At 29.8% G+C, this 72089-nt stretch overlaps 2 protein-coding genes and 1 long non-coding RNA gene across 3 annotated transcripts in view; 1 reads left to right on the forward strand and 2 right to left on the reverse strand.

The window, feature by feature from the left end:
- LOC111681050 (myosin regulatory light chain sqh) overlaps nucleotides 1-458 on the reverse strand; it is a 3346-nt gene extending 2888 nt beyond the window's left edge. Inside the window, exon 1 of the mRNA XM_023442766.2 lies at nucleotides 305-458. The gene's annotated coding sequence lies outside the window, so the exon portion shown is untranslated. The remainder of the gene's footprint in view (nucleotides 1-304) is intronic.
- Nucleotides 459-2840: 2382 nt separating this feature from the next.
- On the forward strand, nucleotides 2841-37302 carry LOC111681049 (J domain-containing protein DDB_G0295729). The gene is made up of 6 exons (XM_023442765.2): nucleotides 2841-4320; nucleotides 7902-8057; nucleotides 33575-33757; nucleotides 33834-33916; nucleotides 35711-35823; nucleotides 35897-37302. The coding sequence occupies exons 1-6, from the start codon at nucleotides 3680-3682 to the stop codon at nucleotides 36116-36118; spliced, it is 1398 nt and encodes a 465-aa protein (XP_023298533.2). The 5' UTR covers nucleotides 2841-3679; the 3' UTR covers nucleotides 36119-37302.
- Nucleotides 37303-47711: 10409 nt separating this feature from the next.
- On the reverse strand, nucleotides 47712-48325 carry LOC124419139. The gene is made up of 3 exons (XR_006940432.1): nucleotides 48270-48325; nucleotides 48091-48189; nucleotides 47712-48034 (listed from the first exon to the last, which is right to left on the reverse strand). It is a non-coding gene; the product is annotated as an uncharacterized LOC124419139 (long non-coding RNA).
- Nucleotides 48326-72089: the final 23764 nt, after the last annotated feature.

The raw sequence follows: 72089 nt of genomic DNA on the forward strand, positions 1-72089 counted from the left end.
TTAATTCAAAAATGCAAAGTCGATTGAAAAAACATTTTGAAAATCCTACTTGAACACAAAAATAGAAAGAAATGTAAAATTTATTAATTTAATATTAAATTATCTTTCTTAAATGTAGATACAGGGCCAAGACAATGGGATGATTCATTAAAATGTAATGGAAGAAAATACATTATTATCTTTTAATTAAGCCCACAAATTTTTACACATCACCAAAAAACAAGAAAATGTAAATTTGAGCCGACACATGATTTGTTTTATTTGCTTAATGGAAAACTAATTAATCACAAATGTTTTTACTTACATGTTATTTGGTTTAATGTGTATGTATTTAAATTAAAAAGAAAAACAAAGATTAGTTTCTTCCACAGAATTTTAATATTATATTTGCCTGCTACTTAAAAACACTCCCAAAGGCCTTTGATACTTCAATACGATTAATTAAATTTATCGTCAACTGGCCAGGGTTGTATACGACAAATATTAACGGCGGCGGCAACTCACTAAATATGTCGGCGGCGGCTTAAAATCGAATGTAAGCCGGCTAAGTTTTTAACTACGTTTAGTTTTCAAAATTTTCTACAATTTTAAATATAAACGGAATCCGAGAGATCAAAAAGTGGGTTTTTGGAAGCAAATATATTGTTTTTAACAACAAAACAGATGAAAAAATATTGAAAATTAAACAAATCAAGTTTTACGAGAATCGGCCTATATTTGACCTTATCCTCCATATAAAACTTCTTGCAGAAATTTAGTTTTTAAAAAATTTTGCATAAAGAAAATTATCAATAACGTAAAAACAAAGATATTTTATTTATTCAGTAATAAAAAAAGCCAATTTGGGCAAAATAATATTACACAGTCCTGTCTGTTCTCTAAACTGAATCCGAGTAAATTTCTCGTTTAAAAACGAATTAACGTAATTTTTCTCGTTTTAAAACCGAGTACACAAATCTAGTGGAAAGTAAATCGAATGTAATTTTATTATGCGTTTCACTTTTAAAACATTATTAGAGTGTATGAAAACTCGCAACTCTCAAGACAGATTATTCCTATTTTAGCGGTAATTTCTTTATGATTAAAATAATAAAATAATTTAAGTTTCAATGAAATTTTTTAGTGATATATGTAAGTACGTTTGCATCATGGTAGAATTTCGCTACAACCCACTTTCTTTGGCCAAAACTATTTTTTATGTCGCATTTTAACAATTTTTTCAATGCAGTATTGTAGGCCATGTTTCGGAGCTATAGAAAATGTTTTTTTCATCAACATTAAATTACTCTTTAATAACAAGCCACCAATGTTGCTTTTTTCATAAAAAATTAAATGTAATTTTGAATACAGATTTTTGCAGATTCTTTTTTCAACTTAAGCGAAAAAAATCATGTTGGATATAAAAGATAAAGGAAGTACTTTAATAACACAAGTTTACAAATTAACATTTTTGTTTGCTCATGGAATGAAACATATATTTTGGGAATGTGCTATGTCCGGTGCTTAATTAACAATTTTTATTTTTTTCCTATAGAATGCGGGAGTACGTAAAACATGGATGTTTGGTATAACTTCTTAAATTTTTGCGATCACCAACTTCATATAAGCTTTTAATAAAAGTCCGACCTCTTCCCAGTATGAAACTTGAAGAATCTGTTTGCCAAAAATAGTGAAATTTTATTCCAACTGGCAATATTTTGCGTATTTTTGCTATTTTCGGGAAAACTGACATTTTGTTATAAAGGGGTATTTTTTTATATTCCAAAATTTAGCAAATATCGTTAAATATTGGAGAATATCGTTAAATATTGGAGAATAAAAATTTAAAGTTGTATAGTAATTTATAACTATAATATTGCTTAATTTAATTAATAACTCAAATTTATGTTTTCGATAAATTTGAAATATATCAAAAATATTTTTTTAACACATTTTTAGTTTTGGCCAAAAAATTGGTCATCTGAAGCTCCTTTTTAGATATATTTTAATTTTTTAACATTTATCATTTAAAAGGTTTTTTTGAATCCATGTTTAACAGTGCACTAAAACACGGATTCAAAAAACCTTTTAAATGATAAATGTTAACAAGCACGAATACTAAAAATATTTTGGGAACCATTATAAAATAAAAAAATGGTTTTTCAAGCTGGGTGAATTTTCCTTTTAAATATTTAAAAACTGTCTAGCCTACGAAGGGACAACAGTAAACCCCATAATAATAAATTTCGTAAGAATGGCAATTAACGCACCTTTTTTAAGGTGCATCTAATATTTTAATTATATTACGAACAAACTACTACTTATGATTACCCCTAGCCCACGTCTGCCCAGGTTACTCGCAATTTTGACATGTGCTTGGCCTACGAAGAAATCAATTATCACCCCATAGATTACGAAGAGACAGACAAAAAGCTTAAGCTCGTTTCAAAAAGGGATTATCTTACAAAGAGTATTTCCGTGACGAAAGACGAATTAAAGCCAATCAGGTGGGTAGACATTTTTGGAAATCACTATTTTTACAGACGCATTGACTTTTTGTGCAGGGTACATATGGGCTCTATTTTCGTTGACTAATATGATTTTGTTAAAATTTTCATTATTTCAAATATTCTGAAAATAGAAATGAAAATAATTATTTATATTTTGTTAAACAATGAACATTTTTTAAATGTTATTAAAAACATTTAAAAAATTTACGTTTTATAACGGCTAACATGAAAATCGCTTCTTATATTCCAAACACTTACAACAAGCATGGTAACACTGAATATTTGTGCAATAAGCAACGCTGCAAATTTTTTATCTTACTATAGTGTGACAACTGGTTGGCAACGCACTTATATTGAATAAATTTCTAATTATTGAAGAATCAAAACGAATTTTTTTGTTGTGTGGTGATGAGAATATAAATTTATAAGTTTGGTGTTTGACGTTGTAAACAAATTTGCATGTTTTTGTGAAATGTTAAATATAATAAACAAGAACAATTTGCAAGTAATTCCTAACAGACTGAAACGAAATACACATATTAAAGAAATAAATTATTATTTATAAAATTCATTTGCGCCTGAACTAAAAAGGGCATTTTATTATACACAATCCAATCAGAAGGAAAATTAAAAGAAAAACAAAAGGCGCATTATAACAAAGTTGAGTGTATGCGAAATAGTGGAGGAATGCAATAAAACCAATACCTAAAAGATATATGAATTGCACAATTACAAAAAACCAAAAAAAATAAGAAAATGCAAAAAAATTAAACAAAGAAAAAAATGAAATATTATTAATTGGAGTATTTACAGAAAATCTAAATAAATTTTATCTAAAGACTGAGTAGTGATGCGCCTTTTGGCTGAAGAGACTGAATATTAAACAATTTTTAAATAACGATTAACCAAAAAAGGAAAAAAACTAATTGTATCGTCAATCCGGAAATGAGATTTCTTCCGGTCGCTGACATCTAGTAATAGCATAAAATTATATTTATGTATGTACATATGTACATAAGTCTACGACACGTTGTAATCCCTCAAAGTGAAGAGCAAGGTAAATAAATAAATAAACAAACAAACAAAAAGCTGACAACAAGAAATAAAAGATACAAATAGACAAAGAAGGAAACCATCACTGTTAAGCAAACGTCCTTAGAAAACAAAATAAAAAAGCAAATAGTGATTTAATGCTTTCATACGTTATACCTGCTCAGGAAACAACGGCTTCAAATGGTCGTCCAATGAGTGAAAACGGCAGTGTTAGACAACAAGTGCCTTCTCCACCACGAAATCTAAGTTTACGTCTGAATTCATCCTATAACACTGGTGGCAGTTCGATCAGTGGTGGAAGTGCAGGTGGAGGGGAGCAGTATTCAATGCACCAACAACCAACAGAGGTTGATGCTCTACTGGCAAATGTGGCCGAATCCTGTGATGAACGCACCCATTTGTTAAACGACGATGCAAATCCTACACCACCCCCACGTATTAAACGCCAGAACAGCAACAATAGCAACAGCAATAACAACAACTCGTTCAGCTTGAATAACAATGCCAACAATGACAGAAGTTGTAGTGTTTTAGATCGTCGTGATGGCTGCGATGACGTTGTCAATGTAAATGTTAGCATTGATAATGACGAAACGTTCTCAGATGATGCTGTTACCGCAAACGAAATGACAATGAATGCTTTAGATTCCGATATAAGTGATAGACAGTCGTTACATCAGAACACCTCCTCAAATCCCCGCCTAACGATGACAACAACTACAACTAAAAAACAAAAACTAAGCAAATTGGGTTCAAATAAAACAGTCGGCTTAAAAAGGTTTGTTTAGTATTTTGTATTTTTTTTATAATATTTGTCACATCTAATATTTACATATTCACATACTTAATTATGAATGCTTGCATTTACGAGTTCATGTTTGTACAAATTCTAATGCCACGGCACAATTATTTACATTACTCGTATATGGTACATACACATGTGAAGCGAAAAATAGTTGTGTAGTTTTAATTTCTAGAAAAGCTAATGCCATGACGTTTTCATTAGAGGTTTATGATGTCACTCCAAAGGATACATAAACTAAGTTATCCTAAATGCTCCCGAAACTGAAGAACAGTTTGCTTATCTTCCATATTGGTTCATAAATATTTTTTTTCATTTGAATATAAAGTTTATTTTAAATTAATATAATTTTAGTCAATTTCTCTCATTCCATGTTTAAAATCAATTTCAAAAGATAAAATTGTAGATCAGTTAATCATATACCATTTGTTTGGCCACATGTGTTTGTATTTCTCTTTCTATTTGTATAAATATTTTACATTATATTTTTCTTTGTATGCGTTTAGTATTCGTTCCTCGATTCTACATATTTGATTTGATTTAACTACTATATGTACTAATATTTAGGTGTATATTTGTTTGCTACTGTTGCCAAGACTTTCTCTTTCTTAATAGGTTTTTTTTTTTCTCTAAAAGATAAGATGATTTCAAAAAAAAAAAAAAAACAAAATGCTAAGATTGTAATTTTGAAGGGTCTTTGCATCATTGTCGTGTCTTTGATTTTTTTTACATTTCTCTTTGCTACATTAAATGTCACAGTAATAATGTGCACTGAAACGAATCGCACCTCGTCACAAGTTGTTGGTACTTACGCTTGATTGCTCGTTCAATTTATATAGTCTACATAATAATGGGGTGTAAAGTATTGTATGTGTTGCTTTTTCTCGCATCGCTTAAGATTTATATTACAAAGAGATTGTTTGAAGCCGGTTAAAACTGGTCTCAATTCGGACATTCATTTAAAGCCTATACGGGAAATTCAATACACTTTAAATATACTAGAAGTGGTATAGTTAATATATATTTTATTTTGATTTATGTTTACTGTCTAGTATCTTAAAAATTATCAAAATGTAATGTCCAACAGTTTGATCATCATTCTGAAAAATTAATAAAAGTCAGAACTCAATTGGTCGTAATGCGTTTTAAATTTGTCAAAATTGCACTTCATTTAAATCTATTTAAAATTTTTGGTTCGATCTTAGTATCCATGGGAAAAATAGGATATGTATTATAGATTAAAATATATTAAACTGTTTATGATTTTTTTGAAGTTCCCCTTTTTGTGCTTTTATTTTTCTGATTACTTTTATTATCTAACTGTAGATAAGTCTTTTTTATTTACGTCTACATGTTAATTTATTACGAATTGTCAAATCTGCTCTCATAGTAATTCCTCTAAAAGAAACAGTGTTCATCAGCTTTGGTAAAAATAAAATGAAAACTTGTAATTTCATTTAGTTTGCTTTGCAATTTAGAGTTATTAAAATAATTATTTATTTGAAGAGTTCAGGAAAAAATAGTGACTAATAATTAAGAGAAATGTCTAATAAACTTAAATATCCTGCTGTAACATTTGTAAAAAAGTTTACATTAATAGTTGTTATTAGTCTTCCTGTTTGATATGATACCTATGAATGCATGTGCAACACGATTTTTTCTTAAGCTCTTGTAGTTTGCAAATATTTTTATATTTATATATTCAAAAACACAATAGTTTTAACTATTATTTTCATTCCCAAAACATATTGTTTTGTACGCAATGTTTTACAAATATAAGAAACTTGCAACTTTATAATTAATTTTTAATATATATGCTGTAGGGTATTTCTTGACTGACATCAGATTTAAGTTGGCCATACTAACATCACAATAATGGGCATTGGAACAGAAATGTGTCTGGTAGAGTATAGAAAAATAAATACAATTTTTTTCATGGAGGGAAAAATAGGTACACTGTTTGTGCTCCGTTAAACTCGTTGGCACTTGTCCAGAAATTTACTACGTACCTTTGCATTTAATGTATGTTTGTTAATATATATGTATTTAAGTTCGAGTGCATTTTGTATATATATAATATATGTATGTATTTCATTTGTTTCATCGTCTTCATCTTTGCTTTCTTCTGTTTCAGTTTATTTTCTCTTTTTTTTTTTGTTCTGTTTAATTACATTAAACTGAACACACAGTTTTACTAACTTACATATCGCATGAATATCTACAAATTACATGCAGAAAATAAGAAATAATTTGTATCTATGTTTGTGTATGTTTGATCGTCTTTAACCCATTATATATACATATTATCTTCTTTATACAAATATACATATTATTTTTACTGTGTTTTTTAGTTTGTGTTTTATTTTATTTTCTTTTTTGTTGTTGTCATTTAATTTTGTCTTTATTTTTACCTATTTACACAATAACATATTACTGTGGATATTCTTTGCATTGTTGTAGTTGTTGTTGTTGTTGGAGAAAGAAATTGTTTAAAAGTTCAAATAACTTTATGCAAGCATACACATAGATACATACATTCACCCAGTTGTTTATATGTATATTCAACTACTTATATTAATCTTTATACAAATGTCTGAATGTATATTTGAAATTGTTGCATTTCATTTGTTGCATTTTATTCTGTGTATTTCTTTATTTTATTTCTGTCTTGCAAACAAAAAAAACTGCATGTTGTTTGACATTAAATAAAATTAAATTATCAATTAAGCACTTGAATTAAATTATTATACAATTTATTTCACCATTTAACCATTTTAAAAACCAATAACAGTAAAATTAAATTGGTATTGAAATACAAATTTTGTGTAGAGACTTTGCTACTGTAACTTCTGATTCTTTGTTATAATGTTTATTTATTAAAAAAAGAATAACATTTCCCAGGATTATGTAGTTTTAAAACGCATGATTTTTCTTTGAACTTGTAATACTGGTTCAGCGAATTTCATTCTATGTAACGGTTCTGGAAGACGTTCTGTAGTGTAAAGTGCATTAACAGTTTGTGCTGATGTTTGTAACACTAAAATCGGCTTAGAATCACTTACAGAGTTGATTTAGCTATGTCCGTCTATCTGTGTGGCCATGTAATCTGTGTGTCCATGAACAAACGCTATTCAAAATGATTGAATAGCCCCCGAATAGGGCTTTTGGGCTCATAATTATGTTAAATGTTCTATTATGTCAACAAAAATCAACAAGACTTAGTATTATAGAGGTTTAAACGAAGCTGCTGATTTAGTAATGATCGGCCCCCATAAAAACCCCCCTTTAGAAAACGACTTGAAGCTTAAAATTTACTTATAAACACTAATAACATGATTTTGTTTGAATTTGTTACACTTAAAATTAGTTCTACCAAAGCTTTAGCGACCAAAATCTCATTACGAAATATGTATTTAGAAAAAACATTTTTTTTTAAATTATCCAAGTACACACATACTTTCTTACATACATATGTATGTATATATATATTCTAAAATTTCTTTTCATTTTATAATATTAAAAAAATCTAATATTTTGTTTACTTTTATTTTTTGCAGAGTATCATTTGGTTCCTCCAAAGGCTCCATGGTTGAGACATTGGTTTTTGAAACGCCAACACCATTGTCTGAACATGTGGAGCCGAATTTTGGATTTGGATCTGACACAGACTACAAAGCAAATATGGATGATAGTGGAATAGAGGTTCAAGAAGAGTAAGTAGTACAATTTAATCAAATCTACATTTATGAAAGGTTACAATCATATTATTCCTGAATATTTTCACTTTAGTATCATTTTAACAAATTTTCAATTTATGCATTATAAGTAATAACTTTATATGATTATAATTTACTTTGAATTTAAACATATGTGAACAATTTTGTTTTAAGTATTTTCTTGATTATAACCAGACAAGCTAATTAGTGTATAATAATGTTAAAGATGGCGAAAAAAAGAAATGTTTATACAATTTACTGACGGACTTTGGAAAATCAATTCCAATTCTTGTAAAGTTTAGTGATGTTTCATTCTATCCTGTTTTCAGATTATAGTTATAATAAAACACTGTAATAGTACTGCTCATGTACTACAAGACTGTCATAATTTAAATAAAGCCCGTTTCGAGAAATTTAAGCTGTTTTTATACCCTACACCACTATAGTGGGGAGGGTTTTATACGTTTGTGCTGATGTTTGTAACATACAAAAATATTGGTCCAATACCCACCTTAAAGTATACCGATCGATTCAGAATCATTTTTTGAGTCGATTAAGACATGTCCGTCCGTCCGTCCGTCTGTCCGGCTGGCTGGCTGTCCATGTAAACCTTGTGCGCAAGGTACAGGCCGCAATTTTCAAGATAATTTGATGAAATTTGGACCAAGCATACTTTTTGGCACAGGGACGAAGCCTATTGGTTGAAATCGGTCCATTATTTCACCTAGCCCCCATACAACCGTACCTCCCGATTTGAACTTTTTTATGCCATAATTACGTCAAATATTCTGCTATCTCTTTAAAAGTTGGCACAAATAAGTTTTATATAAGTATAAATGACACTGCAGATTTTCGTAAGGATCGGCCTATATTTGACCCTAGCCCCCATACAAATCCCCCTTCAAAAAATGACTTAAACGTCTAAAATTAACTTGTAACCATTTGTATCGCAATGAAACTCAACAAAACTAACTGTTATTTAGAAATATATCCTTTTCCCAAATTAACCGAGGATCGGTCCATATTTGACCTATATAAAGCCTGATTTAGAAATTTTAGTTTTTTCTATCAATAAATTGCTTAAATATTTTGGAATTGTGGTAATATTCAAAATAAAACTTTTTTTATAAAAAATAAACATTTTATAAAAAGTAAAAATTTTAAAAATATACTCATGGTGTAGGGTATTATATGGTCGGCCATGACCGACTATACTTTCCTACTTGTTCTTTATGGCATTTTAATATTATAACTTTTAAACAAATAATCGAATATGTAATAAAACCAGATTTATTTAGTATAGTTTAATATGTTATTCATCTTAATTTTAAAAGTTTTACTTATCAATTCCTTACTAAAACATTACTTAGTTAGGCATATATTAGGGGCTCAGTTCCCAAAAACCCTAAATTCGAGTTATGTCTGTTTTATAGTCAATAAGCACTGTATGGATTTTATTTGAGGTGTATTTTTTACACATATCATATGTTCATATGTATGTACATATAAATTAATTCTAACAAATTCCCTCCTTAAAAGTAATAATAAATATCTCAAAAAAGGATTAAAAACTTAAAAAAAAGAACATGATAGACGGACAATTGTACACAGCTTTTTTATTTAAAATATTTGTTTTTTTAGATTGCAGATTATACATACATATATTTAAAAATCTTGTTTTTAATTAAAATACATTTTTTTATTAATAATTGATTGCTTAAAAGCGGTTTGGCAAAATACAAAAAATATGTGTTTTTTAATTAAACTTATATATATGTACATAACACATTGATTGTATATTTACGTAGACAAACACACAATAAATTCGATATATTCATTTTGCCAAAAGAACGTAATAAATAAGGTTTTGTTTGTGTTTAATTTTTTGTCTCAACTTTCCATTTTTGTATAATACAGTAGGTAATTTTAATTTTTTCAAAATTTTCATTAATGTCTAATATTAGTTAATATATAATTTAAATCAATGCTAATATTTCTTTTCTTTTTCGTGCTTAAATGCATTAAAATTAAGATTTATTATGTGAGGTAATAATATAAGGCGCGGACTTTATCAATACCGCAAATGTAATAGCTATTTTTTATAATATTACGACACAAGCCTATTTTTATTATCAATTATTGCATTATGACGTTATTATTTTAACCAATCGATGATTGTATGTCTAGTGCGTTAAAATTAAATTTTAAAAATAAAGAATGGCAAATAGAGTTTTGATATTGAATTAAGACTAAATGAATGTCGAGTGCTTTACGTGAGTACCTGACATGATGCCTTACCCCACGGTGGTCTTTTTCATACACTGGGTAGACTTGAAGAACGGTCTACCATCGCCCCTGAAGCCTTCAATGAAGAACTCAGGTGGCAAATTTAGTACAAAGATTGGGCCGGTTTATGAACTAGCACTTTGCTGAAGTACTTGAGCTATCTAATCTTTGACCATTGCTGCCCGTTGCTTAACTTCCGATATACAAAAACATCACTTCCGTTTACAACCACGCAGATGGGAAGGCCTCTGTTGATTCGGCAACAGCACCTAAAGACATAACCGGTGGACAGAAGTACGAATCCATCAAATAAGTTCATACTCACAGGGACACACTGTGGTAATTCTGATATGTAAAGAGCATACTCTGAACATATCTGGACAAGGAAGGAAAACTCAATGGTATAATTTGTATATGATACCTTACATCCACCATAAAACCCAGCACACATCTCATTTATACGACACATTCATGAGAGAAAAACATACGACATATTCATTATAGGTAGAAGAATTAATACCAACTCATTTCCAACGCTCCTCTGTGGGGTATCCGTTGTTTCGGCAACATCACCGAACTTATCCCGAAATATAGACTTTACCTTACATCAGTTTTTTAACCGCAACTTACTCTACCCGCGAATTTGTGTTTAGATCACAGCCACTACGTGGATCCCGAAGGAACCTCAACCAACTGAGCAGACAAGCTATAATCCTGCGACAACTGGCCACCCGTAGTACCAGATTATGCGGTGCTCTGATTTGATCCCTTTGAATCTATGCAAGGACTAAGCCAGGCAGTAGATTGAAATCAATTTTTTAGTCCTGGCCAGACTAGAGGTATTGGAATAACCTCTTTATTCCCCGGGATTGCAATAACCCCAAGTTGGAGGGTTTACCAATGTAACATGTCCCGGGGAGAACAAATGAGAGACTGCTAGATCTCTAAAATATATATAAAATATATAGTATTAAGCATGGCTCTTTAATATAGCCGCGTAGGAAGACAATTACAATATAAAGATTAAGGCTAGTAGAGCTAAATGTTAAAGTCTTCCAGGTGAAGTGGATAGTTTACATGCTTAATTGCAGAAGTCTTATTGCCTCTCCTGAGACTATTAGTGGTTAACGACATTCTATGAATTTTTGAATATAAAGGTAGAAAAATAGTTCTCTTTACAGATGACGCACTGTTAGTGGCAAAATAAAATTTCCCCAAAAACTGAACTGGTACTTCTTACCAGACGATATAGATATACAGATAACTTCATTGAAAAATGTAGAATTACAACTTTAAACTTCAGCGCTAAATATATGATAGAGTTTCCAACTAGGGACGTTGTCCATCTTAGGACATCAGTTCTGATGTCTACATTACTGTTATTCAATCATGGAATTTATACGAAATCACATTGATCTGAAGTGTGGTGTCGAAAGTCAGGAGAGTTAATCCATATTTTCGAAACGCAATGTATTTAACATACAAATTCGAACGCAACAAGGTTAATGCTTGTTAAAATTTGGAAATCGGAAGAACTGACTAGATTAGGTTTCAACTTTGAAAGAGCAATAGGCTTAGAACAAACTTTTGTCACTTTTTTAGATTGATCTCATTTCTGGATAGTAGAATGTATTGCTCAGTATCTTTTGCCTTATGTACAAGACGTGATGCATAGAAGCAATCTGGATACATATTGGACTAGATAGATGTAGTCTTATGACTCTGACAGGTATGATAATGACACATTGTTCTATTAGAGATTTCGTCCGTAAAAGAGATAACACTGTATTTTATGCGAAGATATCGAGGAAATAGAGACATTTGAGCATATCATCTGCCTTTTTCATAGAATACATGGTCTCAGGCTGATATGGCTAAACAATAGGTTCAACGACAAATCAGGTTTGGGCCTTAGGCTAATATACATGATACTTTACGTTTTCTGAAAGGAATCATAATAGATCTCTTAATCTATTTAATTATAGGAATCGGGTTGATTCTCTTAGGTAATTAATTTAGCGACCGAGTAGCCGTAAGAAGTAAGTAAGAAGATCAAATGGAGTGAAGTATATCTCACACAGTTTCGTTCGTCAGAGCTTCATTCTTGAAAAATGTGTTTAGTTCAGCGGACATCGCATTAATTATTCATGCCCAAAACATCAAAAGTTTCCGATTCCTTCATATTGCGCCTCATTGCTCCAATCTTTAGAGGGGTTATCCTACAATTGAATGAATAATAATGACAGATATTGCTGTCATCCACATAAGAGTAGATAGAGTTAAAAGTTTGACATAGAAGGTCATTTATGAAGATAAGAAATAGGGTAGGAGAAGAAAGAACGGAGCCTTGCGATACCCCTGCATCTATAACAACTGGTATATTACGATCTCTGAGAAAGCTCGAAATAAATCGATAGAAGTTATATGCGACAATTAGTTTTGATACAATTGAATCATGCCTAACTTTATCAAACGCCTTGGAAATATCTAGAGTTACCACTTTTGCCAAAATGGTGAATGTAATGACATTATTTCTCCGAAAGGAAGGAATTTCGAAGAATTGATTTATCAAATGTTAAAAAGGATAAAAACTTAGTAATTTGGTTACATATTAGACTAGAAGATTAATGTTGGTTTAGTTACGTATAGTGTTACCGCTGCCTTTTACTGATTCAAACCCGTTAACAAATTTGGTTTATTTTATATTATCCTATTATTAAAATTATAAAATGTCTGAAATATTTTAAATTTTATTCATATTATTCAATGTCTGCAGTAAAATCATTTTAATACTTGTTTATAATTTAAAAAAAAGCCACAATAATTCATTGTCCCAATATAATTGTTCTTACCGTATGATGTGTATAAAAACCTATTAAATTTAATTATACAATTTTAAAAACCTTGAATTTATCCGGTTACGCGTATTACTCTCTTTTGTTTGGTACAAGTCATTTTTTAATGTTTTTAATTTTCGAAATAATAACAAAAAAATTATGGCATTTTTTCTTCTTCTATAATATAAATTTTGTTTAAAACATGCCCATCCACACAACTATATGCCATTAGTCTTTCAGTAAATAACAATTATAAATATAATTTTATATTTTTAAAGAGAAGAAATTTTTTGTAATATTATTTGGTTAAAAAACAAAGTAGCAGCCATTGAACCAGGGTATATGAACGAATGTATTGTTCTTGTCTGTAGTACATATTTTGAAACAACTTCAAAATATATATATTTTTTAATGCTAAATGTAACATTTTGTTTTTATTTCCTACAAAGATGCTGACATCATTCATATTACAATAAATTATATTATCTACTATCTTTTTTTTTATTTTTTTTTGTTTGTTTTGTTCTTATTTGTTTTCTATTTATTTGAGCTTTTTTGTCTAAGTTTGCTTTTATTTCTTTTTTAACTTTACGTTTTTCACACACATTATGTGTGTTTCAAACATAATGTTTTTTTCTGTATATAATACTAACATTCTAGTAAATACATAAATGTTTTATATCTTCAGAGCTTTGATAAGTAAATTCTTTTGCGAATAAATCAAGTTAAGAATTCTTCAACACGTTGACGGTTTTTTTAGACAGAGGCCCAGAAATATGATCGAGGACGTTCCAAATCAAAATAATCACAAAGGAAGACTGGACTGCACATATTGTTCTTTAGGACGAAGCGATTTCACTTTTAAGTAGTGTTTCAAAGATTTTTACTGTTATAGGCTTCGTAATTTTATCCGATGAGCTTTGTGTCCTGTTTTACATTATTTTACTTAAATTCAGCAATCACTGATTTTAACTAAACTTTCAATAGGGCTGCTAGAAACATTGAATAACTAAAATGTTAACTATTGACTTAGACAATCATTCATGATTTTACCTCGGACGTGATAAGATTGAAATATATTATCAATATTATTCGCTCCTTGCCCCGGTTTAGAAGCCATTCAGGTCCAGGGTAATCATAAAAAACCTCTATAGCTTTTTGTAGAAATATTCTGAAAAGTCATTAATTCTTTAGAACTTTTAAAGAGAGAAATAATTTATACATACAACTCTAACAAATAACACGAAAAGAAAACCAAAAAGTGTCCAAAGTTATGATTTTTTTAGTAATTTGAGGTCTCGGGTTCATTTTTGAAAAAAGTGATCATTTTCTCAGTCTCATATCTTGCATTTGGAATTTTGATTTACTCTCTGAGGGAATGTTGTTGCTCTTATCACAAAGAACCAAAATTGTGAACTTATAAAGTCAAAAAAAAAAAAAACGTTATCTTCATGATCAGAATCACAAAAATTTTTCCTTGTTTATGTCTATAAATAGCAAACCGTTAAACATTTAAGAAACCAATCAACAATTTAATCATATGCGTTTTTAAAATTATAATATTATTTAGTCAAAAATGAAAGAAAAATGTGTAAAAAATGATTAAACTTTCAAAAATATCCAAATATCTTTAAACACTATCATTGAAAGCTCTTATTAAAAGGTTCCACTTCTTATAGAAACTTTTATTGAGAACTTTTAAAAGTTGTTGAAGTAGATATTTAGATGAAGAATAATCATACAACATTTTTTTGTACGACTGTCCCTAATACAAGAGCATAGACTAGTATCAGTCTACTGTAATATTCAAGAGAATTCCTTACATCATTAACCAGTCCTGGAATAGTACAATTGATTGGAAAATAGCAAAGATCTTATGGCCACCTATAAGACTGAATAAAGGCAGTCGATGGATTCTGAAAGAGATGCCAATTAGAAGTTTTAGCAGTATGTGGGACAATAATTTAACGGACTATTGCAGGTTATGCGAAGAGGCAGAGGAACTAGGTACGATCGAGCACATAATTTGCCACTGTCCCAGAAAGTCAGGGGAAAGGGTCCACGATGAACTGTAGGAAACTGCGGTGCTTAACCCTAATAGATTTAGCTATCCTCTACTAGGATAAGTTTATTTCCATTCATCTCTTCTCTCTTCTTATTTCCTTTTTTTTGTTTGGTTTATTCTAGTAATTTTTTTCTATCTATTGATCTTCAGCTCTATAAAGTGAATCACTAAGGAAACTATGGTTTCCGAGTGGATGTGCACCTTATTATGTTACAGAGTACTCCATTATCAAAACCTAACCTTTGTAGAGACTGATTTTAGGATTCCGTCAAGATATTTAACGATTTAATGATATTTTAAATTTTTCCTTTAATCTATTTTTAGAGCTTCTAAGGAATACTTTTTAAAGTCTTCTAAATCGAAAAATAAATGAGAGATTTTTCTGCCGTATATCCTTTTGTATATTAGTAAGGTGATTGCTTTATTTCATCAACATAAAACAACATGAAAATATAATTCTTATTCCAAAATCCATAACAATCGTGATTTTCTGTAGATCGGTTATGTGATCAAGATCACAATTGGAAATGGTGTATAATAGTGGTGTAACACAACAATGATTTTATACCTTAATAGAACTGACTTAGGAACATTTGTATGTATGTACTCATAGTTTATGTTCTAGTAAATAGAAATGTTGTGTTTTTTTTAACACGCTATACCACGACTAATGCTAGTACATACACCGATACACGTGAGCTAAGTTAATATTCTCGCTCACTCGCCGCTATTTCGCTCGTTCGCTTTGCTCTTTTTGTTGTACGTTTTAGTTGTTTTAGCTTAGTGATGTCATCACTGGCTGTTATTGTTGTCATATATTTGTATTTTGGTTGTAGATTTCTTTTACATTTAGTTAAAGTTTAGTTAAGACTTTTGCCATTTATTTTTATTTTATATATTTGTTTTTGCTTTTTTGTTTTTCGCTTTTTTTGCCATTTGTGAGTTAGAAATCCCAACCCAAAAAATAGTATCGTAGTTAGTAGTGGACAAGCGTAAAGTATGTCGTTCTAAAAATTAATAAAGTTTTTTTTTCCAAATATTTTCTGTAATTTATTGTGTTCAAACCTATGGACAATAATATTCACATCTAGATATCGATAAAATACCGCTATTTTGTTTTGTGTGTGTATATATGTATAAACAAAAACTTTTATACAATTTCAAATCAATATTAAAGAATTAATTAATTAGAGTTTTCACTTAAATACCAAATGAGTGCGTATGTGTCAATAACAAAAATTAATTAAGTTAATATTCTGTCAGTTAGCCAGACAATCAATAATCCACAAACCAAATGTGAAACATTTAATTTTTTAAGTCACTGTGAGTTTCTCGTGATAGAAAAAACATCCATACTGAAATATTTACAACACACTTGCCTTTCTGTTTTTTGTGCTGTTCTGTTTTTATGAATTTATTTGCTTGCCTATAGAAAATAATAAAATAAAATTTTACGAAAATAGTCGTTATTAAAAAAGAATGAAATTATTGGTATTGCGCCTAAATTGCATGTTTTTAACAAATTATCATCAACATAATCATTTACAAAACTTAATATCAGCTAATAGCTGCCATAGTTTGTTCGTTTTCTATTGTTGTTGTTGATTTAGTTTTGTTGGTTCCGTTCGTTGTTTGAATGTCTGGCGATTGGATATTTTGTGCAGACAACATAGATATTTTTTTATACATTAATAGATACTACATACATACATATTTGTAATTCGAATGTAGTTTCTTTTAATATGACTTACAAACAATTGTTTAATGCACTAAATACAATACATATCTAAACATACACTTGACCCTCATTTTACAGTGAAAATTGAAAATCTGTTTTAAGATTCATAAATGAGTGTCAATCTTGGAGTTTATCCAGATTTTCTTTATATAAAATCGTTAAAATTTTATATATGTTAATCATAATTAGGAGTTTTACTAAATTTAGTGTTGTCTGGTAGACCAGAGGTTTTGTGTTCGATTCTCACCTGAGGCACTGGTAAAGGTGCGCACAATAGACCCAATAGAAGCCTAGGTATGTATATATATTCTCCGTTCAAAGTAACTACATAACTATGAAAAATGTTGGTGCAAAATCTTTAGCGTTTTATAAAAAGAATATTGTCTAATGTTTAGAAGTTCTGTGTTTCTGTTTACTTTCGATGGAAGCATAGCAATAATCGAGTTTAGCTATCCTCTACGTGCTCTACATTTTTCTATATCCGTTCGTTAAATTCGTATAAGTAGTTGTGTCCATTAGGGCGGGGTTTTCAGAAGATAATCTACCTTCTACCTTAAGCCTAGTTTAACTGAGTAGCAAGAAACCCGCCTAAAAACTGTGTGTTAACTAAGAAAATGTACCATCATACTCTCCCCGGACTTCTTCATTCAAATGTGAATTGTTTAGTGATTCTAGCCATTATTCTTTTATTCCAAGTGAATGTATGTACTTCATTGTCTCATCCAAATTTTTAATTCAGCTCTTGCTACGTCGAATGGTTTTGCATTCGTCCGCTTAGCTTGCTCAAGCATATTTCCCTTTAACACATGTGCCTTTTGAAAACGTATCTTTTCGCGTCATATTCTATTTAATTTTCTATCGGTCTTCCGCTTGGAATCTAGTGTTGTGATTAGATAGCCCCCGCCTGATCGTGATCTTTTATCTGTGACCAATGTCTCCCAGCTCCTTCTTACCTCCTTTATCGGATAAAGAATTTTAGGATAGTTGTGAACATGGACTTGTTTTTAACATCGTTACTGATATGATAAATATGAAATCTTATAATCTTTGGTTTCACACAACTTTTCAAACAATCGATCATTAGTGGACTAAGTTCATGCTAATTTATCGGATTTGCGATGTGACTCTTTTAACTTTTTCTTGTGAGTAGCAATTAAAGACCGATGCTATGCGAATAAACGATTCGCATTCTAAAGTATTAGTAATTTGTTTAGTAATCCCTTCAATGACCACTTACCTATTGTAGTTGCAAATATATGGAAAAAGAACAAAAATTTCCCCCTTTCTCTGCGAGTATCAGGCATTAGATGTCAAGAGAAACATTCAACTACCAACACTGGTGAGTTATATGAACCTAGAATTAAAAACCTACTCAGTTATCTGATGACTGTAGTAAGACTACATTATTATCAGATGATTGAAGTATCTGTCTTAACGGGTTCTTAGACTTGACTGTTTGCGAAAATTGAATCACCAACCAATATAATCCTTCTCTAACTTAAATAAACTAGAATACATATTATAGTTTTACGAAGCATGTGTACACTTTATATTTTTATACATTGTTATCCATTAGTGAATTGGATATTGTCAACTTAGGATTGGGTGTAGTTTTATGCTATTGTGTCATACTACGCCAAACAATACTATTGTAGCTGTGGTCAGTGTGGTGATGATGATGATGGTGGTGGTGGCCTACTCTATTACCTAATTAAAATGTGTTTACTAAATTACAATGCAACAGAATTTAATTGTTGAATTAATGTTGTGTGTATGTGTGTATAAACTTTTCTTTATATAAATACATTTCATCGTAAGTATGACGTGTGAAATTATGTTGCATGTATAAAATAAATACTTTTTAATAAAATTACTTTCCTTTAGATAATTCATATAAAATAAGTACACATGTAACACTTTTTTGATTAACAAAATGCTACAAAGTTTTTTTAATAGTAAATTTAAATTTTGACCATACCGTTATTAAGTAAGTAGTTAATAGTAATTAGAATATATTTGATGGTTTATGGTAGCTTTTATATATAAATATTTAAATATGCGTAATCATAAAACTGACCTGAGTAACTTTCATATGTTTAAATAAGTATATTAGAAATTAATCAATAAGTTTTATATTAATAGAAAATATTAAATGTCTGCACATTTGTAAGCAAATAAGTGTAGGGGGAATCAAATGTTAAGTTATTTGTGAGATATGTACAAACCTACCCTAACTGAATACTTAGTATAATGTGGTTTTCAAATCTTTTTAATTGTTTCTTAAAGTGAAAACATAGAACATTTTTTCAAATTCTCAGTTCGATCAGATTTTTTAAAAATTTTTGTTTATCTAATTAATACGGTACCTATATCTGGAGAAATACATTTCATCGTAAGTATTTTTAAAATGAATAAATGAAGACAGTTTAGGCAATAAGGAATTATAGTTAATACATAACATGTCGGAAACTGATCCCATATAGAACGTCATAGTCAAGCGAAACTTTATATCAAATATCAATTGCTACACGGATGGCTCAAACTGGGAGGTGACACGGGCATGGGTTTATAAATAGAAGAAACGGAATGCGTAAACGTTAGAATAAATATGGCGTCAACATATCAACATGTTTACTGACAGCCTAAAGATAAGTAGGGCGATTTTAAGTTAAATCTAAAACCGTAAAACCTCTTGGAAGAATGAAATATTAGATAAAGAGAGCAGGACAAAATTGAACTTGCGGATTCAGACAAAAAAGAAAAGGACAATGAAACTGGCACTTTTTGCCATTGTCAGGTTTTCATCAAAGTTAGATCCAAATGTCTTGGTAGTGCTATTATTCTGTATATAACACTCCTCATGAATTTTGATTGGATAATTCTTAGGAATTACCGTTTGGAAATTGAGCTTTTAAACATCGGATGATAATATATTAATTGAAAAATATATAAAGTTTTTTGGTTTTACCTACAAAAATTTTCCATGAAAAAGGGTGCACAACTGACGTTATAGTGTAAGTATTGTATCAACCTTAACTATTCCAAAGACGATTGGGATCGCTTTCAAACAACCGGAGTTTTACTTGATGAAACATGGTCAACTCAGTAACATCTGCTTCGAACAACATGTTTTTCCTTTTTGTATATTTTACTATAAAAAACAAATACCTATTCCTATTATTTATGGAAGCATCTTCTCAGTCCTGTCAGTCCACTTTCCCTAGACTGTATTAGTGGTTTTTTGGGTCTGTCTCAAGTCTGGCTAATCATTGCTCTGTAGCGCCCAATTTGTTGTGTACGATGTTCTTGGTTGCTTCCTTTTGGGAACAGCCTATTCTCTACGAGTCGTTTTGACGAAAACTTCTTTCACCAAAGTAAAGTTAGGATTATCTAGACCTTTTTTCGTTTTTGCTTTACGTCAGAGATATCGGACAATCATTGGAAGAGATTAATATTGGTAATTTAGTATAATTAAGGGGGTTTTACATTACAATACTTTGTATTAATATCGGTTTTTCATTGTCTGTAATACAAAATTAAATTTGTTGTCAAAATGTATTGAAGAATTTTTATTCGTGTATTATGAAACCCATTTTTTTGGTTTACTTTCAATTTAAAATTGATTATGACGAAAATTATGGTGAAAAATAAAAAAAACTCAATTTACAAATTAATATCCTAAAGAAAACTACAAATAAATTGTGTATTTTGTAATGAAATAGATTTAAAATATTTTTTAAAAGCTTAATACATTTCAAATTACAAAATGTTTTAGTTTTTCAGACTGCAGTACATTTTAGTGGGGAGGGTATATTGGGCTGATGTTTGTAACATATAAAAATATTCGTTATACCCTATACCTTAAAGTATACCAATCGTCTTAGAATCGTTTTTTGAGTCAATTAAGCTATGTCCGTCTTGATGGCTGGCGCAAGGTACAGGTCGCAATTTTCTAGATAGTTTGATAAAAATTGGCAACAAGGAAGAAGCCTATTGAAAATAGATAAAATCGGTCCATTATTTCGCCTAGCCCCCCATACAAACGTACCCCCGAAAAGAATCTTCGGACTCATAATTATGTTAAATGTTCTATTATTTCAACAAAATTCGGCAAAACTTAGTTTTATAGAACTTTTAATGACATTACCGATTTTTGTAATGATCGAGCCTCATTTGAACCTATCATTTGAACTTAGCCCCCATACAAACTCCTTTCAGAAAATGACTTGAAATCAAAATTCACTTATAAACACTAATAAAACTTTTAAATTCTACATAAATAACTTTAAAGTAGACGTGAAATCCTTTACTAACATTTATAAGGATAGGCCCATATTTTCCTCTACTCCACTTTGAGCCCCCTTGTAAAAAATCTAATTTTTTGCCAAAAATAAGTAAAAATATTTCGGAACAGATTTAAAAAACCAATCAAATGCTTTATTTTTTAAATAATCCCCATTTTTAACATACTGACCGTTGTAGGGTATCATATGGTCGGCTATGCCCGACTATACACTATACACTATACACTCATACTTGGTTAATAATAATTTGTATTAACACAAAATCAGATAATGTAAAGTACCTTTTAATATTGATATTGAAAGGTCTTGAATAATATTTAAACAGATTTATGATTTATTCATTAACCTTCAAAATTTTCAAAAAGTCTAAGTAAACTAATGAACCGATTTCTATCACATTTATAATATTTCTTTCTTTTATAAAAGTGGCATGATTAACGGTTAATATGGATATAGTATAATCCAATCAGAAAATGATTTTAATCCAATTGGTATGTAAGACCAATAATTTTTTATAAATTGTGGCCTCCATAATATTTTCGTTAATATATACCAAATGTTAAAAGCCTTTAAAAAAATAAATGTCAATTAAATATTTTGCTGGGAGTAATGTTTGTTCTTATTGAATATAATAGTTGAATTGTAGCTAAAATTTGTATAACAGTTTTAATCTGTTTGTTCTCCTAAAGTTATCTCTTCTACTCTCTAGCTCTCTTTCTCTCTCTCTCTCTCTGAACTAAGCGTGTAATCTCTATTTATGTACAATTTATAAGATACTTGTCGTAAGTGTGTATCTTTTGTGGTAGAAAAAAGTGATGTCATGCTGTATGATGCCACCCTGTTGCATTCTACAATAACAAAAATATCAAACTGATAGTAACATGACGTTAAAAACAACAAGACGACAGACGTATACTTAACATCAAATACAAAATATTTAACATTAAATTACTCTTTAAATGTCAATGTGTGTAAATAAAACTTATTTGTTATTATGTTTATTGTAAAAACTATACGAAGCAGACGGTCTGGCAACTTTTATAATGAGAAATGTATAAAAATCTAGTGAGAGTGATAAAGAGAGTAGGGGATATAATAAATATTTTCAATTATATTGAGAGAGAATACATCATGATAGACGACATACAGTTTTATATTTTACACAATAGATGAACGCACGTACACTACGCGAACGGGTCACAAATTGTCCAATTAAACCGAAGTTCAAATAAAATTAAATTAATTAATTGTTTCTGACATATTCAAATCGTCATCATCGACAACATCATCTTTATATTGTAAGCAATTTCGCCAACAAATTGCGTGTTTATAATTTCAAATAAAAAATAAAGTGAACAACAAAATATATTACATAGATACATACACACACAATTAATATTATAACAAATAAATGAAATATTTTTATTTAAATAAAAGTCGATTTGAATACGGTTAATGTTTTATATTCCTGCTTTTGATTTTGAGCGGATTTATTTTGTTGCTAGCAATAGTAATAAAATATTGTACAAAATAACCTTCTAAATATACATTATCGTACATACAAACAGCAGCAAAAGAAAAAAAAATACCAACAACCACAACATAAATACATACATACATACTGTATCTGTATCTGTTATAAACATTGATTTCAATTAGTGTGTCGAATTGAGAATATTATCGTTTTGCTAAGGAAACGGAAGGAAAGAAAGTAATAAGGAAACAAACAACAAAAATACTCCTAGTTGGAAACAAGTGTAAGTTTTTCTTGCTTTCTTCTTCCTTCAATAACAGAAGGCGCAAAAACACAGTTACAAGTGTATATGTATTTTATTTATATTAAAAAGTATATTATATACACACATATACGTATATACATAAATACAAAACATATACTAAATATGTTTAATTAAAACAAAAACAAATGCGTTGTTTGTTTAAAATTTTGAAAAGAAAAAATGGATTAATATTAAAAAAAATTAATAAATGAAAAAAAAAATATATTAATTATATTTTAAAGCTTTCAAATTATATTGATTTTGGGCGTTTTTAAATAAAACAAATGAAATGAAAAAAATTGAATTAAAAATACAGTTGTTGTGAGTGTTGAGTGCTGAGTTCATCGCAAAAAATATAATGAAATCTACCACTGACTGAATGACTGCCTGCTCTGTTTCTTATACTCTTAATATTCTAACAAATAGTGTGAGTTTCCATGTGTGAGTGTGCGTGTGAGTGATTCCACTAATAAAAAAAATATGCTAGAAATAACCCAGCAGTTCTGCAAGACAGTCCCGTGTGGTTTTCAACTACTATATAAAGGGTCAATATTGGTTAAGGAATTCATTTTTTAACGAATGACTTCCTATATAAAAGTTTTTAAGTAAATTGTGAAAAAAATGAAAATGGTTACATTCTAGATTACTTAGCACCACTAAAGATTACTTGTGACACTTTAAGTGTAAAAATAATCTAGAACTTTAGAAATAGATACCAGCTAAGTAATCAAACATTAAAACTCCAGTGAAAGTAATGGTTAAGGCAGAGTTTAATGGACTCCAGCAATATGGATACCTCAACTATTTGTAGAACTGCTGGGAATAGTGGTTAATATTTGAATAACACAAACTACATATATTAATTAATCAATTGGTTTAAAAAATATGACTCCTATTACCTCATTCAGTGAAAAAAAAATCAAAGTCATACTTGTATTAAATTTGTGTATTTAATTACCAAAATATTCATGTTTTAATATCCAATACATCATATATATTAATGTTTTCTATCGACCAATAGTATTATTATTATTCCAAAATCGTTTATTCATGTTCTGTTTACCAAATAAAAAATCAATACTTCTCCATTTCTTACATTAACTGATTAATTGCCAAGGCCGTGAAATTAAAAACATTTATACAGCGATTAATCATGAATGTCGTTAAATCGATTTTATTTTTCTTATCAGCATTTTAAATATTAACGTTTTTATATTGATTTATTTTGTTTAGATTTGATGTTCGGGAATTTAGTGTTCTAACATTATTTTCTTTGCCAGTTTTAGTGAAATTCATATAAAAATAAAAATAAATAATTTTATTTATTTAATTTTTAATTAAATTAATTATTTTGGTTGTGTGAAAAATTAAATGTGCTAAAAACTTACGTCATTTAGTAAAAATTGATAACATAAAATTTGAAAACTATAGTAAGAAAGATTTGGGGATTTCTAAGTTTTAACAATACTTATTCCATTCTTCATTTATTCTCACTTAGCTAATGTAAATTATAGTTTAAACAAAGTAAGTTTTGGGGGTAATGATTACAATTACAATTTTTATAAGAGATTGTAATTGAAGCTATACCAATTATAATTATAAGTAATTGTAATTGGTTACATTTCATTAGTAATATCTTTCATTATTTGTAATTGTAATTAAAGTCTTCCAATTACAATTACAAATAATTGTAATTGGTTATTAATTAATTAGAATTATTAAATTTTACAAGTAATACATTTCTTTATGAAATCATTATCCCCAATACTAAAACAAAGTATTGTTAGTTTTAATAATGCGAAATTAAGAGCGAAAAGCTTTGCTTTTTAATTGAAAAAGAAGCTGCAGAAACACGCCGATTTTTCAACGAAGATTATGATGAATGTGTTCCAATGTGCGCGGTATAAAACTAATTATTTTTACAGAGAATTCAAATATCGCTTAGATCAGCCCAGGAAGTTGGAAGACTAAATATTAGAGGTATTACTAGATTGTTGTCGAACTCAACAAGTACATGTAAAAAAATTGGGATCTACTTAAACAGAAATTTCAAAACATTTGTAAGCAGATCCAATATGTTTACTCGATACGTAAAATATCGTATGTGATGCCCGGTCAAATAGCCGAATCGACATCATTACATAGTTTAGCTAGAGATACTAAAATATAGGCAGATCATTTCAGAGAAACTTTACACGCTTGTTAACATTTACGTACGTATCCATATACTTTGATAACTAATGTTATTGAACAATTATAAACACTTTGGTGTCAATTTGGTACGAGGCATGTATTATGCTGTAGATCCATTCTAGCGTTTTTTTCGCCAAAGCATTGAGTGCCTTTTATGACTTTTTAACATTTTACGCTTCAACCTGCGCAACATTTTTTTTCATAATTTAACGTGTTTTAAGTTATTAAAATTGATAAATAATTGTCAAAATCAGCTGAAATGTTCGTGCGCCACATTCTGACGCTTATAAAAGTAGAAAGTAGATTTAGTAGTGTCAAGGCATCCTATGATATTTTACATGTAACTTGCAGCATAAAAAAACATAAATACTTTTTTTAGACAGATACATAAATGCGAGAAATCGTAGAACGCGACGTGTGGACCTCCATCTTTAGTTTGAAACAAGCATTGGCCGATAAACCCCTAAAACATGCGTTTAGGAATCGGCTGTTAAAAACTATTTCATCAATGTGGTTGAAAAATTTTGTTTCACGCACCTTGTAGTCCAGATTTTGAACCGTTCGACTATTATCGGTTTCTATCGATGCAGCACACTCTCTCTAGGATATGCTGCACTTTAGAGCAGGGTTGGATTCGTTTTAGATTATTTTGACGCTGAAAAAGGGCAACACATTGGATATATTTATATTCTGAATATTTTAAAAATTTCCTGCTTTCTTTTGTTATACACTAATTTTTTCTTGAAATATTATTAAAAAATATAACAAATTTTAGTGAAAAACTATAGAAATTTAATTTAAAAAAAAAACACTCAATATCAATTCTATAAAATTCCAATTGATTCTTTTTAAATTGATTTCAATACATACCATGTATACATACATACATGATAATTTCTTAATTTGCACTTTATTTGTTTATTTTACTAGTTTACTTATTTAACAAAAATGATTAATAAACACGGCAAATTAACATAAATACGTATTTGTTATCTTTCTTAATAATATTCAAATAAATTGTATTATGTATTTTATTTAATGTTTATTTATTGAATTCTTATGTCTTTGCCAATTTACAAATGTCAAAAAAATCATTATATAAAATAAAATTTTGCAAATATTCATTTTCTAAACAAAATGATTTGTATACAAATTTCCGCTTAGCAAAAAGAAAAGAAAATTTTAAAATCTCATTCATAAGACCCATCGTTCGCTGAAGCATGCAAAAAAGCATTTTCTGTTAAAAATTTAAAAGAAATAAATACACAAACATAATATATTTATGTACTATAAATATATTTTAGAAAATGAAAGTGTATTTAATGTATGTATGTGTTTTTATGCTCAATGCATAGAGTAGTAATATAAACAAAAAATCCTCTTAATTGTTAAAAGAAACAAATCACGAAACCTATGTTTAAAAAATTAAATAACATTGCTCCAGTAAGATTTTAACTGTTTTTTCTTAAGCCTTCCTGCATTAAAAAAACTGAGCACGAACTGAAATTACTTTATGGCGTAAAAAATTATGCTAATTATTTGCGTTATTTTATTTTGTTTTTATTTATATATAATTTTTGCAAAACATATGTCAACAATATTTATACAGTGTTCGAAATTTACAAATTTGAACACATTTTAAATATTATTAAAAATATCGTAATGATTTTCATTAAATAAATAAAAAAGTAAATTGAATGTTTATTAGTCATGTGAGTAGTGTTGCCAGAAATATCTTTAATAATTTTTACACTGATGAAAAATAATTCATAATTCTACTAATTTTAAAGACATTTCAAAATTCATTAAAAAAATCAAAAACCGTTTTTAATTTGGCTGAATTCCCACAAAAAAGAAATGTTTTCCACTTGACAACACTGGTTTAGATTTATCGAAACTTATATATGAAATGAGGCGAAGTCATTAGTATATATTGGACGGTTATATACAACCTAACATGTTCCGATCGAATGCCACTCAATTATGAAACATTGATCTCGCAAAATCATGGTCAAACAGAAGACTAAAGTTGTAAACAAAAGTTCGTGATATTACTGACTTGGATTAATTGTTAACCGACTGCCAAGGGCAATAAAGTAATCAGTTAAATTAGTTTAGTTTACGGCAGTATTAGACTGTATGAAAGGCATTAACGACTTTCTTCATATCGGCACTACACCACTGGGGAATTATTAGCAACGAAAAAGACAATTCAATTGCTTTTAATAGCAGAGAACTTGAATAAAGAGTTTTTAAAGCTTAGTCTTTTAAAATAATGACTGGACAAATAGGTCTTAGAGCACATCTTAGCCAAACGGACGAAAGGACTGATGTTAAATGCTAAACTAATGCCAAACCTTTATTGAAATAAGATTAAAACACTGTATTGGTGTTGTTAATATTAGAATGTGGGATTCTTTCTTATAAACACGTGTGCTAATAATAACAGAAAAGAAGAATAGACTTTATGGGTCCATCCTTTCCATTTTTTAGATTTATTTTAAATATAAATATGTTTATCGTTATTAATATGGAATTGTTTTCACTTAAGGCGGGTTTAAATTAAACTTTAAAAAAATTAGTCGGACTTTAATCGATAATTGTGTTTTTAGATTTAAGAGCATTTTACTTTGTAAGTATTGCCAACTTTTTAGTCGAAAACGTAAACAATAAACAGCTTGTTGTTGCGAATATTATTTTTGTAAAATGAAAAATTTTAGAAAAAATTTAAATAATCATTTAACTTTTGATCAATTGGCCAATAACACTCAATTAAACTAAGATAAAGAAAGTAAAGGTTTAAACAAAGAATGTCAATTATCTCAATCAGAAAAAAACAACCGTTCTTAGAGCCAAACTCTAAAGAATTGAAATATTGATTAATTTTATAAAAAATCTTAATATTTGTATCACCATTAAAGCAGTTTTCCGGGATGCCGAGTATATTTTTATTATAAAATCAATTAAGTTAATGGAAAATTCTAATTTCCCCAGAACCTGTTGTGCATTCAACAGACAGAGAGTTTAATCTATTAACAGATCTATTCACCTGAAGTGGATACTATATGGGGCTCCAGTAATGTCTGATTTAATAGTTTACAGAATATTAAAGCTGTATTCTGGCGGTCCTATATTAAATCGTGAACTGTTTTCATTATGTCAATAGAGCAAATGGAAATTCCAAATTTTCCCAGTATATAACATATTGTGGAATCAATTGACAAGCAGGCTAGTTTGTCTTAGTATATAAGAAGGACCTGAAATATGCATACATATGTGAGTTTATAATTAAAACAGAATGACGTATTTTTATAGAAAATGGGTGTTGTCGTAGTCGTTTTTGAATATAGCTATGAACCTAGATTTGTATTAAAATTTGCATATTTTGTGATGTACTGTAAAATAAATTTTTCTTCCATATATTATTTTTATGCAGTGTTATTTTCACACTTCTTCATGTTTACATTTGTTGACGTTTTTTTCAAGTTTCTTTTGTTGTTGTGAGCAAACTCCGTAATGCGTGCTTTTGTCACACGTATAACAGTTGTCCACATAGATTTTGTTGGTTGTTTGAGAGAGCACTTATAGAGAAAGAGAGAGAGAAAGAGGACAATAATACAATAAAAATCTAAAAGCATATCCAATAGATACTATAGTGTGTCACTCCAAAAATAAACATAAAAATTTAAGAAGAATATAATAAATAAAAATAAAAACACCAAAATAAAACTAAAACTGAAAACTATCCATTAAAGTCTGTGTCAAAAAAAATGTTGCATGCTACTGCTAACAAATACAAATACATACAAGAAGAAGCAGCAGCACGAAAATAATGCTTATATTAAAACAATTTTGTTGTTGTGAAGGGATGGAAGGGATGGGTTGGAAAAGCTGGCTGGATAGATGATTGTATTGTATTGCACAACTATTCATACGTGTTTCCCTTTTAATACATATTTTCAGAAATATTTTCCTACATTAAATTCTTCATATTCGCTCATTTATTCATTCACCCATTTATTCATTCAGTATTTTTTTTTTTTTTTGTTATTTTAATAGTTGTTTTTGTTTTTCACTTGTCTTATTATTATTTTTCGTTATTATTGCTGTTGCTATTGTAGTTGCTGTAGTAAAGTAGATCAGTGTGTGAATATTTCACATTTTTATTTATTTGTTTGTTTTCCTCTTTCAACCCCACCAACGACTGGCACCACAAACTACACCCTCTTTGCTGGTGAGTTAGTTGGCCACTATATCTTGTTTAACGAAAAAACAATCAAACCCAACTAAAGCAAAGAGCCCACCAACGTATTATACATTCATCTATCCAATGAAGCAACCCCCTATCCCAACAAATTTATTCATACTATAGTCATTCATATCGGTTTTGTTCATGCTTAAGTATTTATTTTTTTTTTTAGCTTTTTCGCAATTAAATCAAGTCACAGGCTAAAGGGCGTGGCATTTTTGTAACATTTTTCACAAGTGTCGGCCTTCGATTTTTATTAAATAAATTTTTATATTCACTTGTTTGTGACAAGTAAAGTTTGCTTCTAGTATTCTATAGAAAAATATTCGCATTTTTAATTTAACCAAATTATTGTGTTGTCCAATTTAAATTAAAATGACAATTAAGTATTTATTCACTTAAATTATGATTCAAGCATGACGTTTATATTTTAATATTTGTTGAATTTTTTAACAACTAAAACAAATATTTAATAAAGAATTTTAAACAAAACCACTGTTTATAATAAACACAAAAAGTAGTAAATATTACTTTTTAAATGTTAATTTTTTATTTATATTTTTAAATTAGTTTACACTTATAATAATGTGTTAGAATATCGTCATTATTGAGAGAATAAACAAAATGTGGATATGTATATATGTATTATTTTTTTAGTACGCAAGCACTTGTTCGAAATTGAGAGGTAGTGCTGTCAGATTTGTTTTTTACACTGCTTTGCAATGATAAATTTCTATCGTTTGCAAGGATCTACCACGATTACCAAGCAATATAGGGACATTTTTAGAAATACATATGTTTGTCATTTACCGATTTAACTTTAAATTTTATCTGGATAATTTATAAAACTAAGTTCCAAACAGATTTTTAATTCTATTATTAGTAACATATCAGTCAAAATTTTTATAAAAAAATTAAATATTGAATATTTTCTATTTTTACATACCCCAATTGCCCTACTTTGTATACATTTAAACCTATCCCATGAGGGTATATGTGTTCCGAGTTACAAACTTCGCGTTTCTCTGCAGTTGTAACTTCTAGTATACAAATACATAGATACATTCTTTCTACTTTTGTGACAGACGCGTATGATGAGAGAAATCGTAAAACGCATTGGTTGGACCTCCAGCTTTAACGTTTTCTAAAGTATTAAGCAAAAGCTTAAATCTGACTTTTTCGGCAGTTTTTGTGACATGATTCGACGGTAAATTGTGAAAAAATTGGCAACACTGATCAACTCACAGCCTAAAAGGCTGTATCAGATATCAACAAATTTTAAAAATGGATCCATTTAACTAAAACTACGGGAAAATCTATACGGGTTTTTAAATATTTTATTTTCTATTAGTGATCTTCATCTTGTATTATTACAATACACGGGGGAAAATGTTTCCTTGGCCTTTCCTTGGTATGATTTGACATTGGATCGAACCAGAGCACCAGATAATCTGGTATTAAGGGTGGCCAGTTGCCCGCAGGACTTTTTCCTGTCTGGTTATTTAGTTGAGTGAAAAGACAGTTGGTTGGAATTGTTTTTTTCCATAATAAGTTTCTGTTTCACGGGGAAGTAATAGCTTTTCATGACAAGTTTTTGTTATCGTTATTGACTTACAAACCACAGGGTAGGCTGCGTCATAATCGTTGGGTATGAACTGATAATGCTGAGATTAAGCATTGGAATTATGTGTTGTCTTTTGGATATGATGTATCTGACGTAAGAGATGGATGGTTGAAGTGAATAGATGTGACGGGAGATACGAAGTGTTGTGTGGAAATATGCAAGTTTACTAGACATTCGATATATATAAATGAGAGTGGTGGACTGTCCCGTGTCCACCCAGTGATTGAAAATTTAATGAAAATCTATAAAAAGAAACTTTCACTTAGAGGATATAATAGTAATTTTTATTTATGTGATTTCTTTAAAATTTTACAAAAAATACTTTTGAGCATTTAACAATAACAATAATCGAACTAATTGAACATTTGTTCTATAGTTTCACATCAAAATCAATTCTAAAATCTCTTAGTCATCCCAAATTCAAATGTATTTTTATTTCACTAAATGTTTAAATATAAATACGCACCAACAAATGTGGCTATTTTTAAAATAACAAAAAAATATAGAGCATTAAGTATTTTCACATTCCCCAATGGATGACGCTATTTATTTAAAATGTAAATAAATATACTAAATATTTTCATTTTATTTACTGCTGCTCTCACCTTCTCACTTCCCACTCGGTTAATTGTCAATAAACTCTCCTCCGTAATTTGGTTGCGCTGCTGGTGTTTTGATTATTTTTACCTGAATACTTAGTTATGCAATTTTTTGTTTTTGTAGTTTCCATTAGAACAAACGATCGACCGCAAATTATCAGCAAGTCAAACATTCCTACAAACATAACAAGTTGTGCTATTAGAAATCTCCAAATAAATGCTTATTTCTCTAACAATTCCTCACTTTAATTTCAACATTTAATTTGCAATAAAATTGCAATTGGGAATTATTTAATATATGGGGGATTTTGCACAATTGAATGCGTCCTTGTGTATAAGAGACTATTCAATGTAATGTCCTTATTTGGTTTCACTTGACACAGATTCATACGCCAAATCAGGTATTTCAAGGTTAACAACACACAATATATGGTAAATGCATAAATAGTGAGAATACAAACAACTAAAGCACACTTGGAGGCTGATTTGGAAGGCTATCAAGGAAATACAAGTAGATTCAATGCCGTTGCTCTATAATTGCTAAATCCTTTGGCAGTTGAATCAACCCAATGGGTAATTTATTTGCAATCGTACAATTTATAAGTGTATTTTACGTTTGTATGATTGTTGTTTGCAATAAAAAAATATATATTTCTACTCCATGCCAAGAACAGTTCTCCTTTAGGCAGTTAGATATTATTGTGTGTTTATGTTTTTTCTGTTTTAAGGCTTCTTGAAATTGAAATTTATAATAAGAACATGAAAATATTTTGTTTTAATCTATTGAAAGTTTTAATTATTGCATATAAATTGTATATAACATAAATAAAACAGGAACAAAAACAAAAGTATTTGCACATTTTCTTTCTAAAATGGAAGCCTCAGTAGGTTAGTGAGAGTATTCTAGTCTGGTAGACGGTTCGATTCCCACCTGTGGCACTGGTTAAGAAGCGCACAATAGGCCCGGTAGATTACCAAATCTATATTTTTATATAGAACATCAATGTAAACTAATCAATATTTGTTATAGATAGATTGTTGTCCAGTCTACAGAAGAGCCCATACGCTACTCCAAAGAATAAAAAAGCTATCGAAAAAACTCTTTTTTAAATATTGCCTGGTCATAATATCTTACAGTATTCTTTACAATATTCTCTTCCAAAATAAGTTGATTTTAATTTGATTTGCAATTTTAAGATTGGACTTGACCCGATTTACTTAGGGCGGGTTTCTTACTCCTCATTTAAACTAGGTTTAACTTGCTGTTAGATTAAACTCAGAACAATTTTAGGCGTACTTTAACCGATAATTGTGTTTTTCAGTTTTGGATTTAAGCTCAGTTAACTTTGTTAGTTTTGCCAACTTTTCACTCAAGAACATAAACAATGAACAGCTGTTTATGCAAACAATACTTTTGTAAAATGGAAAATTTTGGAAAAATGTTAAATAAACATTTAAAACAATAATAAATAAAACAAAACAAATCAGAAAATTGCAATTTACTTAAAATATTAAGTTTTTGCTCTTCCGAAATCATTGTTTTATTGTTTTTGTTAATTGTGTTTTCTCAATTATAACTTGAGTTTAATTGGCCAATTACACTCAGTTAAACTAAGATAATATGTAACTGTAATGATAACTGAAAAACACGAAACATATATTAAACCATGTTTAACCAAAGAATGAAGATTATCTTTATCAGAAAAACTTGCCCTTATTGTTTTGTTAAAGATAAAAACTAAGAGATTTCATAAATATGAAAAATATCACTAATAATTTCAATTTAATTTTTCCTATTTTTTTTCTTTTTTTAATTTATAATTTGTGTTCTTTTTTTACAGGTCGGAACGCTCTATAGTACGTGTATCAATATACCAAAGTAGTCAACCACAACAAATTTGCCCTCCCGAATATTTTACGAAATTTGAAGATAATTTAGATAATTCATTAAGTAACTATAACTGTAATTTAGAAGACATCATGACGACAGCATCACCAATACCTGGCTATGACAGGCAACAAAGGTTTGTGCTAAAACTCAATTTAGTTTATCTAATAGAATATTTAATATATTATTGTAATTTCTTTTTTTAATTACAGTACTGATTCCGGTTGGGATAATCCCTTTCGCCCTGGCGGCGATTTATCTAGAGAGGCTGATGAAATTGTTAAAATGATAAGTGGTTAGTAAATAATAATAATAAGTTATCTTTAGAACATTTTTTATGCTTATATACGTTCTACCTGATCAATACAACTGGAATGGATAGGATGATTTTTGTTGTTGTTGACAGCTTCCACATGCTAGGCATATATTGAGGACGTCACGGTCTATGAAGGACTAGTAGGCTATGAGTCTGTTGCTCCATCCCGATCTCGGTTGTGCCAGAGCAACTCTTGTTTTCCTCAGCAGGTTCTTTTTATTAATATCTGCTATGAGCGGTGGCCGACCTCTAAGCACGATATTCACGCGGTAACCTGAAACCGCGTTATTGATGGCGTCCCTATGAATTTCGTTAAAAGCTGCTGACATGCCTCGGGGAAGCATCCAACTGTGTAATGTTAAAGTTGGGATGACATCCCTGGATGACCTGTTTGGTCTACATGACATTATGTTCCCTGACTAGGAGGACCTTCGTTTCCTCGTGGTGCTCTGAGGTTATTTGCATGCAGACCATTACAGTCCTTTTGGAAGCATTTTGGCAGCTTTGAATATTTCTCCACTGACTATCACTCAGCGAGGGAGACCACACTAGAGCAACATAATTGACGACTGACTGGCCAATTGTTTTATAGGTAGCCAACAAGGTTTCTTTGTCCATTCCCCAGGTGCTGCCTGCAGGCGCTTTGAGCGCTTGTTTCTACTTCGAAATGTGTAGGATGATGTTTCGTTAGGATTAGGTATTATTTAAGGCTATCTTATTGTTGTTGCAACAGTTAAAATCATACAATTTTTAACCTAGGGGTTTTGCTTTGATGTCCAAACCAATAAAAATGCACTTTTCCTACTGAATTAGTTCATAAGCCCATTGACAAATTGTAGGAAACAGGTGCCTTAACAGACCTAAACACTTGATTATGTGAGAAGTAGAGAGGTCTAGAGTCTAGACAGTTGATTCAGAAGCATTATGGGAACACAAGCTGATTAAATGTTATGGATTTCTCGGTCTATGCTGATATTATATTTCGGTGAAATCCCAGAAATCTTCTATATTTTTTATAATTATATTCTCTATTTATGGATCTTCATTTCTTACGAAGAGAATCATAATGAATATCAAGTCTTCGAGTGTAGTTAGATCTTTTCATAGATCTTCACTTTTTAAGAACGGAATTAGAATGGATCCATTTCATGGTGTATAATTATTCTTAATTTGACCGAACCTTACATGAGGCTTTGATAATTTTTTCATCTACATCATTCACACATTAGACTGGTTTATTACCACCAGGATTAACCTTTCAAAAATCCTCTTCCGGTTTAAGCTCTGTTATATCAGTGTGACAATAGGTGTTAGTGATGTACTACAGATTTTGAGTTATATATGCTGGGGCGATGGGTGGAAGATGAGAAAATCTTCACCACAGATGGTAAAATCAATATCGGTCTGTGGTGTTTTCTCTCTGACCTACATACCCTTTCCTGGATTAGGTATGGGGCTAAATATTAGTTTTTTTTCCAGAATACACATTGAAAATCATCAACCTGCTTGTCAAGGAGTTTCCGAAAATAAACTACATTTTTCTAATGATATGCTATCATGAAGTTTGAAGCACTGTTGTTGTAGCAGCGACACGTGTAAAGTCGGTGTGGCTGGGTTGACATCATAAAGATGTCATTTGTAAAGTAAAAATACAAGCAAAGAATATGTTCTTTTTGCTTATATTTTTTTACAATTTTTAATTTATAGTTTCAAAACGACTTTAGAAAATTTTAAAATTAACATTTTTAACACATTAACATTCTTATATTTTAGGTGGTAAACCCATAACACCAACAGAAGAACATGCGATAGGCAATGGAAAGTCACAGACTAATGGTACGGCTGGCAATGGAACAGTGGTAACAGAAGATATAACAAAATCGAATGTAAGTGAAATTAAGAAAAAATCAAATATTTATTCAAAGTTATTTTATAACTTATTGTTAATTTTTGACAAAGGTATCCCCAAATCAGTCCGCACAAAATGGAACGAATGGTACACACAGAATACCAACATCTACGGCAACAACTGGTGGTGGCGCAGTAAAGCCAGCAGAAAATAAAGGTGTTACATCATCAGCTCAAGTCTCAAAGCAAGTGGTACCTGGACCTACATCGGCTAGTCATGTTGTCATAGACGAAAAGAAAAACAAGAAAAAGGGCTGTTGTGTTGTTCAATGAACGAACAAAATCGGACAACAAATTAAGTTTGAGGCAGTTATAATAAGGAGATAAATATTATTATTATTATGTTATTTTTGGATGATAATTAAGAGACAACTGATGATGAACCATATACAGACATATATAATTAAAACGAAGCATAAATGTGCAGGTTGCTACACATCCTTCTAATCCTCCTCCTTGGCATGCCTATTTGTTTATGTATAGGAAAACAAACAAACAAACCAACTTATATGTTAATCATAATATATAATATACATACATATATTTTTTACTAAGCATATTTATTATTATTTATATGTATACTATTTTGCGATGATTATTTATGCGACTCTAGCAATTGCAACAATAACAACTCAAAAACAAAAAAATAACAAAACAAAAAATGAACTAAAAACGAGAAATAAAACTCTAAATTAAATTAGTTATATATTGTATGTAGTAGAAATTCATATATAGTCCAGTATATGTATTCACCTACACTCTACTACACATTGAGCAGCTTTTTTTATCCTGATGATCTGTTGAGAAGATTCCTTTTTTTTGTTTTTAGTTTATTATATCTATGTGAGTGTAATTGTTTTTTCCTTCTCCATATTGCAATTATTTTGTATCTATATGTACTATGTCTTGATTCATTGATTGTTTGATTGATTGTCAAATAGATCTTATTATTTTATTGTGTATATGTATGTATGTCGAAACATACGTACACTGATACCATTAGTTATTTATTTTATATTTATTAATTTACACCAGATCCTCCCTCTCCTACTCTATTTATCTATTCTATATATTTCCATTTAAATTTTTTTAATTTTGTAAAAGTCTATTAGGTACATGAACAAAAATTAAAAAAAAAGAAAATAAACAAATAAAAAATCGCATTTAATAATACAAATACTTATTGCACATACTTCTACATATACATACATACAAACGACAGACCGACCGATAAAAATCAACAAATATACATACATATAATGGTACATGCATATATAAAGCATACAAAAGATCAAAAGATACGTTAAATATATTTATTTATTTACTTATTATATATTCTGAAACAAAAATGAAGAAAAAAGATGCAAAATACACACATTCTAACACCTAAACAAGAGACGGTATTAGATATTTAAAACAAATAAAGTAAATATTTAAAAATGATTGTATGAAAAAAAGCGAAAATATTTGAAATTGTATTGTATTGTATGTATGTACATGTGCATACTAGCACAAGCAAGTAAGCCAGCAAGCAAACAAACAAACAAACAAAATAGCAAACAAAATATTAACAAAATTAAAAAAAAAGAAAATGTAATAAAAACAAATTCAATATTTAATATTGTAAATTTCAAATTCTATGTTAAGTTATGTATGAAAAAAAAACAAAAAAATCTTAAATAAAATGAAAACTGAAACTCCGATAAAAAACATTTAGATAATTATCATGTTTTCAAAAACTGGCTTGTGTTTATCACACCAAAAATCCAAACAAAATGTTGTTCGATTTTTGTGGTTTTTGTTACTTAAGACTTCCAGGAGTATCAATAAAAATATTGATGACATAATGTTTGCACATGGAGAAATGAAATTCAAAAGTTCAACTTTCAGAATTAAAATTTTTTGGTTTATAATATAGGTCAAATAACATGATGTATACAAAAGTAAATAACTTCTTTTAGCAATTAAAACTAGGATTACAGATCATAAAATTTTAGTGCAAATTTTAAATTTTTTTTCAAGTGATAGTTAGTCTTACATTTTAACAACCCTGAAAAGAATAAGTAAACAAAAACCTAATTTGAACGCATCTTTTAAAATTTGTAGGGAAAAATCAGCTATTAAATCCCTAATTGGTGTGTTTTCCACATCTAGAACTGTTCATAAATTACGGAAGTCTCTCAACGTGGTGGCTAAATATTCAAACTTAATTTGAGTCAGGGGACACGGAAGTTCGTATGGCAATAATATTCCTGACACTTTGGCAAGAGCTGGCACCATGCTTAGCGGACTGGAAATAGATTTAATATACGGTGTTCCACTTTTTATATTAAAGAGGTAGCGATGGTCGCATGAACAATGTGCTCAATATCTATAGCGTTGTGGCACATATTAATAGGCCTAAATATCTCCTTGATCTGCAAATACCCTCAGCAAAAAAAGTGTTATAAAAGATGTAGTACTTTCATTAGAAGTAGTAACTCGAGGTGCTTCATATTCGGGTATAAAACCTATGAATTTTACATTAGCGTGTCAATGAAGGGATGTTGTTCATTTTTGGCAACTATTAACTGCAAGTAAACTTGGTTTAAGAAGCTGTTAAAATCCGATAAAACACATTCTTTTAATGACACTCTTATGAAAATTTCACTGGTTTTCACCAAACCTTGATGTACTCCAAATATGTTGTCTGTAATGAATTTTCTACACTGAAAATAATACATGCTCAACTTTACGAAAAAAATTTCGTAACTCCTATTTTCGTAATATTTACAAAAATTTCGTGTATAATACGAAATATTATTTAATAAAACCCTTTTCTATTTTTACGAGAGTACTAAAACCTTTCGTATTATTTTTTTCTTAAATTTTTTGCGAAATTAAACATAATGATATTAGTTATATTATGATTAAATAAAACTACAACATTTTTATAAAATTTAATTATTCTCGAATTATTTTCATAAAAAAATTGAAAATTCGTGTGGAGAATAATTTTGAACTAAAATTAGAAAATTTATTTTAAAATGAACGAAAATGTTTGGATAAATTAATATTTCGCAAATTTTACCATATTTATTCAAAATTCCCTTCTTTCAATTTATGTAAATTAATTTTTTCAAGAATATTTTGCATTATACTAAAATATTTCGTACAATTTCGTATATATTACGGAAGAATTTCGTGGTGCGAAACAACGAACGATTCGTACAATGTACGACATTTTTCGTATATATAAGGCATAGATTTTTTCAGTGTACATCTCTTTTCTAACTTTTAACTCGGTTTTCATTTGAACGGAAATATTTGGTTTATAAAAGTGAATAATATGTAAACGCAGTTTTAGATGTGATTAAGATGTAGTTTGTAAAGTAGGACATCAATTATTTTTTGCTGGGCCACAACTAGGCTGATATTGATTGTTACTGGGCACTGTAAATTTGGTAAACATGCTAGAAGCATTTGCCTTCCGTTCAATGAAGGAGTTACCAAATTGGGGATAAAGAGGAGACTATACCTCACCTTTTTTGCAATTGTCCTGCCTTGGTAGAGACCCGAATTTTGACGCTAGGATCGGCTTACTTTAGTGATCTATCCGAATTGTCGAATATTCAATCAGAACGTTGAATATTCGACATTCAACGTTCCGATTTAATTCAAATTAGTCAGGACGTAATGTTGAGGTCATGCCTCTCTAGGGCAATTAGGCCTGGACTTTCTGCTCAGCGGTCTACTCTTTTTCTTTTATATTTTCTCTCTTTTCTCTATCTTTCTTTTCTTCCTATTGTTATATTTACGAAGGCATCAACCTGGACCGAAGTAAAGCTGAAATTGGATACCTAACCTACTATCCAATTGGTGCAAATTTCATCCAAATCGATTTTTTGAGTTGGGTCACGAAATTACCCATATGAATATGTATATAGGTACTATATTAAACTCCATGCATTAAAGAAAATATCTAAAAAAATAATTTTAACTACTTAACATAACGTTTTAATTTTGTATTGTGTGTACCGAACTTCATCGAAATTAAATAGATCAAGATTTTTGATTAATAATTTTTAAAAATCATATTATGGTCGATTATGAACAGATCCTGTAAAAATTTGGCAAATAGATAAGATCTTAACTAAAGAAACTACTTACATAAAGTTAACTTGTGAATTTTTTATCACTATGTACTTCAAAAGAATTAGTATATTTATATATGTATATAGTCTACTATGTAAGAACAAATTAAGTTTTTCAAGAAAAAATTTTGGGAAAATCTTGGGATTTTTTAATAAGAATATTGTGCTAATATGAGCTAAAATTTTTCTGGCAACACTGGGGTTTATTTACGAATAAAATAAGCACCATCTATGTGTCATATTTTCAGTAAGCATTTAATCTATAAACCAACGTAGCATACTTTAAGGCAGTACTTTTTTCAGACTTATTTAGTTGTGATTTTCTAAATATAGATGTCACAAATTATTATTCATAATATTTAATAAAACTATTTTTTTCAATCATAGATGGCATTAAGTATTGTTACGTTTTACATTTAAAACGTTTGTTTTTTTAATTATTATACCCTTCACCTTCGTGAGAAGTCTATATATAATTTGTCATTCCGTTTGTAATTTCTATAATATAATTTTCCGACCCTATAAAGTATATATATTCTTGATCCTTATAGAAAGCGGAGTCGATTAAGCCATGTCCGTCTGTCTGTCTGTTGAAATCAGTTTTTAGAGGACCCCAGATATCGGCGAGATCCGAATCTTTAATAATTCTATTAGACATGCTTTCGAGAAGATCGCTATTTAAAATCAGCAAAATTGGTGGGTAAATACGGAGAAATCCGAGACAACCTCTGAAAATTTCATCAAAAAATTGTTAAAAAAAGCAACAAAAACACTGTACATAGAAACAGATGTACACGTGTGTGTATATGTATTTGCTTTTATTCAGCTGTGTATTTTTTGTATGTTTGGAATTTAAACATACAAAAAATACACAGCAAAAAAATATGATTTGTATTTTTTGTTAAAATAAAATAATTTTCCCTTTTGTTTCGCAAATATATTTTTAATGAATAGAAAAAAGTATTTAAAACGTTTTCAATTATACGAGAGTAGATTGTAAGTTATTGTACAATAATTTTTATGCGAATAATGTAAGTTTGAAATTTAAAACTAACACAAATTTTCCCAAGTGCTTTTTAAAACAATTTTTTTTTTAAGATAAACAAAAACAAAATCTACGTCTCGTCAATGTTTACCAGCAATGAATCAGAGGTCGAAGTCGACCGACTTCGAGTCGGAGCTTAGCCGCCGCCGAATTATATTTAGTTGCTTGAGCCGCCGCCGAAACATTCGGCTTAAATCGACTCAAATTTTTTTAATGTTTTTATTAACTAGACTGTAAGATCAATTATTCCCCCCGGGGGCATGTTACCTTGGTGAAGACCTCCGCCTTGGTGTTATTGCAATCCCGGGGTATAAAGAGGGCCCAATACCTCCAGTCTGACCGGGACTGAAAAATTGGTTGTTTCAGTCTACCGCTTGGCTTAGTCCTTGCATAGATTGCCAGAGGTCTGACCAGAGCACCGCATAATCTGGTACTACGGGTGGCCAGTTGCCCGCAGGACTATGTCCTGGCTGGTCAGTTGGTTGAGGTTCCTTCGGGATCCACGTAGTGGCTGTTGGTTGAACCCAAATTCGCGGGAAGAGTATATGTGGCGGTTAAAAGACTGATGCATGATAATAGTCAATATTTCGGGATAAGAGTTCGGTGCTGTTGCCGAAAATCAACAGATACCCCACAGAGGAGTGACTGTGGGACTAAGCGTTGGAAATGAGTTGGTGTCAATTGTATATGATACAGAATGAATGTAGAGGTATACGGGACTTACCCCACCCGTATACCTAATTGAGTGTGTCGTATGTTTTTCTCTATGAATGTGTCGAATAAATGAGATGTGTGCTGGGTTGAATGATGATGAATGAAAGATATCATATACAAGAGATACCGATTAATTTTCCTTCCTTGTCCAGATGTGTTCAGAGTATACTCTGTTCATATCAGACTTGCCACAGCGTGTCACAGTGCTAGTATGAACGATGTCTACGGCTTATTGATGGATCGTGCTTCGGTCCACCGGTTACTACTTTGGCAAGAGATTAGATAGCTCGAGTACTCCAGCAAAGTACTTGCGCATGGTACCGGTCATAGCCAATGTGCAAAAATTGCCACCTGAGTCTTCATTGAAGACAAAGGGGCGATGGTAGACCGTTCTCAAGTCTACCCTGTGGATGAAAAAGACCACCGTGAGATAAGGCCGACACGGCAGGTGCTCACGTTAAAACTATCGAGAGTCTGTAAGATCAATTATGTTTAAAATACACTATGGTGAAGGGTATATAAGATTCGGCACAGCCGAATATAGCACTCTTACTTGTTTTTATTCAAAAATTATCCAAATAAATCATTTATTTTAGTTTAAAAATGATTGTTGAATTTCATGTAATAAACACATCAATATTCAACTGGTTACTCTCGCTAAAATGTAAAGAAATATTTGTGCACATTTACAAAAATTAAGAAGAATATCTAGATGAATAGAATAATAAGATTTCAAGACGCCTAGAGGAATATATTTTAAGATCAATATGCCTACAAAAATTATCAGTAGGTTTTTAAATTTTTTTTAAGTCGCCGAGAAATAAGTGTTATAATCTAGAGTTTAAAATTAGTGTTATAATCTACAGTTTTTGAAAGGGGTAGTAAAAGGTAAGGTCTATGTTGTATTATAACTACTTTATAATATTTTACTCTTACATTTCAATCATATTATGCTTTGTGTTCTTTGTATTCATAAATTTGTATTCATAAAATAAAATTGAATATAGAAAAAATAATTATTGAGTAAAGATGTATAATTTCACATGGTGCAGACGTAAAAGATTAAATTAACGTATATTAGAGACCTACGTGAATATTTTAACGATATCAGATAATACAATAAAAATTTACATAATTCCTGATTTAAAAGTTTTTGGAAATAAAACCAAGAACTGGGAAAATTTTGTATCAGAAATGGTAACAAATCGAATAGTCTTGGATATAGCAGATACAAAACTTCATAAAAAATTACTTAAAATGGGGCAATTATATAAAAACAGCAAATAAAAAAGTTCAAGAAACTAAGAAAAATGTGGACATTTCACAAGAATGATGGCCATTAATGGATAAAACATAAAGAAATGATATTACAATAGATGGTAATTTAATATTTTAAAATGATAAACAATTATGCCAGAACAAAGAATTTATAATAATCAGGATATTGAGAATTTAATTTTGAAATGTGGAAAGTGTCAGGAAATTGGAGCAACTATGGCTAAGGAGCCAATTATTCCTTATGAAATTAATAATCTATCTTTTGAGAAAATTGATTGTGATATTTTAGAATATTCTGGGAAATTTTTTTTGGTTGTTGTAGCAAGTGGTTTGAATTAATTTATTTGAAATCAAAGACTTCATCAGATGTTATAAATGCATGGATAGAAGTATTTAAACGATTTGGTATACCAAAAGTCATTATAGCAGACAATATGGCCTTTGCTTCATTTGAATGCATTAAATTTTCAAACAGGTGGGATTTTAAAATAATTACAAGTAGTACAAATTATCCTAGAAATAATGGTTTAGCTGAAAGAATAGTCGAAGTTGCTAAACAGATTTTGAAAACATCTGAGACAAAAAAAAAAAAAACACAATGCTCTGTTAGAGTATCGTAAAACCCCAGTAAAGGATACAAATTGTTCCCGTCACAACCGTTATTCCTTAATCGTCTAAGAACAAAAATTCCAATTACAAATAAAATTCTAGAACCTAATTCAAAATATATCGACAATTAAATTATTAGGGAGGTAATGGAAAATAAAGTTAAAAATTTAGAGAAACTACTGAATTATTGCAAATTTAACTAATCGCATCATTTTAGAACAATCACCTTTGAATCGTGATTTGAAAATGCCTGACGCTTTTACTACAGGAAAACAAAATCTACATGATAATAGAAAAAGCCGGTTAAATGTATTAAATGCAATAAAGAAGGTTATTGGAAGAAAGATTTCCATTATGGAAGAAAAGAAGAACTTCGTGCCACATACATACTTCCAAATCTAATGGTTTCATGGTTATTGTTTGGTTAGAAGAGGTATAGAAAATACAGCTAAAAAAATTCATTGAAATTGTTTTGTGCGAAAGAGAGGAAAATAGTTTTTTTTCTCGTGACGCCTCTGTTTACCCTGTGGTTAGGAGAGCAATTCTTGCGAATGAAACATGATTAATTGATTTTGGAACTTGTGCATATATGACACTGCATAGAAAGAAAAGGGTTTTCAAGTCATTGTAAGTTTAAAAAAATAAAAATTGGACATGAACAATTTTGAATGAAGTTGGCGAAGAAAACATTGATGTTCTTATAATGGTGATAATGGTTGGAAACAGAAATATTTGGAGAAAGTTCTTTTTTAACCTAATTTATTTATTTTCAAAAGCTGTAGTCATAGATAAAGGATTTGAAATGAAATTCAACAAAAACATCTGCACTTTTATTAAAAATAATGTTGAAGCTATTGGTCATAGAAATGGCGACTTATTCGAATAGGAGTTAAAAGTAATTACCAATCAATACAAGTACTGATTCAAGGTTATGGCATCAAAGGTTCGTTCAACTAAACCTAAAACATGTCAAGGAGGTATTAAACTTATGAAGGATACTGTTTGTGTAATCAATATAATACCCCGTTCAAATTATGGAATTATTTAGTACTCAAGTTTATGCACACATTCCGAAACAAATCTATTTTGAAACTGAAGAGTGTGACAATTTAAACGCTAAACAAGGGGAAGAAGAAATTATCATGAAAACTGCCAAGAAATTGTAAGTTTGGAACTTAAGAAAATAATTTTCAAGATTTAGAAAATTTCCAAGAAGTTGTTTCGATTTAATCTCAGTCTGAAAATTCAAGCGTTCAACTAGTAAATTTTGAAAATGGAAGTGCTAATACCAGAAGAACAAATACAAAATATAATTTGAGGACCAATCCAAAATATAAAATTAACATTGATGCAAAAATATGCCTGCAATATTATTGTAACTTTTAATTCCGATTTCTCATTATATTGGTTAAGAAAAGCTTTGGGGTCTTTAATATAATAAAATTTTAATCTTTTTCTATAATAATAGAAGTTGAAAAGCCCATATAAAGCCGATATCCGAAAATCACTTTTTTCATACATTTCTTTTGTTGAACTAAAAAAATCATAACTATCACCTAATTGAATAAATTGCATGAATATCACATCTTTTTAAATAACAATATTTCACAATTCGAAGGTTGAACTTGAGAAAATTTATGTAATGTGACGTAACAGACTTTGAAAATCTATAAAAAATAACCCCGCTTAGAATTATTTTTTTTTTCTTTTAAATTGAGTTCTATATACTAAACTTGATTTAGATTCAAAGTTTTGAATACTTCTGAATGCCAACTAAAAGGTTATCGGGATAAATCCTGTTTCAACGTGACGAACGTAACATTTAAAAGTCTATGAAAGAAAACCGAAAATTTGCCTTTTAAGGGTCCTTATCTTTTTACATACAAATATGTTTTAAGATAACTATAATTTCAACAAATATTTTCCGATCAAAGTCCATTTAAATATTAGCCTTTAAAATAAAAAAAAAACTATTAAAATCAAATGCTACTAAAGGTGCAAAAATATGCCTGAAATATTATTGTAACTTTTAATTCCGATTTCTCATCATATTGGTTAAGAAAAGCTTTGGGGTCTTTAATATAATAAAATTTTAATATTTTTCTATAATAATAGAAGTTGAAATTTAATTTTTAACGATCTTTAGTTTTTGAGCCACGGTGGACTTTTCTATAAAAATTGGAAACTCAGAAAAATGGAAACTAGCTATAAAAGAAGAATATGAAGCGCCAATGAAAAACGAGCAAAATATAAATGGTGAAGGTTACATTGATACAATCGATTTGACTGAAGATGAGGATGAAGAATTTTTGACCCAAGATAGTTCTAATTCTCAAGACGCCAATGGAATCCAAGAAACAGCTACAGTTCCAGTTCGTAGAAGTAGCCGTGAAAGACGTTTACCTAGTAAACTTCTAAGCTATATTACTGGTTTAGGTGCTACTGTTTCAAATGATAAAATACCCGAAACTTATCATGATATTGCATCTGTAAAGGATTCTGATAAGTGGTTCAAAGCCGTTGATGAAGAACTCAAATCAAATGGACAAAAATAAAGTTTGGAAAATAGTAGAAATTCCAAAGGAAACAAAGCTGTTAAAGTCAAAGTGGGTATTTAATATCAAAGTTGATGAAAATGGTAATCCAACTAAATATAAGGCAAGGCTCGTTGCTAAAGGGTTCCAACAAAAACAAGGTGTTGATTACTTTGAAACATATGCCCCTGTCGCCAAATTAACAACAATTCGTGTGGTTTTAGCAGTTGGTTTATATCGTAAATATATATATTTCATCAACTTGTCGTAAAGACAGCATTTCTACATGGTGATCTGGATGAAGACGTGTATATGTGTGTACCTGATGGAGTTAAAGCTAATAATGGCTTAAAACAAGCGCCGAGGTGTTGGAACATAAAATTTAACAATTTCCTGATTTCCCTTAAATTTTAAAAAACGAGGCATGATTATTGTCTTTATACAAGATTAAGTCCAAGTCACACTGATGATATTATTGTTGTAATGTACGTTGATAATCTACTAATTGCCGGCAACAAGCTGTCAAGTATTGAACAGTTAAAGATGGATTTATCCAAACGTTTTGAGATGTCAGATTGTGGAATTCTCAAGTTTCTTTCTTCAATACAATAGAAATACAATTTTTATATCACAAGAGGCTAGTATAGATAAATTATTATCAAAATTTGGAATGGTATACTGCAATGCTGTTAAAAGCCCAATAGAAAAGGGTTTGCAATTAAAGCAAGAGTCAGGATCTGAATGTAACCAACCCTATCGAGAACTACTGGAAGCTTTATGTATATTATGTTGTGCACAAGACCTGACAACTGTTAACCTGTAGGTTATATGGGAAGATACCAACAAAATCCAAACGAAACTCATTGGCAGCACTTTAAACGCATTGTAAGATATATAAAAGAAACATCATCATTTAAATTAAAGTTTGAAGTCTCAAGTACTGTACCAATTGTTGGATATGTTGATGCGGATTGGGCGTCAGATGCGGCAGATCAAAAATCTGTAAGTGGATACGTTTTTAAGATATTTAGATCAACTGTTTCCTGGTGCAGTTAAATACAGTTAATCACAAAAATAAGTATACAGAAATACTGACGATTAGTTTTATTTAAAAAAAAAACATATTATTTTTTTCAAAAAACAAGAAAGTAAAACATTTATTTATTAAAAACAATTATGATAATTATTATTCACTACTTTTTTTCTTCATATTTTGGTTCTTTGAGTTCTCATTTAAGCTAAAGTTAAAAAGGTGCAAAAATTACGTCACAAAAGTATACAGATCATTTCAGTATATATTTGGTTTAATGATATTAACAAAATTTATGAAAATTTTACTTGTATTAATATAATTACTTTTTAATAAAATATTTTTTACACAATAACTTGGAAAAAATCTACTTTTAGTTCCGAAATCTTGAAATTTGGGCCGATTGGCTCCGGAATTAATTAGTAGAACAGTTTTTTCTCATTTCTACGATTTTTTTCCACTTTCCATAATCCGGGGTAAAAGGATTGTGGATCTGGTGGTCATTGAACCCTCCAAATGATGCATTGGAAATAGAATTTTTAAATTTTGAAAAGAGTTGTTATTTCGAAATTAATGTTATATGTATGCATGGATTTGGCCATTTTGAACACAGTACGTTCTTAATAATATCAGAATCATATTCGTTGGTATCAATTACGAATTCGTTTGGAAGCCAAACACATATGTCATTTGCAGACATTTCTTCGTCAGCTGGATGAGGGCCACCACCAGTTTCATTTATCTTTCTGCGATTCTATTTCTCTTTGGGTTTGAATTTTTGTTAGTGTTAATTGTGATTTTAATTGCATGACATTTCTTTTGCTTCCCTGGCACATATTATTGAAACTGAAAAAATATAGAAAATGAGGAATCATATATAAACAATATTAACTACATTTTACTTCTCCTCAAGCTCAATCCACGCCTTCTTTTTTAGCTGGTTGGTATTTGTAGCTGTGTTTTTTTTTTTCAATAACACCAAACATTTCTTTTACCAGCTCCTTGAGCAATAGTATATTTAAAAGCAGAAAACATATCAATTACTTATTGCATATCAGCATTAAACAATACTGATCCTTACCTTATCTTTCTCAACCCAGTTGTCTCCGCGCTTTCTTTTTATATTTTTTGTTTTCATTTTTATAAGTTTTTTACAATTTTTCACAAAATCACATTCATAAATAAATTAAACAAATAGTGATAGATAAACAATTACAATAATCGGAGTATTTGAATGCCTGCTGTAATTAGCGAAAAGCAAACATGTTTAAAAAATATTTTTAATGCATTTTCATTTAAATATCAGATTTATTTGTCGATAAAAAGTGATAGCATTTTATTTTAAATTGTGTTTTGTAAATTTGAAAAAAAAATTAATTTATTTTTTTTTAATTTTTAACCGACTACTTAGAAAATCGGTTATTTGCTATATATACCACTAAACAAAAAATGACAATAAGAAATTCATATTGTTGCCAAAGTTAAAATACAAAACTATTCAAAACGTTTGATAGTTAATGTGATGTTATAAATTGTTTATGAATAAGATTTCTAATTAATGGTTTATAAAACAAAATGTGTTTGATAACTATTGTTAACTTTAAACGTAAATTAAGAAACGTTTATGAATAAGACTGTAAGAATTTAAAAGGTTCAAAAATTATATTTCCCACAGAAAATTTTCAGAGTACTCGGAATTGTAACCAATGTTGTGTGCTTTACTTTGTGTTACTTATAATTTGATTTACTTGTATATAAAATCTGGATATGAAGTTTAAATTTTTAATAAATTTTTTCTGCATTACACTAGTATATTTTAAAAAAGTATAATCTACACACAATATCGCAAACCAAGTATATCAGTTAGTGGAATACATTTTTAAATTAAAGAAAAACAAGTAAACTGATTTTTTTAGAGGGATGATCATAGCGAATATTGTTATGGGCCGAATCGCAAATTAAAAATTTCTGGTTGTTAACGTTGAATTGCGTCACTATTCTGCTATTTTAAACCAGTTGTACGCTTTAATGTCATAAAATGTTGTAAATATTGTAAAGGTTTCAAAAAACTTTTTAATGTCGGATTTTATCACTATTCTGGTATTTTAAAAACACTTAAAACCGTTACAGTACCTACTTTGTTCTTTATATGGGAGCTATGGTCAAATATGAGTTAATTAAAGTTTTGTCTATATAGTATTTCAATGCTATACGGATATGTTTAATGCATTTTTCAGCAAGGAACCACGGGGGCTATGAGAAATCGTGGACCTACACGTATTTAATGTTATACACTACGTCCAAATGACACAGCAAAACATGTATAAAATTATCTTCAAAATAAAATCTGTCCAGCAAAAAAAATAGGAGAAAAAAACAAATATGTCCTAAAAACCATTATAACTATTCAACAACATTATTTTTAAATTGTTTAAAAATCGATATTAAAAAGAAGAAATCTAAGCGGAAAACTACCTTTACAGATTTTAAAAATATGAAATACAAGATTTACGTTACCATAGAACGTTAAATTCCTTCTGAATGACTTCATTTTGTTTGTATTCAATCTGCTACAAAATAAATTAAACGACCTATATAAAAAACTAGAATGATTATGATTGTTAAATAATATCCTCCTCTTTATAGTGGTGTAGGGTATAAAAACCCCCAAAAATAGCGGAAAAAAGTACCCAAAGCCTCTAACGCAAATTTATCCCCAAACAAAACACGAAGCCGCCAATTTGGGACAAATACCCACATCTGGAGTCACTGTTTTTTTGCATCGAGGACTTTAGATGTTTACTTTTTTATTTTACTGCCCATAAACTGTTATCAACAGCAACAATACCTCTTGCTCTCATATCCGACATCAAGAGTCATTTCGCCAAATCATATTCACAAAGGTTATATTTTCAAAAATTGATGTAGCCGTAATTATAGGCCCCTCAGATGTAGGATCTAGCTCTTGCGACTCAGTGATAGCTCGTTTTAGTGTAAAGGTTGGTGATTTCCCCGCTTGTTATTTCTTGGTGCAGAAACCGATCTGATACGTTTTCTTGGTACTTTACAGTTTTAATGGATATGATTGATTCCAAAGAAAACAAGTTATTTTTTAGAATGTCACTACATGCTCAAAAGGATAATAAATAACCTGCGATATCTTTCGAAAACACTTTTTTAATTTTTCATCAAAAATGATCGACATACACAAAGAAGAATGTGTGGTGAATTCATATCCATAAAAAGTCCGGCGGTTTAGTTGTGTGCGTGAAACGGTTAATGCACCTAAACATGTGTGCCAGCGCTAGGGCTGTTTCATTCCGTTTGTAACACATTGAAAAATTGATCATAGTCCCACAAAAGTATATTAATTTCGGGTGCTTATTAAATTGTAAGCCGAGCAATGTCTGTTCATCTGTCTGTTGAAAGCATGATAGAGTACGAACGGAAAAAGCTATAGAGTTGAAATTTTCAACAAATACTTCTTATAGGTTTGTTAATGCTGTTAAAAATGGGCAATGTCGGTCCACGTTTTCGCATAGCCTCCATACAAATACCAATATAACACAGTTACACAGTTTGTCAATGCCATTCACACTGCTGACTTTCTTGAATTTTTACGTCTGTAGCTCCAGAGGATTCATTAAGTTTATTTCGATGAATTATGGTAAAAATTTGATTGTTCTTCGCTTGAAGTTCTTCTCTGTTTTCCGCATTTTCTCGTAGTTTGCTTTAGAAGTTTCATGAACTACATAAAGTTTCTATTTACTTTCATTTATTTTCTTAATCAAGACGACAAACATTGCGTTAAAGCCAATGTTGCTCGTTGTTGAACTAATACATATCTACACATGAGAAATGATATTTTTTTTCTCTTTCTATCTCATACAAAGTCAAATATTTCCCAATAAAAGTTTCCTTATATAGACCAGCACAAACTTTTGTAAAAATAAAACTCCGCAACCCACAGAGTAATAAAATAAAAATATTTAAGAATTTAAAGATCAAAAGTAAATGTGATTTAATTAAAACATTTAAAAAACATTAACATTTTAATTCTTCTGTAATAAAAAACTTTAAAATTACCATTACTAATTCTCTAGGAAAATACTTCCGCCAATCACAGACCTGCTGCAACATCAAAAATATCTACTTAATTCGGAATTTATTAATGACATTAACTACCGACATATAAATCTTTTAATACATAAAAAAGCTTTTCATATGTACAACACTTAAATAAAAAATTAAGTTGCTATCAAATTTACACCAACACGTATTGTTTTAAAATTAGATTTTTTGCTAAAAATGTATTTTTATTTCTTTTGAATGTTTTTAACAAATCGACTTTTAAAACACTTTAAATTTAATAAATAAAATAAAAAAAGCCGTCACTTCCTACTTGTTAATAGTGACAAATGGTATTTATGCGATGTGTATTTTTAATTAACCGCAATGATAGTCCTGGAATTAATGCAACATGTTTGATCTTTCAAAAAAGTAGAAATAGCAGACAAACTTAAATCAATGTCTTTAATTCTATTTTATTTTTTATTGAAGTAGAATTTCATTGCAAACCAATATATTTTAAGTAGTTAGGCATTAAAAGCCCAAATCGGAAGGTCCGGTTGTATGAAGGCTAGGTGAAATAATAGTCATATTTCAATAATATTCATTAGGATTTGTTTTTGGGGGAAAAAACACGTTTAAATTTCGTCAAAAAATCTTGAAAATTGTGGCCTGTACCTTGGGCTTGGAACCACAACCGCTGTTGACAATGAGTTTTCATCCATTTTGTATGGAGAGCCTAATATCGTCTTGTGGTTGCCGACATACTGATTTTATTGTGCTTTGGCGATCGTCTCGTTTTTCTCTTTATTTAATGAGGTAGCGTTTGCGTATTTTTCGCATTAACCCCTGCGCGGGTTAATGTTGCATTCTAGTGTAATAAGAAGATCAACAAAAACATAAAATCACAATAGAATTCAACCTTGAAAACAGATGCTCAGGGCGATAATGACAGAAAAATTAGAGAAACAAGTAGGAAAGTATAGTCGGGCATTGCCGACCATATAATACCCTACACCATGAGTATATTTTTAAAATTTTTACTTTTTATAAAATTTTTATTTTTTATAAAGAAAGTTTTATGTTGAATATTACCAATAATTCCAAAATATTTAAGCAATTTATTGATAAAAAAACTAAAATTTCTAAATGAGGCTTTATATAGGTCAAATATGGACCGATCCTCGGTTAATTTGGGAAAAGGATATATTTCGAAATAACAGTTAGTTTTGTTGGGTTTCATTGCGATACAAATGGTTACAAGTCAATTTTAGACGTTTAAGTAATTTTTTGAAGGGGGGTTTGTATGGGGGCTAGGGTCAAATATAGGCCGATCCTTACGAAAAAGCAGTGTCATTTATACTTGTATAAAACTTATTTGTGCCAATTTTTAAAGAGATAGCAGAATATTTGACGTAATTATGGCATAAAAAGTTCAAATCGGGAGGTACGGTTGTATGGGGGCTGTGCCAAAAAACATGCTTGGTCCAAATTTCATCAAATTATCTTGAAAATTGCGGCCTGTACCTTGCGCACAAGGTTTACATGGACAGCCAGCCAGCCGGACAGACGGACGGACATGTCTTAATCGACTCAAAAAATGATTCTGAACCGATCGGTATACTTTAAGGTGGGTGTTGGACCAATATTTTTGTATGTTACAAACATCAGCACAAACGTATAATACCCTACCCACTATAGTGGTGTAGGGTATAAAAAGGCGGGAAAGTCTTCGAGGAAAAAAATTGAGAAAGCGATGTTGTCGTGCAACACATAAAGATACACCAACACGACATCACCCGAACTAGCTTCGACAAGGACTTTCGGAACTAATGACAGGAAGTTCTAGACATATCCGGATAAAGTATACGTGAACTTGGACCTAAACGAACGACTAACTTCTCCATTACGAGGTTGGGGCCAAAATTCCTTCCAGCGGTGAATCCTAGTAGATGAAAATGGAATCACACAGAAGTCATGAGAGGTAAGTGAGTTAATTAATAATCATGTGTAGGGTATAGCTAAGGGTCAAACCAAATATGATCGACCTAGGTTTGCCATGGAAGAGGGAGAGCACGTCGAGCGGCAATAACATCGCCGCAGAAAGGGAAGCAGACAGTTGTGATATCATGGATTTCAATAGAACGGTTGTAGAGAGCGTTTAACCATATTTTTAATATTTTTTTTATATTTTAATTTTTTATACATGTGTCTGAGAATGATTGGTTGGTGAATTTCACGCCCCTTAGCCAGGCAGTAACATCAATGAGAGCGTTGCCCTCTGTTCATTCCTCAGGGTTGTCACGAAAAAGACCGTGACAAAACGAATATTAATTTAAGAAATATTTTTTTTATCTATTTAGACCCATTACTACAACTTGGTTATAACTAAAGGTAGGGTTTTATAATGCAGATAACTATTTTCAAGTTATTATAATTGTATTTTACTTAAAGGATATCGATAGGGGATAAGAAAATCTTTCTCCCAAATTATCTTTCAATATATAATTATAAACAAAATATCGGCATTATAAAATCCTACCCTTAGTTATTGACAAGTTGTAATAATATTTCTTAAATAATAATCCTAATTTTTTAACAAAATATAATTTTACTAACATTTTTTCTAACATGCCAAAAAATTGTGGTCTGACGACAGTCGAATACTTTTAATTCATCGCTCGTTCTTTGGTTTGATATCGTTTCCAATTTATAATTATGGATCACTTTTTGCGTGTTTCAATTGTAACCAAGCTCTTAAGGTGAATATAGGACACATATATTTATGCATTACAAACAACCGCACAAACATTTTCTCCACTCTGATGTAAGGTTTCGTAAACCTTAATATTTCACGTAAATTTTGTTCTCTTTACACGTTCTACGTTCGTTCACATTTTTAGAATTGTTCACGATATCAATTTTCACCTCGAGCGGAATGAGAAGTTCAAGGGAATTTTATATTATTTGTACTCTTCTCATATTCAACTGAACTTTTTTCCCCCTTATCAAAAAAGATGACCCATAAAAGTATATATATTCCGGGTCCTTATTAAATTCTAAGACGATCTAGCCATGTCCGTCCGTCTGTCTGTTGAAATCACGATAGGGACCACACAAGAGAAGCTAGACAGTTGAAATTTTGCACAGATATTTGCTATTGTTAAGCTTTGTTTGGTATTGAAAATGGGATATATCGGTGCACTTTTTCGGATAGCCCCATACCAGTGGACCTCCTGAAAACAGCTTTAACGGGTATAACTGCTTTAGAAGTACGTATATAGCGATGGAATTCGACAGAAATAAGTCGTATATGAAGCAAAATCTTTCTACAAAATTTTTTGGAGATCAGTCCATAATTGACCCAATCCCCCATTTAAGATCCCTTTCAAAAATTGACTTTAACATCCATTGCTGGCCCAAAAATGCGAGTATAGCGATGAAATTCGGTATAGGTAAGTTTCTTACGAACCAAAATCTCTCCCAATTTTTTTAGAAGCGGCCCATAAATATAGGTCCCCTACCCCTAGGTCCCCTTCAGAAAATGACTTTTACACTCATTACTGGCCTAAAAATTCGAGTATAGCGATGAAAAACGGTATAAGTAAGTTTCTTACGAACCCAAACCTTTTAACCATTTTTTAAGGATCGGCCCATAAATGACCCTACCCTTTTATATAGTAATAAAATTTTATACAATTAAGTTTCTTGCGAACCAAAATCTCTTTACCAACATTTATGTGCATGGTTTTAAAATATGATTTATAAAGTACGGTTATGAAATTCGCTCCAAATTTCATGCGGAATGTTTATTCACCATACCCCCATTATAAAATTATATTAACGCATAAAAATGCGAGTACAGTCTACAGAAAGTTATGAGATTAACTTTAGAAAATTTTCTGAAGAAAATTCCGAAAATTACTAGTACAGCGCTGAAAATCGACATAAAAAGTTTATACTTAATAACATAATGCTTCATTCCGAATTTAATGAGGGCTGATCTATAACTGACCCTAGCCACTATAAAAGATTTCCTTCAGGAACTAGTTTTGATTATTAAAATAAGTGTTTTCCTTATTTAAAATATGAGTATTGCCCTAAAATTTTTCATAAACAGGTTCTATACAAAAGAAATCTGTGTACAAAATTTTATGAGTATCGGTTCATAATTGACGCATATAAAGGTACTCTTTAGAAAATTGCTCATACGCTCACGGTTTAAATATTTAACTAAACTACATATGTGCACTGCTTTGGCAATGTCTCTGAAGAAAATTGCAACCAGTAGTTTGAAAGGACATCGCAAAGAATCTATATGTACAGAACATTAGCCAAAAATTATTTGTTTGTTAATTGTTAATAGAAATTTTAAATTTTGTTTTATGAAATTATGTGCGTCTTTAAATATAATCCCTTTCGTCATATCCGGGATAATATGCGTAGAAAATATATTTTTGTCGTGTATGTAATTAATTTTGAAAAAACAAATTAATAATAAACAGATAAATAATGTCAAAATAAAAAATTGTTTTCATTTGCAGATTTGAAGAGAGAGCAAAACAAACACTGACTTTCAAAAACAACCAAACACGAAAAAATTGACGTAAGTTATGATCATATTGAAAAGTTTCTGGTTTTTATTTCTTTCTTTTTTTTAATACATTGTATACATATATGTATATGAATGTATAAGTATTTCTGTTTTCATAGAGTCCAATAACTACCAAATTTTGTTTTTTTTTTTCTGTTACCATCCGTGTATAGTATTCTGGATTTAAAAACAAAATATGAAAAAAAAAATATTTTGAACGAAATAAAACAGAAAAACTAGTATACAAATTTATGCGAAAAAAATAAAAACAAATTATTATTTGTTTATTAATTAAATTAAAATTTGGTAAACACTTTATTTTTTCAAATTAATTATACAGAAGAGATTTCTTTTTTTATTGTCACATTTTGTGTTTTTTTTTTTTTTGTTTTTTTCTTAATAACAAGTGAAATTTCTTGTTTTTTTGTCTTTCTATATAAATAATTGTATTAACCCAGGAAAAACTTACATTGAAAAGTAATGAGTTAAAAAGCTAATAAAACCTCTTTGCACTACTTCTTTATTAGCATTTTGAGTCATTATTTTAACACGGTGATGTCATTGGAGGCAAGTACTTCTACGCTCGCTTACAAATAGGGAGTTAAAGAAGTACTTGCAATTTGTCTTACAAAACAGTTGTTGAGTAAGTTGTTTTATTTTTAATAATAAAAAGAGCCAGCTAGAATACGAACCAGGGACTTCGGTTTGTCAGTCAAATGTTCTACTCACTGCACCAATGCTTAGCTATTTTATTGCGCGTCAAATAATGGTTTTCACATACAAAACTAATTTTGTTTTCTTTTTTGTGAAACACAATTTCTAACACGCAATTGAATAAAATGTGCCAACAAAATTACAAAGCCGAAAATAAAGTACTTCTATATCAGATTAGAAGAAAGTCATTACTAGAGTACTTCTAAGTAATGCTGACGGGAGGTAGTAGTCATTGAAAAGTAAGTGGTTAGGGAAGTACTACCCATTACCGAGTTTTTGCTGGGAAATTAATAAACCAATTAAAATCTGTTTTTTATTATAAAAACATTACTGTATATTTCTTAATAGGTGTTTTCTTCATCAAAACTAATTATGAACTAAGCATTGTATATTAGACATGTCCCTTAAAAGAAATTTTTAAGAGATAGGAATTTATTCAATACATAGTTCACACGATGCAATTACACGTCATATACTCTCTCATTATTTATTCAACACGCAATTAAGAACTGAATTACCTGATTTGCCATACAAAATTTCATAAACATCATTCATTCTGAATTACCCAAGAATTACGATTTGAGTATCGTCTTTAATTTTTGTCGGGTATATATCATAATCAGCTGTTTGTGTTCATTTGTTTGAGACAAAAATTATATCAGAATATATACCAGGTAAACGGTAACCGCAAATGGAGTTAACAGGGATTACTGATACATAAAAACATAAACATGGCGTAAAGTGTCAAAACGAAATAAAAATGTGTTGTGGAGACGGGTTAAATGACTATTGTAATTCAGAAGTGTTAAAACTCTTCGCTTGAACTAAGTATAAATTTTCCTCTGAGATATAATGGATTGTTATTTCCAACTTTATACTGAAATCGACTTTTGGCATCGATTGTTAAAAAATCTCAGATTTTCAGTAGAACAAGAAATATTTGTTCAATTCACAATCGAGTAGACGACCATATGAAAATGGGGATTATTTAAAAAAATAACGCATTTGATTTGTTTTTTAACTTTATTTCGGAATATTTTTACTTTTTTTGGCAAAAAAAGGGATTTTTTACAAGAAGGCTCAAAGGGGAGTAATGGAAAATATGGCCCTATCCTTATAAATGTTGGTAGGGGTGTTAAGTCTACTTCAAAGTTATATATGTATGTAGATATGAAAGTGTTATTAGGGTTTGTAAGTGAATTTTGACCTTAAAGTCATTTTCTGAAGTATGGGGCTACGAACATATGAAGCCCGATCATTACAAAAAATCGGTATTGTCATTTAAAGTTCTCTAAAACTAAGTTTTGTCGACTTTTGTTGACATAATAGATCATTTAAATTAATTATAAGCTCAAAGGCCTTATTTGGGGGGGGTACGGTTGTATGGGGGATAGTCCAAATAATGTACCGATTTTAACCATTTTCAATAGGCTTCATCCTTGGGCCAAATTTCAACCAATTATCTTGTACCATGTAAACCTTGTGTGGTTTACATGGACAGCCCGCCAGCCAGACGGACTAACGGGCATAGCTTAATCGACTCAGAAAATGATTCGAGACCGATTGATATTCTTTAAGGACTAACATTTTTGTATGTTACAAACATCAGCACAAATATATATACCCTCCCCGCTAAAGTGGTGTAGGGTATAAACAATCAAGACAAACAGACTCAACAATGTCAATAGATTACAAAACCAAACAATATTAAATTAATTAAATAAGCGAAAAAATAAATTATTTTTTTGAATTTAATATCCTTTTATTTTCACATTTTAAACTAATATATAAACTTTTTAAAAATTTTATTTTGTTTTAGTAAACAGCTGTCTGTTTGGTCTTATATGCTGAAATAAACAATTGACAACACTAGAACCTTTACCTAGAAAATACTAACAACATTGTTATGACTATTGTAGCAGGTGTTAATATACGCATTCAACATCGATGGTAAGTGAATTTCTAAAGGAGACTTTGTATGCTCCGCTAAAATGAAGTTATGTGTGGTGGCTAAGCGAAATATTGAACCGATTTTCACCTTATTCTATAGAAATTTCATCAAATTATGTTGACGGGCGGACATTCATTGCTATATTGACTCAAAATGTCCCCCCGGGGGCATGTTACCATGGCGAAGACCTCCGCCTTGGTGTTATTGCAATCCCGGGGTATAAAGAGGGCCCAATACCTCCTATCTGACCGGGACTGAAAAATTGGTTGTTTCAGTCTACCGCTTGGCTTAGTCCTTGCATAGATTGCCAGAGGTCTGACCAGAGCACCGCATAATCTGGTACTACGGGTGGCCAGTTGCCCGCAGGACTATGTCCTGGCTGGTCAGTTGGTTGAGGTTCCTTCGGGATCCACGTAGTGGCTGTTGGTTGAACCCAAATTCGCGGAAAGAGTATATGTGGCGGTTAAAAGACTGATGCATGATAATAGTCAATATTTCGGGATAAGAGTTCGGTGCTGTTGTCGAAAATCAACAGATACCCCACAGAGGAGTGACTGTGGGACTAAGCGTTGGAAATGAGTTGGTGTCAATTGTATATGATACAGAATGAATGTAGAGGTATACGGGCCTTACCCCACCCGTATACCTAAATGAGTGTGTCGTATGTTTTTCTCTATGAATGTGTCGAATAAATGAGATGTGTGCTGGGTTGAATGATGATGGATGAAAGATATCATATACAAGTGATACCAATTAATTTTCCTTCCTTGTCCAGATATGTTCAGAGTTTACTCTGTTCATATTCGACTTGCCACAGCGTGTCACTGTAAGTAAGAACGATGTCTACGGCTTATTGATGGATCGTGCTTCGGTCCACCGGTTATGTCTCTAGGTGCTGTTGCCGAATCAACAGAGCCATAGTAGTGTGGTTGTCTTACAACGTGACTACTTTGGCAAGAGATTAGATAGCTCGAGTACTCCAGCAAAGTACTTGCGCATGGTACCGGTCATAGCCAATGTGCAAAAAATGCCACCTGAGTCTTCATTGAAGACAAAGGGGCGATGGTAGACCGTTCTCAAGTCTACCCTGTGGATGAAAAAGACCACCGTGAGATAAGGCCGACACGGCAGGTGCTCACGTTAAAACTCTCGACAGTCTGACTCAAGATGTGATTATAAGACGTCGGCGCTAGTATTGTTCTGACAACGAAGATTTTCGCCAAATTACATGTACACAACACGATCGCATACGAACTTCTAAACAAGAGCATCAAAAATACAAATATTTTATTATTTGCTTGACAGCATTCAACAAAGCAGGTTGATGTCGCTTTGTTAAAGAAATTGCAAACACAACTTGAAAAAACAAAAACAACTTGCAAAAGCAATAGCATAATTTACAAAAACAACGTACACTCTAAATAATTTTCTAGAATGCATAACAATGAAAGTAAATAAGTTAATCTTGTTTCATACTTTTTTTGTACATTTTAATTAGAAATGTTGTTTCTATTTAAAGAAATTATCATTCTTAAGTACATTGATTACACATTGTTTATAAATAGTCGCATTTTACAGTAATGCAATTTAATCTTCAAAATTAAAAATAACCAAATATTTTTTTCAGTGCAATTTCAATGAAAAATGCCAATAGTGTGTGTGTAGTGGTGATTTTTTTTATCTGCCTCTCTATCCGCCGGTATATGTTATAAGACGATAAGTATTCTTTAAGGGTGTCGGACTAATGTTTTTAGATGTTACATCAGCACAAACGCATAATACTGTCCTCACTCAATTCAACCGATAAGTTGTTGTAATAGTTTGAATATAGGCTATAGTTCTTTCCTGGGAAAAACTTTCGGTTGAGTTAAAATTAAAATTAGTTAAAACTAGACAAGTGTACAAAAGTTAAATACCATAGAAGCATTTTTTTTTACTTTTTATACCCACCTTAAAAATATAAGAGGGGTATATTATTTTTGTCATTACATTTGTAACACATTCAAATATTCATCTCAGTATTCATTTTCAGTGTATCATGCTTTCAACAGACAGGCGGACGGATGTAGGTAGATCGTCTTAGAATCTAATAAGGATCCAGACTATTATATGTATATATATATATATATATATATATATATATATATATATATATATATATATAATATATATATATATATATATATATATATATATATCTATATAATATATATATATATATATATATATATATTATATATATATATATATATTATATATATATATATTATATATATATATATATATATATATATATATATATATATATACATATATATAGTCTGGATCCTTATTAGATTCTAAGACGATCTACCTACATCCGTCCGCCTGTCTGTTGAAAGCATGATACACTGAAAATAATACATGCTCAACTTTACGAAAAAAATTCGTAATATTTACAAAAATTTCGTGTATAATACAAAATATTATCTAATAAAACCCTGTTCTATTTTTACGAAAGTACGAAAACCTTTCGTAATATTTTTTTCTTAACTTTTAGCGAAATTAAACATCATGATATTAATTATATTATGATTAAATAAAACTACAACATTTTTTAAATTTAAATTTAAAATTTAAGAAAAAGTATAATATTATTTTTGAATTATTTTCATAAAAAATTGAAAATTCGTGTGAAGAATAAATTTGAACTAAAATTAGAAAATTTATTTTAAAATGAACAAAAATGTTTGAATAAATTAATATTTCGTAAATTTTATCATATTTATTCAAAATTCCCTTTTTTCAATTTATGTAAATTAATTTTTTCAAGAATATTTTGCATTATACTAAAATATTTCGTACAATTTCGTATATATTACGAAAGAATTTCGTGGTGCGAAACGAGGAACGATTAGTACAATGTACGACATTTTTCGTATAGGCATGGATTTTTTTCAGTGTACGATTCGGCATGGCCTAATATAACACTATTATGCTATGTATACACGATTGTTAGATCTTACAACGTTGGCAGTAAAATGTTCAGAAATGTCTAATAATAATGTCAACTTACAAATTTTGTCTTACAATATTTTGGGTAATGCTTTTTCTGACAACGTTGCAAAAGAAAAATTGTAAAAGACATTTTCTGAGCATTTTACTGACAACGTTGTAAGATCTGACAGCTGTGTATTACGGCTTGTATTTGTTATTGTTTTAAATGCTTTTTAAGCTCGTTGCTGAATTATCATACTGAACACATTCAAAAAATTTTATTAATGGTTATGGTTGGTGTATAAATTTTATTTTTGTAGGACATTGTCAGGATTTCTATTCCAAAGTGCTTTGATAAGTAAATATTTGTTCAATTCACAATCAATGTTGTAGCGTTGTATGTCAGCAGCTGTAACAATAGTCATGGCAATGTTGTTGATATTTTCTATGCAAAAGCTCTATACAACTCTTACGACAATTTTTCATATGTTTTTCGAATGTCGTAAGAAAGTTCAGTATTGTCAATCGATTTTGGAGTGGTAACACATAAATTACAAACAAACAGCTGTTTGCCAAAACAAAAATAAAATTTTATTAAAAACTGTTTATTTATTACTTTAAAATGTAGAATAATGAAAATAATAGAATTTTAAATAAAAAGCAATTAATTTGTTTTTTTTTGCTCGTTTAATTAGTTTAATATTATTTGATTTTTTAACATTTGATATTGTTTGTTTTTATTGTTTTTTATACCCTTCACCTTCGTGAGAAGGGTATATATAAGTTTGTCATTCCGTTTGTAATTTCTATAATATAATTTTCCGACCCAATAAAGTATATATATTCTGGATCCTTATATTATATGAGAGTAGATTGTGAGTTATTGTACAATAATTTTTATGCGAATAATGTAAGTTTGAAATTTAAAACTAACACAAATTTTTTCCAAATGCTTTTTAAAACAATTTTTTTTACGATAAACAAAAACAAAATCTACGTCTCGTCAATGTTTACCAGCAATGAATACGAAAGTGTTGTTGTTTTACTCTTGCTTGTATACTGTTAAGAACAACAACAACGTATTGCTAGTGTTAAGCGCATATAAGTGTATAGAAAACACACAGTCTATCGCTAAGCGCATTTACAAAAACAAAAGAGTACCAAGCGCATAGGGCTTGGGCACCCTTGGTTTGGATGCTGTTGGCGTCATTGCGTTGTTATTTTTGTTTTTGTTTTTCGTTATGTATGTTTAGATGTCTTTTGGTTTAGATGCTTTGTGTATTTTGTGTTTTATTTCGTATAGCGTTGTTGTTGTTCTTTTTGTTTAGCTTTTGATGTAATAACAATGTAGTCGGGAAAAAATTATATAAGATGTTTAAAATACACTATGGTGAAGAGTATATAAGATTCGGCACAGCCTAATATAGCACTCTTACTTGTTTTTTTTTTTCATTGTGAACATAAACTTATGACTTGCTTCAAAAATCTGTACACTATCACTGTTACTACACTTTAGTAGACACAATATACAACTTGATTGTGAATTGAACAATTGAAATAGTCAGGCCTACCAAAAAGTTTTCCTTTTGTAAAAGAATTAAGTTCTAGTTGATTTCAGTTCCAGTTCTGCTGTAGTGTTCATTACTAACATCAGTTACCATATGTTGATCCATTCAAAACAAAATCAATCAACTTATTAAGGGCAGACCTATTGTACATGCATACATACATACATATTTAAGTACATATGTATGTATGTTTGCTATAATTCATCAACTTAAATATTTTTTAATTTAAAATTTTCGTATTTTGTTTTCTTTTTGAGTTTAGTGAATGGCATACTGTACATAACGTGCATACATACATATGTATGTATGTATTTGTTTGTTAGTTTTATGGATAGTGTAGAATAACTGGCTGGCTGGCTGATGGACTAACTGACTAACTATGCAAATAACTAACGGTGTTAATCAACAACACTAAATAAAGTTAATAATGAATTTAATTTAACATCTTCTACCGGTTTTTTATAATTTAACATGAAATAGAATAATAGAAATAAAACGTATAAATAAATCCAAGGTACACAATTAGTATTATGGATCGTTATTTAACATTATCATCTATGGAAGATGCCGATATAACGACACATTTGATTAATAATAAATTACTGGAATAATATTAAATTTTATTTCGTTTCTAATTAAGCAAAGAAAAACAAATATATATTTTTTTTTTAAATCCTTAATAATTATTCAACACATTTTTTTCTACATACATACTAACAGATTTATAAGTTTTGTTTTTATCGTTTGATAAGATTTTGAATATTCTTTCAAAACACTTTTTTGTTTTAAACTGCGTTTAATTTTAGTTTATTTTTGAAAAATTGTGCAATTTTTAATAAAATATACATAATTTAGAGAGATCGGCCCAGTTTTAGTAGAAACACAAGCTTAAAATTTGCAATTAAAATGCTAATTAAATTAAATGGCGGTTGCATTTGAGAATTATATTTTTTTATATTAATTGTTGTTTTTGTTATCTACATATTGGTTCATAATAATGCATACATTAAATTATTAATTTAATATTATTTTAATTTTTTTTTTAAATAGAATTATTCAGATAATAATTTATAAGTTATTAATTTAACTGACATTTGCGATCATACAAAACACATCATTTTTTATTTTTAGTTAATTTTTTTACAAGCAAAATGTTTTGCAGCAGAGATACTCATGACCAGGGAAAGGATTTTTATGTACTAAAAAATTAAAAACATGCGCTTATAATATGCACTATAAAATGGAAAAATATACACTAAAAATGTGAAAAATATGCACCAAATAATATTTCTTTGTGAAGATACATATTAATAGATATTCAGATCTAAAGTTTTTCACAACAAATATATAGGTTTTTAAGGACTGCTTTATGTACTATAAAATCACTTTAACGGATCCACGACCTCAAGAATGACAAATATAAAGGCTAAGAAACAACTTTAATAGAATATATTTAATTTCTGAATGCGGAAAGCTTGACAGCAATTCTAATAAAATTTGGTGAATGAAAGTATTTTTCTATAATTTATATTTCTACCGAATTTTATCTTTTGGTAATGTTTTTAAGTGTTGTTTTTAAGTGAATTATGAACGTGAGAGAGATGTAAGAACAAAATTTCATCAAGTTATCTTTTGACACACAGATGGGCAGACTCAGAAATTGATACTAAACCGATACTTTAAGGACCAATATTTTAGACGTTACAATTAGCAGCACAAACTCAAAATACCTTTCGCAGTATTGTGACTTTAATTAAATGAAGCTATGTAAAATTGTATTTCGTAGAAGCTAGTAATTTGATTTTAAATCGAAATTTCTTGAAATTAAAAAAAATCTAAATCTAAATATGCATGTAAACACCAAATTTTTTGTAAAAATATGAAATTCAGTGAAATCAAAACAATTTGTTTTAGAAAAAAATATGCTATAAAAATGTTGGAATTATACAGTTTAAAGCAAAATATGCAATTTATGCATTTATAACAATATATGCAACAACAAATCATTGTCATTTTGTAGCAAATTTATTGATTCGAAAACAAAACTAGTTAAAAGTTATTTTAAGTTACTGACTAAAAACATGCATTTGCATAGAAATCATTGCCCTGCTCATCACATGTCATGACCAAGTGGAGTCTCACAGTGGAAGTAATTCCATATCTGTAGAGGGCTACCAACTGGTCTCCGTCCCGCCACGATTACCTATAATTATCATTCAACTCTTAAATACCTCCAACTATGAGAAATTTCGTTACGATATAGTTTCAGAGCAACAATTTTATTTCCAAATGTAATAGTGTTCAGGTAAATTATAATTTTGCTCGTATGTAGTTATTGACTGAATCCAAAGAGCGATTTAAAATTTAATCAGCCATCAATTTCAAAAACTTAAAAATATCAAGAGGACAAAATTTGTACTTAGATTTTAAGAAATTTGTTAGCAAATGCAAGAAACATCGTTAAAAAATTCCGAAATTTCTAGAAAAAAATATCTAGATATTTCAGAAAAAAATGTCTATGGATTTTTTAGTTGAAACGGGATCCTAACATTAGGTATAGATAGTTTTTTGTTAATACTCGATAATAGTAATTTCAGTTTCAATCCGTTATATTAGTACAAAATACCAGATAGTTGAAAAATCCGTAGATAGAATTTGTTTATTGTCTTCTATAATTTTTGAAATTTTCATAAAATTCTGGTTTTTAATATTTATTGAAGTTAATTTTTTAATTATAATGCTCACACCAAGTAGAACAAACAACTTTCCATAATATTTAGATGAGATGATGGCAATACATAGTCGTCACAACATAATGCAAAAAAAATATACAAATTATTTATAATATTAAGAATAAATTCACTCAAACATTAGTTAGTAGTAAAACAATACTAAAATCTAAATTTAACTGGCGTTATATGCTGATGCAAGAGAATTTATAAATAGCAGACTTTATTAATTTATTATAACAAATGTGTATAAAAATCATAAAAACAAATTTAAAATTTACCTTTGATCTAAGGCCAATTAGGTGGGAATTTTTGAAGACCTTAGGACACCGATGTCTCATTTGGGTAAATGATTTAACAATTAGAGTCTTCCTAACATAAGCTTTGCATGACGCCTCGTTATCAACAATGTAAACAAAATGAATTTTCATTAACGTCATAATTGCTTGTTTTCATGAGCTTGGATTAAGAAATAAACATTATTAATATATATTAATAAATGCCCTCTGATATCAGTTATTGTTTTAAATTTACATAAATATTTATAATAAATAATACAAATTAACTTTTATGCCATCTTCATTTACAAATTCTTATGTACGCAGTGCTGTTCAAAACCTAATCTCTTTTCTTAGTAGGTAATCAAATTTTTAATCTTATATTATATTAATCTTACTCTATCTGAACATAATAACATAAATTTGAACTTAACACAAAGTTCAAAGAACTACCGACATCGGTCGGTAAATCGGACAAATATTTTAGAAAATATAAAAAAAATATAAATTTAAAAAATATAAGAAGTTGGCTCGAAATGCTTCTATTATACCGTACCGTATTATGCGTTTGTGCTGATGTTTGTAACACACAACAATATGTCGAGAGGGCAACACTAGTGTGTTCCCAGCAGTTCGACAAAGAGTCAATGCTTACGAAGAAGACAGTAATTTCCACTAATAGTTAACCACCTGGATGATTGTAATTTTTGTAATCGAGAATGAAGACAGTCTTCAATTTAGTGTCCTCTTTATCTCTTTAATGTCCTCAAGTAACCTAGAGATTATACTCTTAAAAGTTGTTTTTTTTGTACTTCCGAAAGTAGTTATAACTTACTAGTTACTTTCTACTAATATGCCACCATCTGGTTGACTCAAATTTATATTTTTAGAGTCAATCGTCACATTGATGTCTCATAGTATTCTAGAGAGTAAACACTTGAAATTTTTAACCTTTTTTATTAATATCTTACCACCTGTTGGCTCCAATTCGCATGATTTGGGGTATTCATCAAGAATAAAAGTAATGCGTCACTATCCTAGAACACGTCCATGTCCTAGTTTTATAGCAAGAAAAGTAACGTCAGTTAAATAGCTAGTAATGTGACTGACTTCCAAGAACCCATTTGAAGATTACCATCCTTTGATTATTTTTGACCGTCTTTTGACTTTCTCTTTATAAGGTGTAGAGTGACGATTGACTTCCTCGTAGGACAAGCCCAGGTTAAAATGGTTGGTCGCCTGGCTAGTCATGGTGCTGTTTTTTTAACACACACATTCGGAACAGCCATGGTTACCATCGGTCCATTATTTCACCTAGCCTCCATACAACTGAACCCGCCGAATAGGGCTTTTAAGTTCATAATTATTTTTAATATACTCATATCCCGACAAAAACCTGCAATAACCAAGTTGTATACAAGATTTAATGACTCCCACGAATTCCATAATAATAGGTTCTTATATGACCCTAGCCCCTATGAAAAGCCCCCATCAAAATTTAACTTAAATGTCCACAATTTTATTCAACAATAAACGGCTTAAGTATGTATATCTAAGGCAAGGTACAATTCAACTTAAATGCTTTATTATGGCAACTAAAACTCATTATATTTTTGTCAAAGGTGTAGGGTATTATATGGTCGGCCTCGCCCGACTATAATTTCTTACTTGTTTTTTACATTGGGATTGCTTCAACTTTTTCCTTTAAGCATTTTAAACGCAAATGACTTCTCAGTTTTAAATGAACGACGAATGATTTTTATACCCTATACCCACCTTATAAAGTATAAAAATCGGCTTAGAATCGTTTCCTGAGTCGATTAAGCTATGTCCGTCCGTCTGTATGACTGGCTGTCCTTGTAAACCTTGTGCGAAAGGAAGATATTGAATGAAATTTGGCACACTCTTCTTTGGTCCAAGGAAGAAGCCTATTGAAAATTGATAAAATCGGTCCATTATTTCGACTAAACCCAACGCAACCGTACCCCCGATTACGGCCTTTGGGCTCATAATTTAGTTGGAATTGGGCTGGAGAATTGCAAAAGACCAAAACCACCAATTATAGTGATTTTTTATGAATATTAGAACTAGTATCAAACTGGTTCTAAAGAACCTAACTGGGTCCATGTGTACTAGTATAAGTCTAGAATTAATGGTACTAGTAATTTTTCAAAAACACTCAATGTTAATTTGAGCATTATGATTGCATTGGAAAGTGTACAGTTGGGAACTAGTACTGGTGATTTTGGTACTAGTTAAATACTAGTTTGGTACTAGTTCCATTTCCTGCAGGGATTGTACGTAAATTTTGTTATTCAAAATATACCAGACTTTCAATAGCAGAAAAGTTTACTAAGGTTTTAAACAATACTGTAAATACATGTCTTAAATTTAAAAAAGTACCGCTGCTAATAACATCAATTCTTATGATAATAAGTATTTTTTTCTTAAGTATTAAGTATGTATTTATGTAAATATTATATTCATATTTATTAAATTTAATTAATAATTTTATTAATATTGAAAAAACAAGTATTTTTTATGTCAGCTGCCAAAGGTTTACGAATGCTAAGTCAACTTTTTATGTTGTAGCTGAATTATCAAACAATTTTACTATGTATTTTCAAAAATTATGTTTCAAATTAATCAGAAAATTAACAAGTATGAGTATATAGTGGGTTATTTCATTTTCATTTTTCTCGAGGCACTTAAATGCGAGATATATACTATGCAGGAACCCCATGTCATCCCTCCTTTAAATTTTTAAATATAATCACTTTGAGAAACCTCTAATTTAATTTTTTCCAAAAAATCTCATAGATTTACTATCTCGAAGTTCTAGAATAGCTGATTTAATTTCTTTCTGATGATTTTTAATGACTACTTCTTCCATTTCTTTCTTGCGAATTTCCATGATGCAGAGGTTCTAAATACGACCATTGGCTAGGATAGAGTTAAGTAGTTAGGTATAACCCTTGATCGGAAATTAAAATCGAGACACTACATAGAAAATAGGATCTAGAAGCAATGTGAAAATACGACACATTAGCTTTACAAAAGTATGCTTTAATAATCTGACCTATTTGGCAAAAAAGTGTAATATCAAACTACAGCAGGTAGTTCTGTGTACATTAATCGGGGCTCTGGAAACGTTACTAGATATTCCATCCATTGAAACATACATATATAAGATATATGTTTGTTTGTTTTTACCAACAAATACAACCACTATCATAGTGGTCTAGATGTATTTCTTCGGATTACTTACCTTTTATTTTTTCGTTGCGTATTGTAGCCTTTAAGCTATAGACCCGAGACTTTTCATTGACCAATTCGAATCGCAAAATGTAAGTTAAGAAAAAATCTTTTTTAATCTTAATAAAAGAACATAAATTATGTATTTAATATAACCCGATACTTCATGATAACTATTAATAACCTCACTTTTAAGATATCTCCCTTCATTCGAGTTACCCATATTTTGCCATTTATTATCATTAACTTTGCGATTTGTCTCATTCATTAATCGTGTGTTTACTTTTCTTATTCTGCTTAGAATCCGCGTTTTATTTTCATTTTTAAAAAGACATTTACTATTAAACAAGTTTAATTTAAAACAAAAATTCACAAATAAAAACTAAATGAAAAATATCTATTAAATTGGAACCTGTTTTAATTTATTTGTTTTTTATGCAAATCCCATTTTAATGGTAAGTTAAATTATACTACATACTTACATACATACAAACAATTTGGAAATTCTATTGATGCTATTGTTCTTTTTTTATAATCAAATATCGGAACGTGTTTGTAGACAAACTGACGCAGATACTCGTAACATGCTTCTTTTAAAATTAATTAATGGTTTGAAACATTAACTGTTTTGTAGTTTAAGACCGTCTACCAAGATCTGATATTGTATTTCTAGTTCCAATTTCTTCGATTAAAAAAAAAACAATTCTATTAATTTTTTATTTTCTATTTAAATCAATTTGTTGATTTCTTTTTTTTTACAAAATGTGTTGTTTTTCAAATCTGTTTTTATGGTTTTAGTATTATTTATCTAACTATTTATTATAATATGTTTATATTTAGATACTGCTTAATACTGCGTATCAAACTATTGATTTTATAGTTCTAATTTCTACGATTAAAAAACAATTCTATTAATTTTATTTTCTATTTAAATTTGTTGTTTTCTTTCCTAGAAAAATCAATGTTTTAAAAAAGTCTTAGGGGTTTTATATAATTCCTTAATTTGTTATACCATATTTATATTTATATACTCGCTAATTTTAATATTGCGTATCAAAGTAATTACATATTTTAGATCTATAACTACGCCATATCATAGAAATTAAGATTAATGATGTTAGGAGAAACCCATATTTTTCTGAACCAATTTAACAATCTTACATTTTTTAGCAAATAAAACATTAAAAAGTTAATTCGGTAGTGGTATCTTAGTTTTGTCTGTATTTTGACTTATTTCGTTGCTTGTACTTTAACGTTTTCGGTATCTTGTCATCTTTTGGTAATGGTATTTTAGCTGTTACAATAGTGTACTATGAAGATATTTAAACGGTAATTTTAATATGATTATAATAATTAACAGGTATGGGTTGCAAATAATAAAATGTGAGATTGGATCTATTTATGTTAAAAAAAGTAATTATTGTTATACCCTACACCACTTAGTGGGGTGGGTATATTGGGTTTGCGCTGATGTTTGTAATGCACAATAATATACCCACCTTTAAGTATACCAATCGGCTCAGGATCATTTTCTCATCCGATTTAGCTATGCCCGTCCGTCTGTCGGTCTATGTAAACCTTGTAATCAAACTACAGGTTTTGAAAATAATTCAATGAAATTTGGTATTGACCCAGGATGAAGCCTATTTAAAATGGTTATTATCGGTGCCTCATATAACTGAACCCCCGAATAGGGCTTGTAAACCTTGTCATCAAACTACAGGTCACAATTTTAGAGATAATACAATTAAATTTGGCACTTGATCTTTTATGGTATCGTAGACGAAGCCTTTTGAAAACAGTTAACATCGGTCCATTATTTCACCTAGCCCCCATACAACTGAACCCACAGATTAGGACTTTTAAGTTCATTATTATGTTTAATATACTCGTATCTCAACAAAAAGCTGCAAAACCTAGTTCGAAACTAGCCTTGATGACTTTCATGAACTTTTTAATTATAGAGTATCATTTGACCCTAGCCCCTATAAAAAGCCCCCTTCGAAATTTAACTTAAATATCCACAGTTTTATTAAACAACAAATGGCTTAAGTATATCTCTGGCAAGGTACAATTCAACTTATATGCTTAATTATGAAAACTAAATTACATTTTATTAATATACAGGTGTATGGTATTATATGGTCGGCCTCGCCCGACTATAACTTCTTAACTGTTTTTAATTCTACCATAATTCTATCATAATGCTTAACTTTTGAGTTAATGATTTATTAGTTATAAACTGATGTTCTTTAAGAGGCGAACCGATCCTCGTAAAATTAGGTTTCGAATTTAAATATTCAGAAATTCAGTAAGAGGATTACTGTTGTTATAAAACATATTTAAGATAAATTTTATCGATATTTATAAATTTTTAAGTCAGTAAAAAACGTTAATGTCACTTTCGGAAGGGGCCTTATATCGGAGGTATTTTCAATTACTAATCGCCGGTTTTTTTGGTACCAAAAAAACTTTTTAAGTCAGAAATGAACGTCTATGTAGTAAGGACCTATTATGGACAAATGTTCGATATATATGTTTTGGTTCTAGTTCTCCTGCAAAATATTTGTCTATTTTCATGGTTTTTAGAATAAATATGTATACATATCTTTAAAAAATGCGAATTATGTATAAATTACAAAACTTCTTTCTCAAGGAGAACTCTTCTTTCATGTGTATAAGATGAGATTTAAAATGATTTTTCGTTATAGTCAAGGCCAAAGCGTTTTAGATAATCCTCAAGTAGTTAAAGTGAATAGCTTGATTCC

This window comes from Lucilia cuprina, chromosome 3 (genome assembly GCF_022045245.1).
Source record: "Lucilia cuprina isolate Lc7/37 chromosome 3, ASM2204524v1, whole genome shotgun sequence".
Classification (NCBI taxonomy): Eukaryota; Metazoa; Arthropoda; class Insecta; order Diptera; family Calliphoridae; genus Lucilia; species Lucilia cuprina.

Bases quoted from the DNA above. Each gene is read 5' to 3' on its own strand.
- LOC111681049 (XM_023442765.2), top strand. From the start codon at position 3,680: ATGCTTTCATACGTTATACCTGCTCAGGAAACAACGGCTTCAAATGGT. The intron at 8,058-33,574 runs GTAAGTAGTACA...CTTTTTTTACAG, and splicing joins GGAATAGAGGTTCAAGAAGA to GTCGGAACGCTCTATAGTAC. The intron at 35,824-35,896 runs GTAAGTGAAATT...TTTTTGACAAAG, and splicing joins AAGATATAACAAAATCGAAT to GTATCCCCAAATCAGTCCGC.